The 71,877-nt window shown below is 46.7% G+C and overlaps 2 protein-coding genes across 2 annotated transcripts in view; both read right to left on the bottom strand.

The window, feature by feature from the left end:
- LOC149346890 (ixochymostatin-like) overlaps window positions 1-21,222 on the bottom strand; it is a 27,243-nt gene extending 6,021 nt beyond the window's left edge. Inside the window, exons 1-2 of the mRNA XM_089586748.1 lie at window positions 21,106-21,222; window positions 8,954-9,181 (exon numbers count right to left, since the gene is read on the bottom strand). Coding sequence (XP_089442874.1) covers window positions 8,954-9,181; window positions 21,106-21,163 — 286 coding nt within the window. The 5' untranslated portion in view covers window positions 21,164-21,222. The remainder of the gene's footprint in view (window positions 1-8,953; window positions 9,182-21,105) is intronic.
- A 5,886-nt stretch (window positions 21,223-27,108) lies between these two features.
- LOC149346889 (uncharacterized) lies at window positions 27,109-58,370 on the bottom strand. The gene is made up of 15 exons (XM_089585464.1): window positions 58,344-58,370; window positions 56,120-56,261; window positions 54,672-54,803; window positions 53,242-53,420; window positions 46,691-46,866; window positions 44,804-44,930; window positions 41,448-41,551; window positions 39,109-39,233; window positions 38,243-38,355; window positions 35,594-35,722; window positions 33,680-33,779; window positions 32,722-32,822; window positions 31,568-31,708; window positions 29,420-31,147; window positions 27,109-27,762 (listed from the first exon to the last, which is right to left on the bottom strand). Exons 1-15 carry the CDS (start codon window positions 58,368-58,370, stop codon window positions 27,109-27,111), a joined length of 3,978 nt encoding a protein of 1,325 aa, XP_089441590.1.
- Window positions 58,371-71,877: the final 13,507 nt, after the last annotated feature.

Raw genomic sequence — 71,877 nt, 5'->3', positions numbered from 1 at the left:
GCGTGACATGATGCACGCGGCTAGTGGTTGTGGAGATGGCTATGACTTTACGTATTTCAACACGAAAGACATACGAGATGGCTCCTACACTACATTGTTGCTCGACAGAGTGAAGCTTCTGCCGCTCTTCGCGCACTGTACTCCTGAGAAGCTCTGAGGGCCTCACTCTCCTTGCCAGGCATCGGCATGTGGAAGTCCACAGCAGTTATATTTGTCAGATGGCTGTAATGCGCGATCCTGTGCCGCTGGGCGCGCTCTATGCCGGCCGCTTCCCTAGTAAAATCTACCACTGTGCTAGAGAGTCGCCTATGAGCCCGACGAACAGCTGCTGTTCGGTCCCCGGCGTAAGATTTAGCACCTTCTTCGCTTCCGACATTGAAGGACCTGAGCGGTTGAAGAGCGGCGTCATGTTCGCCACTAATGTGGCGACGCTATGGTTTGGCCACTGCACTTGGTTTGGCACGGCCAATTAGCCCTCTTCTTCAGTTCATTGCTGCTGAAGGTTTCGAGCAACTGCCTCCGGGAAAATCGCCAGGTGGCAATTGCGGACTCGTGGTTTCCAGACCCCTTAATTCTTGGCGGCGTCTTGAAGAACAAAATGGGCGTTCCGCAACATTCGATGTTCGTCCTACATATTGAACATATCGACCCGGTCGTAGCGGTCCAGCCAGTCCTAGGAGTTCTCAAACATGCCGCCATGAAATGACACGGGCGTACGAGGCGCATGGACAAGCAGTGCTGAGGAATAGAGCGTAAATTCAGGAATTGCAGATCGTCTTCAAAAACGGCTGGCTAAAATGCTTGCGCCAAGGTACACCTTACGCAGCGTTATTACTGGTCCTAAAGTGAAGCTATCACGTGACAACTGCTGGCGCACACGTCTTGCCCTGTGCACACGAAAAGCGGCATCGGGATCAGCACTCTTGAGAAAAGCTTAGTTTTGTTCACTGAGACCTCTCTTGGGACAATGAAACAGGGCCGCTGTCGCTTGGTTGTTTGTATATTTGCTAATTATTTTTTTTCAGGCTGGTAAAGAAAGGTGCTTTGTATATATGGTACCTGGGTGCAAACCTATTAGCTGGCTTTTTGTCAAGATGATCTACAATTGTGGATTGACAGTCCATTCCTGAAGCCCATAATTAAAAGTTAGCTAATTACTATGCAATTATAGTTAACTTTGGAGAGCGAGAAAAGTACTGCCGACAAGGCAACCCGTCTTGTAACAGTCCGCAGTTATTCTCACTCTGCGTTTTTTAAAAGCTTGGTTGATATCAGCCAGCCTGATATCAAAGTTACTTTTAGGTGCGACGCCTGGTATAGTGTACTGATAACAGTATTACACATCTGACGACAGGCAGTGGCTAGCTTCTAAGCACCATCCGCTGCGGCTTCGATGCGAGGCAAGTTAGGCCTAGCAACGCCTAGACAACGGTGCGCTGTCACCACGCCATCCTGCGGCACGTAGCTCCAAAAAGCGTGTGACTGGCGAGTGTGCAATATACTATTTCTTCAAGAGAACAGATGTGGATAAGCTTATCGGCTTACAGTTTTGTAACATTCAATTACGGATATATTGAATTATTTCGCTATTCATATCCAATTGGATATGTTTGGGTTGGACTAATCTATAAATTAGGCGACCAGCTTAAGACTGAGCATGATTCACCTATAATGTCCGTTAACACTGGCGTTACAAAGCCGCGAAGACATTCTTCAGAGTGAAAAATAAAGATGCCCAGGCTTAGCTTGGTTAAGCCAAGAATGCGTTGCATATTGCGCGGTCTTTTTGCGCGAGGTATTGCTTGGCGGTACTCGATTTTCTCAGCAGCTTTTCCTCCGTGACGTATGGATGGATGGATGGATGGATGGATAGGAGCGCCCCCTTTGAAACGGGGCGGTGGCAACCGCCTTTCTTTTCTTTTTTTCCTTGCTTACTGTGTTTGCAATTCTCACCAAGATTCGCCATCATCTTTACCTACGGTTTTTCCTCCGGCTGACGTGATGAGTGCGTGCACTTGCATGCGCTTGGTGTCATCGCTTCGGCGAGCGCGGCTTCGGCCGCTTATCTGAATTTTTCGGCAGCGTCCGCTCCGGCGGACGCAGTTGGTTGGTTGGTTGGTTGGCCTCAAGTAGAATGGCACATACCCACTACGGGGGAGTGGCCAAGACACAGGCGGTGAACTGTTGGAATGATTAGGAGCTTTAGAGGAAAAGGAGAATTAATAGGGTATAGGCTGACAGATTGAACGACGCAACGAAAGGGGTCCTGTTAGATGGGAGATCGAAGATGGGACGACGGCTTTGTGTGCAAATTTGAATGCATCATATGGAATGGTTCAATTTTGTATTGACTGAAAGAGACAGAAAAAAATAAAATAAAATAAAAAATATAATAATAATAATAATAATAATAATAATAATAATAATAATAATAATAATAATAATAATAATAATAATAATAATAATAATAAATGAACTGTTTGATAATCAGAAAAATGAAAACAAATAGAAAAATAAATAAATAAAATTTACATTAGCATGGGAGTCGCTGTGTTTCTACAAGAAATTTTTGAACTGCACAGCGCGCACTCCTGTTGCTTCGTCCCAGCGAAGTAGCGCCAAAGGAAAGAACAACCTCAGTGGTCACAGGCAGACCCAGCTGGTGAAACGGAATTTCTAATAGGCGCCTCCTCAAAGAAGAGAATCGGCGGCAGAACAGCAGGTAGTGATCCACTGTCTCAGGCTCGGCACAAAATGGGCACAGTGGAGAAACCGCCAAACCAGATCTGTGAAGGTAGAAATTTAGCAGAGGAACTCGGCATCGCAAACGCGTGAAAGAGACCTCGAGTCTGCGCGAACTCCAGTCTTTGCTGCTCCAAGGGTGCAGAAGGTGGTTATATTCGGGAGATGAAGTAAGCGCCGCGGCTGAAAATTCCTGAAATATTGTGTAACTGCGAAACCTCCCCCCGGTTGGCAGGACAGCAATTATTGGGCCACAGAGAGAGGCCCTTGCTAATGAATCAGCAACCTCATTTAACTGAATGCCCACATGGCCCGGTACCCAAAGCAACCTCACCGAATTTAGATGGAGCGGGATCAGCTGCTTAAAGAGGCGTAATGCCCGAGACTCAGAGGGTGATGATAATGAAAAGCAAATAGATAGAGAGTCCGTCATAACCATGACTTGGGAAACGGCAGGATCTAATTTACGTAAGGCTAGAATGACAGCTAATAATTCGGCCAGATAAATTGGAGTGAAGTCAGGGAGACGGAGAGAAAAGGACCATCCCAATGCAGGTGAAAAAATGCCCACACCTGCCTTTTCACGATCCTGCGAGGCATCGGTAGCAATGAGAATATGAAAAGGAAAGGACCTTAGGTGGTCCTGTAACAAACCGTGAAGGAGAGGAAAGGGCTGGAGCTTGGCATTCGATGGGAAAATGTTATCAAATGCAATCTCGACTGAAGGTGAGATGTTATGCAGTGGATGGATATCTGTGAGCTTAATGTTTAAGGGATCGAGGAGAGACTGCACGAAACATATCTGCGGAGTATGCAAACGAGACCAGGTGGCATTTAAAAAGACTGCGGGTTGACTAAGAAATATTACATTAGATGTGTGGAGAGGAGAGTCGCACAATTTTAAAAAGGTTTGGACTGTTAAAAGGCGAAATCTGGCTAATAAAGATGGAATTCGCGCCTCAAGGTGCAGGACAACATTAGCTACATACTTTGGAAGTCCCAAGCAGAGGCGCAACGCCTCACGCTCCAAAAGCACAAGCGGTCGAAGTTTATAGGCAGGAGCTCCTGAGAACAAAACACATCCGAACTCCAAAATTGGGCGGACATACATTTTATAGATCAGCAGAAGTGTGTGCCTTCTCATCCCTGACCTAGCGCTGCAAAGCCGACGCAGGATGCCAATGGCCCGAACTGCTTTTACAGAAACTTGCTCAATGTGAGCCCGCCAGGAAAGAGTAGAGTCATATATCACTCCAAGATACTTCACTGTTTGAACCTGAGGAATTATATGATTTCTATAAGCAACGCAGATATGTACAGGATGAGAAACCGGGAAGACCAACAAGGCGCATTTGTTCACATTGAGGGACAGATGAATACTTCCTAACCAGTTGTCAAGAATATTGAGGTAATCCTGCAAGATCTGATACAGAGAGTGAATACCTTTTGCAGAAGCAAAAAATGCGATGTCGTCAGCGTACACGTAAGTTGTCACATTATGGATGCATGGAATGGAGCTTAGAAAAATGTTAAAAAGAACAGGGGAAAGAACTGAGCCTTGCGGTACACCTCTTGTCTGTCGAAATTTCCTTGAAGAAACACCATTTCGGCAGCAATAAAATCTCTGTTTTCCAGGAAAGCAAAGATCCAGGCTACGAAATAGTTTGGGAAATTAAGGACCTGTAATCTGTGTAACAGCATCGAGTACTCGACGCTGTCGTAGGCTTTACTGATATCCAGAGTGACAAGCGCGGCAAACTGTTTAGTGCTGCGAGCTAATTTAATACGGCTCTCAAGGTCAGTATGAGCACACCAAATCGAACAGCCCGGCCTGAAACCAATTTGACAAGGATTCAAGATATCATTTGCAGAAATGAAATACATGATACGACGAAGCAGGACCCGTTCCACCAATTTCACTAAATTCGATGTTAATGAAATCGGGCGTATGTTGTCAGAAGTGAAACCCTCCCCTTGTTTTTTAAGTAGTGGAACTATTTCCGCAAGACGCCACTCATGGGGAATCCATGGACCTTTAAGGGAATGGTTAACAAGAGCCAATAGATCTTCAGGAGATTCGGTAAACAAAATTTTAATCATAGATGTAGTGACCTTATCGGGGCCAGGAGCCGCTGGTGATAAGCGCAGAACGATTTGCGAAAGCTCAGGCATAGTGACCTCAATGAAATCACTTGAGATGCATGAGAATGTAGGTGGAGAATGAAGTGCAGATGTGAATCGACGTTCTAGGCCACCCGCAATTCCCTCTAATGCCTTAGGGATGTCAGCAGGGGATTGAACGAGGGATTCAATATTGACAGCCGGTGGAATCACTTTCCTTCTCCTCATAAAATTAAACAAGGCCCGTTTATTCCCTGACTGAGAAAGGAAATCATAATGACTTGTAATATACTCCTCCTTCGCGCGGGAGATAGTGCGCTTAAATGTTGCTACGACATACTTATAATCTAACCAATTTTTTGGGCATTGATTTAGGAGGAGTTTCTTCCAGGCTGCTTTCCGCCGTCTATAGGCACGCGTGCACTCTGCATTCCACCAATTATTGGTGAACGCATCCTTGGATCCTGTGACAATGAATTGAGACTGTTGTCTTGCGCGTTCCAACACTGTGCATATATGTGTAGCTTTACATTCGGAATTTGTAGGGGTGTTTCGGTCCGAATCGCTTGTGAGAGCTGATTTGAGACTGTCTTTAAAGCGATTAATTTATGAAGGTGCGCTGTTGTCGTTCGGGAAGAGTTAAGTTACACGCAACCCTGAAACTAATCGGTAGATGATCACTGTTTGTCGCGCAGTCAACAGGCGCCCAAGACGTGACAGAGACTCCTGGGGAGGAAAAAGTTAAGTCTAACACAGACCGGCACATACCGCGTACAAATGTAGGCATTCCTGAGTTGTTGCAGACTATGTTGTTGTCGCAAACCCAATCAAATAGTCTAGAGCCGAAACAATCTGTTTTAAACCCCCACGTCACGTGGTGCGAATTAAAATCCCCAACTAATAAAACCTGAGATCTGCTGCTAGACATCAATGAGTCAAGGGGTCGAGTGTCATGCACACCTGAATGGAAATATGCGTTAGCTACAGTAAAGGGCTGTTGACCTGGGATATTGAGATCAACCGCAAGTATTTCGCACTGACTGTCCGCATACTGAAAAGAAATCAAGGCCCTGTGACAAAACTTTAAGGAAATCAGCAACAACAACCCTCCCCCTCGTGAAGACCTGTCTAGCCGGAACGAACGGAAATGTTTAAGATGATAATTAATATCTGTAGTAAGCCATGTTTCCTGTAACGCAATTACATCCGGTTGAAGTTGATTGCATAGGCATATTAAATCTGTTGAAGCTGAGGATATAGATCGGCAATTCCATTGGAGAACACTTAACGACCCTATCTTGGCGGGAGTGCTGCAGCGGCAACTGCCGCTTCGAGAATCCTGGTCTTAGGATTTTGATTTGCATGACTTTTCTTGGACTTGGACTGGTGACCAGATGGATCCGGAACACTCAAAGGAGACCCACTTCGTTTTTGGGCGCGGGTATCGAATTCCATCTCAACACATTCATCAGAGGACGCGTCCTTAACGCCGTTCGGGAGAGATTTTTCAGGAGTCATTTGTCGCTCATGCTGACTTTGGCCCTGTAGAGCGCTATTGATGTCCACACATGGTGGAGGAGCAGCCGAAACCATAGAGGACAAGAGCGGAGCGGCGTGCGCTTGCAGCAGATTAGTCATCTGGGTAGCTACTACCTGTGAAATGCACGTGGATACAGTTTCCATAATGCGTTCCATTGCATTCGCCACTGCTTTTTCAACCGCAGCGGTAATGGCTTGTGTCCAAGAGGCGTCCATTGCAGGTGGATATTTGGCAGCCGCACTAGAATAACATGAGGCTCTATCTTTGACTGCGGCAAAGGCCTCTCGTCGCGTGCATCGACGTTTATCTATAATCTCTAGAACTTGCACTTCTTGAGCTCGTGCAGGACAATCAGGACAGTTGGCAGAGTGGGCACCACCACACAGGCAACATTTTTCTTGCTGTTCAGGGCATTCTTCTCTAGCATGGCTTTCGCCGCATGCACAGCATCGTGAGCCCGATTTGCAGGCTTTGGCGCTGTGGCCAAATCTCCAACAGTTCTGACACTGAAGGGGACGAGAGTTAAATGCGTCAACTCGAAACACTAGTGGCCACACTTTGATTTCTGAAGGGCACACTACTCCTGCGAATGTGGCTATGACGGACTCTGTAGGTATTTTCACCCCCTCTACCATTCTGCTGCAACGATGGACCGCAATGACGCCCGCAGACGAGAGGTTCTCCAGCGTTTCCGAAGGGCTCAATCGAGAGTCAACACCTCGGACTAAGCCCTTGGAACATGCTAGATGAGGCGGAATAAATGCGCTCACCGGGTGGTTGGCGAAGGAGGTACACTTCAAAAGGTCGGCGACACAATCCTTGTCCGGAGACCTGCACAATATCCCACCCTTGCCGAACTGCCGCACATCTGTGATTCGCATGTAGTGAGGCGATGTAGTCTGAAGGGCCACCTGCACTGCTTCCGGGTTGTTCAAACGAATCGCGCCTCCATCAGCAGGAACTAAAGCCACAGGAATGCTGGTTACTCCACTGCGAAAAAAGACATCGATTGGGAGCTGGTCCTGTGGAAGAGAGGCCGACCAAGGGGAAAACCCTTGGCCGGGAGAAGAGGTAGACATTAAGCCGTCGTCCCGCGCCCAATCACCCTATAACAGGAGCAGGCACAGAAAACAAGAAGGAGAAATTCGGCAAGCTAGCACAACACCGCCAGGTACTCAGCCGCTACCCCCGCAGTTGTTGCTGCGACGCGCGTCTTTTCTTTCCTTCTCTCTTTCCTCTGATCTCTTACCTCTCCTCTATCTGCACGTGGCAGCGGTGGTGGCTTGGCTCGAGCCAGTAGCAGGCCCGTGCAATTTCATTTTCATCCTTCTCTCAGTCTGGTTTGGTTTATGGTTTGGTTTATGGGGTTTAACGTCCCAAGGCTATGAGAGACGCGGTAGTGGAGGGCTCCGGAAATTTCGACCACCTGGGGTTCTTTAACGTGCACTGACATCGCACAGTACACGGGCCTCTAGAATTTCTCCTCCAAAGGAATTCTAGCCGCCGCGGCCGGGATCGAACCGGCGTCTTTAGGGTCAGCAGCCGAGCACCATAACCGCTGAGCCACCGCGGCGGCTTATCTTCTCTCAGTCACAACAACCACAACAACCACCGGCTGTCGTGACGTCACGTCACGTGGTTTGGTGGCTGCCCGGCCGCGCCCAAGGGCTGAACTGAGTGATTGCAATATGCTACGCATAAAAAATAAAAATTGGCGGGGGCTTAGCCTGTTAGTTAAGCCTGGTAGGTTGCGAAAGCGCGCAGCGCCTCCAACTGAAGGAACGCAGTGCGCCGCGTCTACAGGTCACGCGTGGCTACCGGCCGACGCTGCGCGACGACTGAAAGCGTCTTGGAACGCAGTGCGCCGCGTCTACAGGTCACGCGCGACTTCCGGCTTTTTAAGGAAAGGAAATGGTGCAGTAATTCTCTGTCATCTCGGTGGACACCCTAACCGCACAGTAAAGGAAGGGAGGAACGCCACAATCCGTTAGGCGCGATGCCTTGTTGTTGCGACTAAAAGAAAGAGAACTTGTAGAACGCCGCCGGGCTCGCCGTTGTGCGGCGTAGGCGCGTTGCTTAGCCAACCGCTCTTGCCTTTCTTCATCTGTCTCCTCGGCACGGCGCCGGCGTTTGCGCGCAGCACGTCGCTCCAGCGACGCCTTGTACAACTCCTCAGACAGGACTAAGCGGAGCGCGCCTGCGGCGCCCCGTTTATCCTCTCCTAGCGAGTGCCCTCACGCGGCGGGCGGAGGAGGCCGTCAAGTGGTAGCCGCAGCGCCGAGCGAAGGAACGACTACGGCCGAACAGACGAGCTTCTTTAGAGGGTGTTGGTTGGGGCCCCTGCTCTCCTCTGGTCGTGACGTCACGCTGTCACGTGAGCGAAGGAACGACCTCCACCGACGGCAGAAAAGTGCTAGCAGTATCGTTTTCGCAATAAAAGGCTATTTTAAAATATTATCGAACCACTTCTCCTAAACGTCCGGCAAAAGTAAGCAGTGGGTAAATCAACTGCATCGCTTGAATCTGTTCGTAGTGTGGCGTGGGTCATACCTTCCCGGCCTTGTACATGTGGGCACTGGTCCAGCGTGACGCAGTGGCCTTCTTCATTCCGGTGGAACCCTTCCATGCAGTAGCAGCCGTAGCTGCAGTCATCCGTACAGTCAACGCCAAAGGCACCCTTGCACGTGGTTTCGGCGCAGGCACTGCTGACGCATTCTTTCCATTCCTCGTTGGTGCCACAGGACTGCGGATCCGGCAGCTCATCGCCACTGCCGTCATCTGCAAAGACCATTTACATTCACGAGCATGTTTTGCATGCGTGTGTTGTGGGGTTTTAATTGTGGATATAAATACGTTCTCCCCGCTTAACCGCGGCTGACCCAGTTCAGAACCGCCGGACCCCACCCCGTGGTCGCGTACGCTACCGAGCGCACGAGGACCACGGCGGGCCTTGCTCCGAGGGAACAAAAGAACGACACATTGGCTGACACAAACAAGGCATTTTTTGCTACAACAACAATAACGCCAGCTAGCAACACAATACACTGAGGAATCGAGGACGTCCGACTCACCAGCAAGGCTACGAGCGAACGTTCGCCCATGGTAGGGCAAGAGGGAAGCTCTGAGGCCAGACGGGACGAGCTGAGGGGAACATGTTTCCGCACGAAGTCGCCCACCGACGAAGAGCGGAGCCGCGTGCAACACGTCTGCGCGCATACCCGATCCGAGCAGAAGAGACCAGTCTCTTACCCACGCGCGCGCAGCAAACACGCCATCCGTGGCGCTCCCCACAGTGTATACAGGCTTCTGAGGTACAAAGTAAGCCCTCCTCCCACCTATGGCACTACCTCATCAAAGTGGCTGTTCAGGCAAGTTGGTATGTCCCGACAAAATTTTTAGCGCTTGAAAACGAGGATGAACATGAAGAAGAAAACACGTGCACTAACAATGCTCATGACATACCGGCTAGTCCGGACAGCCACTCTTATCAGGTTCGTTTCTAGTTAACGGCGTCCGTCCGTGTGTGTTTCCGCGAGTGCGGATGTCACCATGTCGCACATAGCAACAGGTGCCTGCGGAGCTCGGTTAGCGCATGTGTTATCTTCTTCACGTTGTCCTCGTACGCAAGCGTTGAAAGTTTCGTTGTCACTAACTAATTTGCGGCGTAATCTCACACAGAAGCGGCGTTCACACGTCGGCTTTTGCGTGTGGGAAACACGCTGGAATGACGAAGCAGGCACGTAGCCAAAAGAGGCTACGCCCCCCCCCCCCTCTTTCGAAATAAGCTCTCACGTCCCTTTCCTGCTTCCACCCTGGCACCAATGCAGTATAAGTATTCACATGTCACTGAGAAGAAAAATGAGTGTAAAAAGCTCTGATGGGCAGCATGGGCTGTAGATAGAAGTGATTTCAAGAAGGCGATAATGCCAGCGAATCTGCCCTGGTCTGTAATGAAAATAATTAACTCATGATAGTAAGACGAAGACAATGGGTTCACTGAAGCTTAGAATATCTTATTCCTTGGCTCATTCCACGTGGCTGCTACTCTGGCACACGCGTTCTCATTCCTTGACACTCGGACGCTTGCGCTTCGATGCCTCAGTTATGGTGCGGAAGCATCGTGGAAATCAGGTAGGGAGCACGCTTGGCACTCGTAATGGTCATCCCTAGGAAGGGAAGGCAGGCCGAAAAGGCAGTGGCGCAAGCAACCAAGTTAATTGTTTCTCTGGTTTGGGGGCTCGCTTAGTGGTGGGTACTTGGTAGGTACAGAAACGAATGTAGGCTATGTTGGAAACACATGCCTTGTTTTTTTTACGGCAACTGTGGCGAATGTGTCAAGGTAGTGTCCGCTTAATGTTTTTTATTGAAGTCTTGATTATTCAGCGAGCTGATAAATGAAGGCTCGAGAATAGACCATTGGCTGAGGGCGAATTGCGCCTGTTGTGGCCGGCGCACAAGACGGGCCCTCGCGGTCCCTTGACGACGGATGCAGGAAGACTCCACTGCACAGATCAGACTAATCAGCTACAGCCGTTGAAGCACCGCTGTGCAGAGCGGCTCTTGCAGTGAAGAAAAAACGTGACGGTAGATTTTCATAGTCGGGAAAATCCGAATTGTGTGCGCTAGCACTGTGCGGCTAATTTTTGCACTGTTTATCGTGTGTGATACACTGGTGTGATGCAATGTTTGCGTGATACACCTTGGCAGGTTGCCCACAGCCCGGCCGAGAGTGATTATATATATTGTTGCAGGGATGTTACGGTATTACCGTTACGGTAAGTCTATATTGGCGGCTGCTTTGAGATGGCCAGAACTCAGCTCAGACTCCAAGGGCCCAGATACCCACTGTCAACGTCGTCGTCGTCCAGCGCACCGCCACTTCTTCGTTCACGATTCGTTCGCTTATTAAGTAACCAGTTCACCGGTAACACTATCCCCCTCGGCTGAAGGCAACGTCCCGGTGCGTGTTAGGCGTGCGATGTCGAGGGTGGGTGATAGGGCTTGAGGCGAGCCACATGAACGACTTCGGATGTCAGTGGAGCGGACGAGGACTTTGAGTGGAGCGGTGTGATCTCGTACGTTACGTCGGTTACTGCCCGTAATACACGATAAGGACCTGTGTAGTGCAGCAGACGTTTTTCACATAATCCCACACGACGGGATGGGAGCCACAGCAAGACCAGAGATCCGGCAGGGTAGCGCACATCACGGTGCAGGCCATCGTAGCGGTGTTTTTGAGCCTCTTGAGAGGCGGAGAGCTTGTGACGAGCAACCTGGCGGGCGGCGTCTGCTCGGGCGATAGCGTCACGCGCATATGTGGTGACAGGGCCGGCTGTGGGCAGCAGAGTGTCGAAGGGCAGTAAGGGGTCTCGTCGAAAGAGAAGATAGAAGGGCGAGTAACTAGCGGTATCATGGCGCGAAGAGTTGTACGCGAAGGTGACAAAAGGCAAGCTCATGTCCCAGTCCCGGTGGTCGTCGGATAGATACATGGCGAGCATGTCTGTCAGCGTCCGGTTGAGACGCTCCGTAAGGCCGTTCGTCTGAGGATGATAAGCTGTCGTGAACTTGTGACTAACGGAGCACGAACGAAGGATTTCGTAAACAACTCGGGAGAGGAAGAAGCGGCCACGGGCGGTAAGGAGTTGACGGGGAGCGCCATGGTGCAATACGACGTCGTGCAGAAGGAAGTCAGCGACGTCAGTGGCGCAGCTGGTTGGAATGGCGCGTGTGATCACGTACCGCGTGCCATAATCGGTGGCGACGGCAATCCACTTGTTCCCTGAGGAGGGCTCCGGGAAGGGCCCAAGTAAATCAAGCCCAACACGAGAAAACGGGTCGGTCGGCATGGGAATCGGCTGGAGGTGTACACACGGCAAAACAGCGGGCTTCTTTCGGCGCTGACAGAAGTCGCAAGCGGCCACGTAGTGTTGGACGGAGCGGTACAGACCAGGCCAGAAGAAACGCCGGCGCACGCGGTCGTACGTATGGGAGACGCCAAGATGACAAGCCGTAGGTGCGTCATGGAGTTGTTCGAGGATAGTGGAGCGGAGGTGTCGAGGAACAACTAGCAAGTGCGCAGCGCCATCAGGTCGCATGTTGCGGCGGTACAGCGTGTTCCCGTCCAGCAAAAACCGGGCCAGAGAAGTGTCGCGCCATTCTGTGCTGAGGCGGTCGATGAGAGAGGTGAGGGTGGGATCCAAACGCTGTTCGTCGGCAATGTGGGAGAGGTCGGAGATGGAGAGGACACAGGCATCCGACTCACAGTCTGTAGAAGAAGGAGGATCGACGGGATAGCGTGACAGGCAGTCTGCATCTTGATGGAGGCGACCGGACTCGTGCACCACGAAAAAGGTGTATTCTTGGAATCGCAGTGCCCACCGGCCAAGACGGCCAGTAGGGTCCTTGAGAGAGGAGAGCCAAAACAGGGCGTGGTGGTCGGTTATAACAGTGAATGGTCGACCGAACAAGTATGTGCGGAATTTTCCAATGGTCCAAACCAGAGCCAGGCACTCGCGTTCTGTGATGGAGTAATTCTTCTCGGCGGAAGAAAGAAGACGGCTTGCGTACGCAATCACGCAGTGCTGGCCGGGTTGGCGCTGAGCAAGGATGGCGCCAATTCCGTGACCACTTGCATCGGTACGAAGTTCAGTCGGGGCAGACGGGTTGAAATGGGCCAATACAGGAGGGTTGGTGAGGACGGCGATAAGGCTGGAGAATGCAGTAGCCTGCTCTGGTCCCCAGGAAAAAGGAACGCCTTTCTGCAGCAGATTGGTGAGAGGGCGAGCGACGGCTGCGAAGTTCGGGACGAACCGGTGAAAGTAGAAACAGAGACCGATGAAACTGCGGACATCGCTAGGCGAGCGGGGACAGGGAAAAACACTGACGGCACGAACTTTATCAGGGTCAGGTTGTATGCCACTCGCATTCATCAAATGATTGTGGATTTAAGTTCGCGGCGGCCGAAAGTGCATTTTTTTTAGTCGAGTTGAAGACCTGCGCCGCGGAAAAGTGCCAAGACGGACGAAAGGCGAAGCAGGTGGGTTTCAAAAGAGGGTGAGAAAACAATTACATCATCTAAGTAACAAAGACAGGTCGTCCACTTGAAGCCGCGGAGTAACGAGTCCATCATCCGTTAAAATGTGGCAGGGGCGTTACTAAGGCCGAAGGGCATGACCTTAAATTGGTAAAGGCCGTCAGGTGTGATGAAAGCTGTTTTCTCGTGGTCTCTTGCGACAACAGAGATTTGCCAATACCCGCTACGAAGGTCGATGGAAGAAAAGTAGCGGGCGCCATGTAAACAGTCCAGGGCTTCATCTATGCGCGGAAGGGGATAGACGTCTTTTTTCATGATCTTGTTGAGATGACAATAGTCGACGCAAAACCGCCAACTTTGGTCTTTCTTTCTCACGAGCACGACAGGAGATGCCCAAAGGCTGTTGGAAGGCTCGATGATATCGTTGGCCAACATCTTGTGGACCTCCCACTGGATGACCTGGCGCTCTGGTAGCGACACACGACAAGGTCTCCGATGTATAGGTCTTGCATCGTCGGTGTCAATGCGGTGAGTTACTACCGATGTTTGACCCAGAGGAGCAGAAGCAAAGTGAAAAATGTCGGTGTAGGACACCAAAAGGTTGTGAAGATCCTGTGCATGCTCGGGGCTCAGCCGCTCAGGTAAGAAGCAATCATCGCAGAAATGGATTGTGGAACGTTGGCCGGGATGTCGGGCGCTTGAGAAACAGTAGAGGGCCGTCCAGGTGAGAGAGCAGTGACGGTACAGTCGGTGAGAGAAGACAAAGTAGCAAGTGATATGCCTGCAGGAAGAACTTGTGTTGACAAGCTGAAGTTGAGGACAGGAAGGTAGGTGCTATTCTTGGTGACGCTCACGAAGAGGTGCGGAAGAACAACATTACGGGAGAGAACGACATCGGCTAGTGGGCAGGCAAGATAATCGCCATGAGGAACCGCAGGAAATGGTGACATAGGAAGATAAACGGCAGAGTCGGGGGGCAGGCGAGCGTACTCTGTGGAGCGAAGGCGGGCCATGGAGCTTGAGGGTGTGTCGGCTGAGCAGAGAGGCAGGTCCAATCGTAGAAGGCCGCTGGAGCAGTCGATAAGGGCAGAGTGAGCGGTTAGAAAGTCAAGACCAAGGATCACATTGCGAGGGCAGTGTTCGAGGACTGGGAACAAAACTGGGATGTGACGATCGGCAACAGTGATGCGGGCAGTGCACAGGCCAGTGACGGCAGCAGTGCTGCCATCGGCAACGCGAACGGTGGGCGAAGCGGCAGGGGTCTGGACTTTTTTGAGGTGACGGCAAAAGGATGAGCTAAGAACCGAGACTTGGGCACTAGTGTCAATGAGGGCAGAAACAGGAACACCGTCCAGAAAGACATCGAGGAGATTACAGGACGAAGGCTGGGTCAGTAGAGGATTTTCAGGTCGGGGCACCAATGCAGCATCACCTCCGGGAGCTGCACTGGCTAGTTTGCCGCGAGGCAGCCTGCAGAGGATGGTGAGTAAATGCGGTGCGGAAGAGGTGAGCGGGAGCGGTGGGCTGTCGAGGAGGGAGAGCGGCTGGTTCTACGAGGAGGCGGTGGGGACTCGGTGCTCGGTGGATCATTCAGAGGCGTGAAGCGACGGGGTCCATAGTCATAACGGCTGTCAACGTAGGGCAAACGTCGGGGTGGTGCGGACCAACGGATGCGGCAGTGGCGAGTGATGTGGCCTACGTGCGAGCAGGTGAAGCAGATCGGCCGGTCATCAGGGGTACGCCACTCATCTGGATTGCGATATCTTGGGTAACTTGGGACTAAGGTGTTGCGGACCGTAGCGGTAGCGACCACGGGAGAGATGGGGCTCGCACTCCGAGGTTCGACGGGATGGCGAGAGGGCATGCCCAAGTTGGCGACCTCCTGGCGGACGACAGCTTGAATAAGGGATATTGTGACGAGGGTGTTGTCCGACAAGGGCGCGTTGGTAATAACAGGAGCCAGGGCCTCCAGTTCACGGTGCACGATGCGAGTCACGTCGCCGGGGTTTGAAGGCTGCCTCAGTGTCGGCAGATCCTCGCACGTGGAACTGGCAGCTGTGTTAAGCAGGCGGTCAAAGCGGTGTGCAATGCGCCGGTGCTTGGCCTGCTCGAAGCGTCGACACATCTGCAGAACGGAGTCAACCGTAGAGCCGTCCCGGCATAAAAGAAGATGGAAGGCATCGTCGGCAATGCCTTTAAGAATGTGGCCTACCTTATCGTCTTCGGTCATGTTGTGATCGACCTTTCGGCACAGTGCCAAGACGTCTTAGATGTATGTAATATACGATTCAGTGCCCGTTTGGGCGCGAGCTGCAAGTTCTTTTTTGGCAGCAAGCTGACGGCCAACTGGTTTCCCAAACAGGTCGCGGAGCTTCTGTTTGCAGACATTCCACGTGGCAATTTCTTCCTCGTGGGTTTCGAACCAGACACGTGCGGTGCCGGCAAGATAAAATATCACATTGGCCAGCATCAGCGTGGCGTCCCACCTGTTGTGCTGGCTAACACGCTCATAAAGCGAGAGCCAGTCCTCAGCGTTCACGCCATCTGTACCGCAGAATGTGCCCGGGTCGCGAGGGTGGGCTACGACGACAGTTGGCGTGGCAGGCGCAGATGGGGGGGCCGGGTCGGTAGTCAGCTCGACGGTTCGGCCCGTCGGCTCGTCGGGTCATCAGCATGTCGGCTCGAACCCGCGACCTCCACCAAAAGATGTTACGGGGATGTTACGGTATTACCGTTACAGTAAGTCTATATTGGCGGCTGCTCTGAGATGGCCAGCACTCGACTCAGACTCCAAGGGCCCAGGTACCCACTGTCAACGTCGTCATCGTTAAGCGCACCGCCACTTCGTTCACGATTCGTTCACTTACTGAGTAACCAGTTCACCGGTAACAATATATATATATATATATATATATAAATATATATATATATATATATATATATATATATATATATATATATATATATTATAAAAGATAAAACGTACTTGGTTGCTTGAGGTAAAATGCGAAATTCAGAAACGATTCATTTAGGTAAACATTTATTGCTACTCGACGTTTCGGGCAGAGCCTTTCCTTTTTCAAGACATATATATATGCGCAATTGGGAAACGCTTCCTTTAGGTAAACATTTATTGCGAGTCGACGTTTCGGACAGAGCCTGTCCCTGTCCAAATAACCCTCCTCGACTTTTATTTGTGTGGAGCAGTGTCCCCGACAAACTCTGACGTGTGCCCAAAGGAAAGCGTGACGACCTTCGAAGAGCATTGTCACAAAGAGGGAGCGCGAACGCATAGTTTCGGTTTCTCTTTTCTGAGCTTCGCGACGTCCCGCGACGTTCCGGTGGCGGCTATCGGTATCGTATCAGCCCGCCAGCCGGACACAGCTGCATGTCATTTGCACGCTGATTGGAACACTGCTGTTTTTTTCGTTGTATTTTCCTAATATGTCTTGCTGTTCCGGCGCCGACGCATTTCCTGGCTTCCGCCCTCTTGGCTCTTCCGTTTTCCGTGTGCTCCGAAACTTCGCGTTTGCCACGAGCAGTTTTGTGCCGAAGACCCTGTTCCTACGCGATGATGCCGCTTGTCAGGAGGCTCTACTGCTACTGCATCTCAAAGTCAAAACATTTTTTATTTTCGAATGTAATAGAACGTTCCCTGAGAAGGAAGCCATGGAGATATTTATCTCACTACAAAACCATTCGCGCTCACTTTCCCGCCAGTGAGGACAAAATAAATCATCTGACGGAACTACGAAAAATTGTCGTTAGCGCCGAATTTTCATCGCTAAAGCAGGTAACAGGTGCCCAGGCTTTTATCAAATAAATTTGCTCTCAGATGCGAATGGCTTTTCGGCGTTTTCTTTAGCCTTTTCGTTAATTTATACATACTTTCCTGTCCTTTGAAGATCGCATAAACGATGTTTTACTTTACATTGTTGCAGGGCGCAAAATGGTTCTCTATAGTTGCAGTTATTGTTTGTAGTTATATAGGTATAGTTGTGAAGGTATAGTTACTCTACTTAATTTTTTTTCCTTGGCGCAGCAACACCACAGTGTGACAGTTCAGCGGATTTATAACTATAATGAAAAAAAATTTATTCAACAGAGTCGTTTGTTAGATAAAGGCCTTTTCTAATTATGCGAGTTAACACTTTTCTGCACTCACAAAATTTTGTTTCGATTTCGGTCTTAGTTCGCACCTAGAAAAATGAGACATATTTCACTTTAAAGTAAACAATCGTAGACTATAGCATGAGTTGAAGTGGCAAAAACGTGATGAATATTGACGAAAATAACCAGCCATCAGTTGCCGGGCAAAGAAATTAAAATTCTCTGGGAGGGAATCTCTCAGGGAAATATAATCCGGATGCATTAAAATGCCGATTGAGGGTGGTTTTTGTTATGAAAGGTGATGATAGAAAATGAGTTGCAAATAAATCCCCAAAGTAAATCCGAAATAAAGTAATACGATATAGTTCGTGGCGATGCCAGCGCATTGTCTTCTTCTCAGTTGCGGAAAAGTTGACCTGTTAAGCGTTAATACAAAACACATTTCTCGAACCCTTGGTACTCCCATGAACGTTACACAAACAACTTCTCAGCCCTCGGACGTATAGTTCTTTTCCTGTGATCCATCTTCACGCTCGGTGCTACCCGCCTGGATGCCTTCAGTAACAAGCAGGCAAGTCTCATGACGCACATTAAGATAACACGTGGAAAGGTACACACGTAGATCAAATTTCCAAATATTCTCATGGCGAACTGCGAGCAACTTGAGCCCCTCAATTCCCGCACAGTATTGAAGAAGTGAAAAAGAGAGTAAAGCGGGTATTTCGTGACTTCTAGTGACCTTATCCGGCCAATTTTTCATTTCACGTCTAAAATCCTTGGACCCCGACCTAGAGCTCCGGCTTCGATCAGGCCTACCACGACGTGAAGAAACTTTCCTTTGTCACCTTTGGCTTGGTGTAGCTTTCACCAACAATTACCCTTTCTTAATCGGTATGGCTGATAGCCCTGCATGTGCCATCTGCGGGTATGACGAGACTATATCCCACATTCTTTGTGACTGCCCTGCCTACAGGGTCGAAAGGCAGTCTCTCAGCCGTGCGCTGGAGCGTCTAGATCCACGCCCACTGACGGAAATGAGGATTCTCGGCCACTGGCCGCGGCGATCGTCGGCGGTGAAAGCCTCAAAGGCACTGCTCCGTTTTTTCCGGACTTCTGGCCTGCATCATAGGCTGTGACTTCAAGAATGCTAACTTTCATGTGACTTCAAATTTTGGCAACTCTTTTTTCTCATTCATTTTTTATCTCCTCACCCCCTTCCCCCCGTGTAGGGTAGTAAAACGGTTATTCTTCCGGTTAACCTCCCTGCTTTTAATCTTATTCCTCCTCCTCCTCCTCCTCCTGCGCATACGCTATAATGCACATACGCACAAACGGCTGCACATACGCAAAAATTTTGGATGGAAGCATTTTTCGATGGGAAATGATGTATGAACGCAATATTTTCGTGTATTGTAAGATTTCACTATAACAATCAATATATCTGCAGATCTGAATTGGGCAGGTTTGCATTTTTTTCCTGTTGACATTTTTGCTGTCGTCAAAACCTTTCCCATTGGTTTTCTATGGCAGTCGTAACTGCTCGATGCGAGCGATCGAAAAACTTTGTAGAAAGAGTTTGCTACATATCGAAAGAATAGGCCATTACCTTCAATATTTCCATACCAATACCTTGCAGTTTTGCAATATTCCAAATTTTTATCCAAGAATGTGGGACATGAACTTTTATAAAAGAAAGAACTTTGAAAGAAAGGTATGAATAATGTACGCTTGGTCACGCACGATATACAGGGTGTCCCAGCTAATCGTAACCACGCTTTTAGAAAGACGGAAGGTTCTAGCACCAATCGAACTTGCTCAGGGCTGTTGAGAGTTCTATGACCTAGTCTGCATTATTGTTTCCTTCTCTAAAGTTACTTAACTGACAAAAACTAATTGATTAACTTTTTACTCATTGTCTTCAGGAACGAAATGCGAAATCAGAAGTTGTAGATCGTGTTGAAAAGCACCTGGCTGAAATTTTTGCACCAAGATGCTATTGGCATTTATTTACCGGCCTTAAAAAAACAAAAACTACCACGTGACTGTGGCTGGAGTATGTATAAAGCCCCGTGCACACGCAAAGTGCGTTGGGGACAGAACTCCAGGTTAAAGTTGATTTTATTCTTTGACACACCTCTTTGGACGCTAAAGGAGCCCCGTTTTGACGTGAAAGCTTTTGTATTGTGCTGATTATCTTTTAAGGTCCGTAAAAAAAAGCGATTTGTCCTAAATGGTGCCTTGGTGCGAACATTTCAGCCAGCTGTTTTCCAACATCATCTGCGACTTCTTAATTTACATTTAATTGCTCAAGCCAATAATTAAACAGTAACTAATGAGAGGAAATAATTGACTTCGTAGTGCGAAAAAATATCCCAGCCTAGGCCACGCGACCTTCAACAGCCCTCAATTGATTTGACTAGACTAGGAGACTCCGTATATTATTAAACGCTTGGTTACGTTTAGTTCGGACACCTGGAATTTAGGCTCAATTTGTGATTCCGCGAATGTTAGAGAAAAAGAAAACCAGTAAACGGTCGCTTAGGTGAATATGTACAGTCTTTGCCAAAAGTAACCAGGCTGCATGGTTTGCTTCATATTCGTGTAGTAGAGCCCTCATGCCTTCCCAAAAGATTAGAAAGTTTTTTTGAAGGTGAGGACAGGGGTTCTTCTTATGAGCTTCACGGGTGGCATAGTAAGTTTAATATACGATTGACAAGCAAACCGAGCAGCCTGGTTACTTTTGGCAAAGACTGTACCCCATGATGACCTGTTGAAATATGCTTCAACAGTCTCGCTGCGCGGCTACTGCGCGGGCAGTAACGTGGAAACGCCCATGCACTGATATTTCCAAAAAGTCGAAATTATTCCGCACCCTTGACCTACGCTGCTGATTTTGGATTCAAAAATCATTTAGAGCAACAGCCAGAAGCTTCCTCGAGCGAGCGCACCGAATGAAAGTGATCATTTGCCTTTCGATTAGAAACGGGAAAACAGTGCACCTATTTCAAGCCCCAATAAAACGTGAAAGCACGTAACTATTGCCTTGAAGCCCGCACTGACAATTGTTTGTGCATCTTGTTATGTCTAAGACTCTCGTACAGAAGTAATGAATACTGGGAAATTGTAAGGTACTGTTAAGAAATATTGAAGGCGAGTGTCTATTCTTCTGATGTGTAACAAAATCTTTCTTGTACAGTGTTTTCATCGATCGCATCGAACATTTCAACTGCCATAAAAAAAAAAAAAAATAGGAGAACATTTTAACGATACAAAAACTTTATAAGCAAGAAAATGCAAACCTGCAGGCCGCCGCGGTGGCTCAGTGGTTATGGTTCTGGGCTGCTGACCCGAAAGACGCGGGTTCGATCCCGGCCGCGGCGGTTGAATTTCTATGGAGGAGAAATTCTATAGGCCCTTGTACTGTGCGATGTCAGTGCACGTTAAAGAACCCCTGGTGGTCGAAATTTCCGGAGCCCTCCACTACGGCGTCTCTCATAGCCTTAGTCGCTTTGGGACGTTAAACCCCATAAACCAAACCAAACCAGTCGCACTTTCTCACCTGTATAGGCGGTGCAGACGGCGATCGCAGCAGTCAGCAAGACAAAGAAGCCCTTCATTTTCGCAGCTTCACAGCCTTCGATTAAACGCAGAGGGTCAAGTGGCTACGCCGTCACGGCTACGCCTTTTCTACCCTCATCCTCTCCCAGGGCGCAACCCTCGCACGCGATGAAACATAGCATGCCGCTTTCTTCCGACGGGCTTTCCCGCCTTGCATCTGAAGGGAAGTAGGCTGTATCTTTATCAGAACACTCGTGGCCCTTTCGTAGCACTTGTTCCTTCTTTTCGATTTCATCTAAGCGTTACCGTGCGTGCTCTTGTATGTGGTTGGTTCGCAGGCAAGCAATGATGAGATACGGCTTTTCCTGCCCTAGCTGCAGCCCTGGCATAATTCTTCCTTTCCCTGCCCCTGATGGGTGAGAGCAAATCAGAAGTCGTTACACAGCCAAGATTGAAGCAAGACAGAATCCAATTACTAAGGCGAGCAGCCGGCGGAAGTGAATAAGCGGCAGCGTTGGCCAACAGCAAAAAGAAGTAGGAAGAACGTTGGAAATGCGGTAGTGGCGTGGTGCTTTCTTTTTTGTGTTTAAAGACACGTGCTTGATTGAATGTGGTCTGTGTACAAAACAGTGGTTGAGGTTCAGCATTTTTTGGCAGGGAATCAAGCTAACCTAAGTAAAAGCTGAACGGCCAAACAGCGCTTTGCGCTCTAGTAGGCAGTAATATTTGGTTTATCTTCACTTGTGTTTGCGTTTATTCTAAATCTCACTTGCGTTTGTTCTAAACTAATGGAACATGTAATTCACTCACATGTCGCAAACTTTCTATTATCTAGTAATTTCTTTCATCCCGACCAACATGGATTTCGTAAGGGTCGCTCTTGTGACACTCAGCTAGCATTATTCATTGATGATCTTAGTTCTAGCCTCGATAATAACATTCCCGTTGATGCCATATTTTTAGACTTTGAAAAGGCTTTTGACAAGGTTCCTCACAAACGGCTATTTTTAAAAATTTCGTGTCTTAACCTTGATATGCGCATATATGAATGCATATGTGATTTCTTAACTAACCGCCAGGAGTTTGTGTATGTTAACAATTCCGCCTCTTCCAGGTCTCCCGTACTTTCAGGTGTGCCTCAGGGTACTGTCCTTGGTCCCCTACGCTAATATATATAAATGATTTCGCTTCAAACATCTCATCTTCCATTCGCCTACTTGCCGACGATTGCATTATTTACCGTCCTATTAACAATCAAGCCGATGCTCATGCCCTCCAAACTGACCTTTCACACATAGAAACTTGGTGCAAAGCATGGTTAAAGTCCCTGAATGTGAAAAAAAACTTTGTTAATTTCTTTTCATCGGCGACGCACTTACCCAACTCCTTGCTACGTACTTTGCGGTTCCGTTATTTCTCCGACATCAACATGTAAGTACCTGGGAATTAACATATCGCATGATCTTTCTTGGTCCACCCATATCACTGCCATTACTAATGAAGCTAATCGTTTCCTGTCTTACTTACGACGTAATTTGCCAGTAGCTTCTTCGTCTGTTAAAACTCTCGCCTACATAACGTTGGTTCGTCCCAAGCTGGAATATGCATGTGCAGTTTGGGACCCTCACATTTCTTATCTAACTAAAGCACTTGAATCAGTGCAAAACCCAGCAGCTAGATTCATCCATTCAGACTACTCTTATCATTCTAGTGTGACTGCCATGAAGTCAAGAGCTAACCTGCCTGACCTCGAGCTGCGACGCAAAATCTGCCGACTCATCCATTTCCACAAGTTTTATTATTCATCCCTTGCAGATCTAAAATGAGCTCATCCCGTGTCTCCTCGCACCAGTCACAGAAAAGCCGTTTATCTCCCCCGAGCACGCACCACTGCACACCTTCATTCCTTCTTTTCTCAGACTGCAGTAGACTGGAATGGCCTGCCTGCCGATGCCGCACTCCACACCAGCCCCGTCCATTAAAAAAAAAGCCATTTAAAATGTTCTCTTTTAAACCCCATATCATTCATTTCAGATTTATTTTGTGTATTGTTTCCCCTCATGTAATACCCCTATTCAGGGGCATTTGAGGTGTACAATAAATAAATAAATAAATAAATAAATAAATAAATAAATAAATAAATAAATAAATAAATAAATAAATAAATAAATGAATGAATAAATAAATAAATAAATAAATAAATAAATAAATAAATAAATAAATAAATAAATAAATAAATAAATAAATAAATAAATAAATAAATAAATAAATAAATAAATAATCTTCAGCAGCAATTGCTGGTGGGCGAGTTGGCTTGTTTCCATGCTTGCAGGACACAGCGCAGAAATGAAGGGAATACAAGAAAAAAGGAAGACGGCAGGATGGAGTGCTGAACTACGTTATAAGAGGGATTTGCTCCCTTTCGCTCTCGGCCTGGTAGTGGTGTCTGCGTAAACGGGATACATTACATGCATGGAGGTTATACCGGCGTCTCAGGAGTTCAGTCACGAGCTCAAGAAGGTCGGCAAATGGTCACTGACGGAGTCACGTCAGAGGCTGCTATCGGCTGTATCCTGATGATCTGAAGGCTAATCATTGCAAGACGGCTTGAGAAATGACCAACTGCTCAATCAGCGACGCAAACGAGGCACAGGTCGCATTCCTCCTCTGTTCAGCGATGGATTCTATGCTCAAAGGGCTGGGCTGTGGAACGCAGCCCGCAATAAACAGATTGGTAGGCCCACGATGAGCAGACCAATTACATGGCATTTTAGCGCGACACGGCGTAGCGATGCTGCCACCAGTTTTTATTCCTGCACCTTCATGCTGCTAGTTTGCTCTATGATTCAAAAAGCTTTAACAGAGGCTACACCACCTAAACATTTACTATGCTATGAAAGAAGCAACGCTAGATGCTCGGCTTTCCAGTCAAAAAGGGTCAAACAGCTAGCAACTTGGACAAATACAACCCGAATCAGTCGAAGGCGATGCGGTATCTCCTGGATTCCAGGTGATAGCGTTTGTGCCTATGGAAGTTCCGAAAGGCCTTTTAACACTGGGCTGTATTCACGTAAAGACATTTACATTATGGAAATAAAATTTTAGCTATGGTTAAAACTTTTTGAAACCTTGATTTTTTATGAAAACGCCAAACGTAGTTTAAAAAGTCATGAGATTACATGTAAGCCAACGCATTCGTTGAGTTTCCGGATCAAATGAGGCTAATCTTCATCAAACGCAGCAAGAACAGACCGAAATATGCGTGTCACGCAAGAATGTTCGCACTGCAAGGTTGAGAAAAACTGTTGCAGAGTACGCAGCTCAGCGGCAAGGCCCACAATTTTTTAAAAGGAAGCTATGAAAGAGAGAGAGAAGCCCTTTAGTGAAGAAGCAGAGAATTTAGCCGGCGTTTAAAAATCACTCACGTGCTATTCTGTATGGGGAAAAGAATTTGGGAGACACATACGGAAGAAGAGCGGCATTGAAAAAGCTAAATAAAAAAAGGGAAAAGATAAAATGGGGCCATCAGATGTGTTCTACGATGCATCGGCAAGTAGGGGTGTCACATACGAAATGATGAAATGCATAGTCCGACATATGAGCTAACGAAGTTCACTGCGTACAGAATGGTGGTGCCGAACATGCAAGGTGAAATTATAGGATGTCAATATGTCCAATGTCCTTTAAATACGCAAATAAAAAGTTCATTGCATGCCTCTGTTGCCTAAGGCAGGCTAAGGGACCTAAAAAATTGTCCATTGTCAGAGGCACTGGAGAGAGCTTCTTCATGCCAATGCTGATAGTACGCATAGCAGTTGCAGAAAGTCTGTATCCGGAGTGGTTACCACGAAGTGGTGGTAGCGTATGCGTACGTCCGACAGGCAGGTGGTTTAATGAAAAAGAAAAAGAGCACAGATTGGAACTAAAGAATAAAGAAAACAGTTCCTGGGTGACCACTACATCAATTGCAAAAAATCACACAAATGCTACTGTGTTCCTTGCTTTGAGAAGCAGTTCTTGGCAAGGAAAAAAGATAAATGGGAGAGTCTGGTATTCAGAGACCTTCGCACTGACACCACTGAGAATAGCATAAGCAAGCATTCCATTTCTATGCAGTCGAAAGTGTTTGATTTGGGTGTTTTCGTGTCGGATTCCAAAACTTCACAGATTTTCACAGGGAACCTGTGGTGTTCTTTCGTTAGCATCGCCTCTTGTTAGGTTTAACGGGGGCTTGGTGTTCTGAACTAGGTTTATTTACTCTGTCAGATGTTAAGGTACACTCTGGTTCATTTGCAGCTATTTGTGTCATTTTCAGTGATTTGTGTTTCGTGTGGTCTTAGCTAGAAAAATTAAGGACTTTTTTCAGTGTGTCATTCACTGGTTGTAGTCTTTTTGCGCTTATGCTTTGTTAAGTGCGTTGTTATTACTCGGGGGCTTTGTCCCAGATATTCCTATTACCAGCACGTGCGGTGTAGAAACGATTCCTAATCTTTTGGCGATGCACTGTTCGTCGTTGTTTCTTAAGTTTAGTGTTTGAGGCAATACCTTTCCTTACAGAGCAATTATTTATTTATAAATAATTGCTCTGTAAATTTATAAATAATTATAAAATTTATAAATTTTATTTATAAATAAAATTTATAAATATACACGGTGTGTGTAGTACGGGCCACCTGAGGCCTGTGAGAACCTATACACTTATCATTTACAAAGCATTTAATTTTGTTGGCAACCTTGCAAAATCTGAACGCTTCTCATATCTGACGTGTTTAGATCGTAGTCAAGTGTTTGCTAACGCTCATACGTGCAATGTAGTGGTTTACGAAATAAGATTGAAAGTTTGGGATTTTGTGCGTCATAAGTGCCTTTTCTTCGTTTCCCTCCCTTTCGCGCAGTATAAACAGTGCGTTGATGTATTTTAAACAGGTCGTCTGACAGCTACCGAGTTCATGTGAAGAATATATCTATGTGAAGAATACGTCCATGTGGAGAATATGTAGCGTTATACCTTTAAGACGTGCATGAGCATGGGAACACATTCGTGACATCCCAAATATGAGAAACAAGCTTTGCCTGTCACCCCTTTTAATCAAAACAAGCAGTACTTAACACCATACATTACAGCAACGCAGGGCATTCCTTTATGAAACCTGAACCCTCAAGAGATGCCATGAGCTCTCTCATAAGAGTTCGCGGAACGTCCGATAACTGAAAAGAGTGGGAGCTGAAATTTGGATCGAGTATTTAAGGAGGCTGTGGACTGCTGAAATTGCTATTGGCGAGAAGACATTGTCCATTAGCAAAATGCATTGCCTGGGAGGAAACCACGAAACTCCCAGCGACTCATTTTTAGGTTGCATTCAAGGTAACCTTGTGTAGCTGGCGTTTTCTGTCTACCAAAGGGAAGCCCGTGCGATCCTTTCACAGAAAGGTCACAAAGACGTCCAGCAGTCTCTAGTATATCCCGGTGAAGCGGGTCCAATGTTTGCATTAAAATTGACGGTCATGATCAGAAGAAGCGTTTTGAACAGAATATATAGATGTGCGTTATCAACTACGCCAAAGAAAGCTCAATAAACGATTAAAAAGCTGATTATGGGCTTACCGTACGTCCAAAAACATCGGTGTGCATCGATTAGGAAGCCATTTTAGCTATACCACTGAATAGACGACAAAGTTTGCGTCAGAAGGGCGGTTCTCGCACCTCAAGCAGTAGTCCTCAATGACGCGAAGGTATTACTGTTCTAAGACTAAAACCCATTGATAACTTTTCTGAACCAGAGCGCGAGAAGGGCAGGTTACTCATCAGCCCAGCTGTATCGTAGAATGGCTGCCTCACAGCTGTGGGCATCCCAAAATTCCCGTACAGAAAAGGAGTGCCGCATGATTAAGTGGCTCTACATGGAAGCACGGCATTCCACACATCATAGAGTGTTCGACAAGTTCGGCGTCATCAAAATAAACGCAGGTCTGGTATACGCCTGCGTTGGTGTCCTGGTACATTTCACTGACCGGCCAATCCACGCTCGCGATTTTCTGCGCTCTCTGAACTGCTTGTCTCTGGATGCTTCTTCGATCGCTTACGCCGCTTGCGATGGCCGCCGGTCTTGCTGGTGGTGTCCCTCTGTACCCTGGCGCTGTGGGTGGCCAGGGAAGCGGCAGCTTCCGGTGCCGCGCCGCCTTTTCCTGTGGCAGCAGCGACATTCGTTTCCGGTTCAGGCGCGAGTGACGTCACTGAACGCGGCATCACCCATGTGGCCACCTGGTGGGACGTCGGCGGAACCGGCGCGCATGGAACTGCCCGCTCAGCCTCGGCAGCAGCCGCATCCTGCTGCTGAACGGGAACAGACATAGGCGCGTGGGACGTGTAACTTTGCACCGTGGAATGTGTTCCCAGCGAAGCGAGCGACGGGGAGGACAGAATCGCCTTCAGTGTTCTGGCACTTCCAGCTGTTGCAGCGGCTGCGCTGGTTTCAGCGTCGGCGTCAGTAGATGCATCCGCGTGCCTTTTCGTGTGGCGTCTCCTATTCCAGCGTGGCCTGTGCGCGACCAAGTTGCGCAGGAAATTGGTTGTCCTTCCCGATGATGACTTGCGGGCCGTGGACAAGTCGGTCTGGCCAGTGTGAGGCTGGGACGGGCTTTTAGCGTCTTGATGTGGCTGCGAAGAGTTGCCGAAAGGACGCTTCAGAAGATGTAACTCTAGTCGTGCCTGCGCCTACTACGCGTTACTGGTTTCCGATGTGACCTAGCTACGAAGTTTCTAATAAAAGGCATCGGAGTTACCTGATCAGATTGTTGCACCTAAAATGTTGACTGCGTTGCTTTGAAACCCGAGAGTCACCTATTACCAGCAATATATACAATGCTTTTCGGCCAAATTAATCTGCTTATAGGCATCGCTTGTGTGAAGTGTTTCTCTGTAGATGTAATGTGTTAAAAGCATGCGTGCCTAAGAGATCCCATGGTGTGAACTTCACTGTATCGAAGAAAACCAATTGTAGGTGCCTCCTGTTTCCACCGCACTTACTGATAGCCCCTGCGAAGCATTCATGGAGGTTGCAGGAAAAGAAAATGCCGCTTAAAGCAGTTAAATCTCTCTCAACACTGAGGATCAGCGTTTGGCATGACTATAGGAAACTTGCAGGAAGAAATACTTGAAGGTGTCTATCGTTGGAAGCATCCATGCAAACGTTTGCTCAGCCTGTGCTGTAGTGTACTCATTGCATCTTATTTAAGTACAGAAGCCACATGTTCGCAATAACCGACGAATTTTCGATGAGCAGCCATGCGCTCTTTACAGCATGCCGTTTGTGCACGGATGATTATGCTTGGTGTGATGGCCGCATTTCACTATTGACTTGCAGTAGAAGGAACGCCAGCCGGTTAGACTTCAGCTGCTTAGAGACATATATGCTTAGGGTTTCAGCGAAGCTTGCAAAGAAATTCGGAGTATCTTACTGAGGTATAGAGGTTACTTTTGCGGCGTACTAATAGCGGCGGCAGTGGAGGACAGCTAATGATGGGTCACCCGAGCTGATGAGCAGGTCAACTAGATTCTATTAGCCTAGTTTTGAAGTTCACTCTTAGGCAGTGCCACAATCAGATATTTGTAGCTGGTCCTTACTAAAAGGCACATGATCATATGGATATCTAAATCACTACCACAGTCTACACTGGGGCGCGCGACAAATTTCGGTCATCCCACACGTCAGTCGGAATCCATGCACGTGTGGAGCGGACTCATTCTCAACGGTCACTCACACGAAAGCCGGAAATCGCTCATGAAGGACGCGGCAAGTTCCACTCAAAGCAGGCCATCAGCAGGCGGGCAAGGGAAACTTCCTCCATCCTTTTCTTATATCGGCATGCAAAAGCTCGTGCACAGGTGGCGAAAATCCCACATCGCTGGTGGAAACCCTGACGAAAATTAACGTACTGGTTCGGTCAAAAGATGCCAGGCCACAGGGTCTGCTTTTGAGCGCTATAGTCGGGCAGTTGTGACACCCCCCGAGGTCCAAAATCTGTATAGATGATAGGAGAACTATCATTCTCACCTCTTAAGAAACTTGATGCTTTTATTACTACAATGGCAAAATATGCCGCTGAATAGCAGACGCTGTAACCCGTGAACGTTTCACCAACCCTGTACGTGTGAGGAAATAACACTACAAACTTTCATTTCCTTAATAAGGATATAATAGCCCCAGAGGTGACACTACTATGAAACTTTCGCGACGTTCAGTTTCCTTAAACTGTGGGAAAATATGACTGCACGCTGCGAGCTGCAGCCACAGGGAAGAGTACATTCGAATTACCGTCGAAAATCGGGCGGCATTTACCCCTCGCTGCTCGGCCGCCTTCTCGGGCTCTGGTGCCTGGAGCTGTTCAGGATGCCCCTTCGCGACCGCTTCACACTTGTCAGGCAACGTCACTGCCTCAGACGAAGGTGCTCTAGCTGCGGCATTTGCGCGAGACGCTGCCTTCGAGGCCGACTCTGCAGCGTAAGGATCGGCAGGACGCTCGAGGGACGTACTCTGATCGCAAAGTTTGCCAGCAGGAACGATGCCAGCAGCAGGGGCAGCGCCTGCAGACGGCCTGCGCTCTTCGGGTGTTGTTTTGGTCACAATCTTCCGGTACTCTTCGGCTTGCCCACGGGAAGGTTTGTCGGAAGATGATGCTTCGCTGGCGTACGCGAACTTGTAGGCCGGTTGCTTGAGCTTGGACTGCCTGCCGACCTGGTCGGAAGTGGATTTAACGGAGGATGGCGGTGCAGTCGTCCCTCCTGAATTCGCCGCCGCCGCAGACGGTAATGAGGTGCTCGATGGAACTGGCGGCGGCAAGGGCTTGGTGTCTGCAGTGGCCAGGCTCGGGGCTTTCTGGGAGGACGATGACGACCTCAAGGAGGACGAGTGCTTTCGAGAGGAGGACTTCTTGGATGCACTCGGCCGTCTTTCGCTTGGCGTCGTCCCCGGAGCTCCATGCAGGGGCTGCCTGAAAGGTGCGTTCTGTTGGGGTCTACCCTGCGCAGCTTGCTTGTCAGGAACTTTTTGTCTGGGACCAGAGCTCTTCTTTGCCTGTGAGTCGTGCAAGGCCGGATTCATTGCTTTTTCTTTTTCAGCAGGTTGGTCGTCGTACACCGCTAATATTGCAGGGGCTGCAATGTGTCCGGCGCCCTTGTGTGGTACCGCCAGCTTTGCGTCCTCGTGCGGCCCGGCCAATAGACCCGGCTCTGATCTTCCTTCCCGGAAACCTGGTTCGAGCACCTCCACCACTCGCGGTTGTGTCGGATCTTTCCGCTCAGTGTCGCGATGTGATGAGACTGACTTCAAAGAGGCGATATCTGGCTGGGCGGGCTGCTTCGGAGCCATGCTACCAACGGAGGCAAGTGGTGACAGCAGGAAGTGTTCAGCCGCTGAGTCGATGACAAAGTCCTGGTTGTCGATGGTCTCGCCGCAGTCGTTCTGTGCGTTGCTTGTAGGCCTAGGCTTAGCTCCGTACTGGACTTCAGGAATGCCGACAGCAGGTGCAGGAAGGATAGGCGCGGAGGGTACAAGGCTCGCCGATGATACCGCAATGCCGGCCGGCTTTTTTGGTTTGACTATAGCGTCTCGAGTTCTGCTCGCCAGTCGCCTCAAGGAGCTGATTCTTTGGGACACGTGGATGGTGCCAGACTCTGGAACGACCTTTTGCGACGCCCGCTTCTTTTTGGATTTTTTCCTGTGGCGGGTCTCTTCGGAACTGCATTCACGCCAGTCGGCCGGCGAGCCAATATACTTTGCGGGATCAGAAGCCACGTACTGGTGCGTCGCAAAGTGTTCCGAGGTGGATTTCGAAGTCGGAGACAGGCGTTCCTTATGCGAATGTCTTCGGTCTGTGTGCTGAACCGCTTGCGCTGGAGAGGTTGGAAGAGAGGTCTTCTCCAATACGGCCTTTGTCGTCATGTGGTCGAAGTCTTCCACCAAGACGAGTTGCCTGTAGACCATGGCCTGTTCCCAGCTAAGCGGAATCCATGTTGGCAGCGGATCAAGGCTGTTCTTTAATTTCTGTAGGTTAGAAATTGAGGAGGAATAGCAAAGTCATTGGGAAATCACGCTTTTCTTGAATGCTTTTGGCAGAGTCATCTACGAAGAGGCATACAGAGTGCCTCGGTGTAGTAGGATTGCGCTCAAGGATTGAAAGTTTTTATGAACAAATTGTAGTGACAGGCACATAACAACGATTTAGATTAAAAGACCTCTTATTTCGTAAACAAGTTGTTTGATTACTCCATGAATTCCTTTGCCTTCGAAAGCGTTAACTAGGGTACTTGTGAAGCTCACTGGTGTGTGTCGACTGACGGAAATTAAGAGCGCACATGGAGACTAGGGAGTAGACACAGGAGTAAGATGTGGTTTTAAAAAATGAATTACATGTGAAAAGATCTTTGGTGGCCTTCTAGGCACCAGCCTAAATAGAATGCTTACCATTTTAGTGTAGACGAGGAAGACGATAGCGAAGACTGGTATGAAGCTGAACTCGACCATCTCAAACCACGCGATGACGAGTGTGAGCCCGATAGGGTAGCTTTCCCACGTGGTAAACGCAGCTTTGCCCCACATGACCACCTGAGGAAAAGGACAAACAAAGAAGAGTTTGGGAAATATCGAATGTTTTCGGACTGCAAAGCAGTTGGAGGCGAGGTAATGCGCCTAAGGAGAAAGCCCTGCGTCTCGGGTTTTTGTCGTAGGAGAAACCTCTTTTATCTCGGAGAACATGGCAGCGCCCGGCGGCCCTTGGTTTGAGAAAGATCGCGGAGCATAGCACCGGCAATGAACCAACCCCCGACACCAGTTTCGGGTTGCTATTGTTTCGGCTACTAGACTCTGTTCGGGCGCAAAGCTGGCGGTGGAGACGGGTATGGCGGGGACCCAATCTCTGGGGTGCGAATCTCATCGTAGTGGCAGCGACTCCCACGCGGGTGGAAGCACGGGTGGGACCCCCGGAGGTGTTAGGCCAAGGTGTTAGGCCCGATAGGCTGGCTATTTAAGCTTCTAGTGGTAGGGTCACATCATACACATTTCTCTTGTGTGAAAAGCCGCGGAAAGCACTCGATGGCTAGTAGCTAGTAGGTTGGAAGCACCCCTGTGAGTCGGAATTACCGACAGCCTGGTCTGCGGTTGGAGCGGACTTCGGAACCAGGCGTCGTGGAGACGGGGGGGGGGGGGGGGTGAGGCAGGTAGCTAAACTTGTGCGAGATTCTCCTGTCGGTATGTGACCAGCCTGACTGTAACCTGCCTTCTTTCTTGAGTTGCCATAAATCGCCAAGATGGCTTCTTTTCCGGTGGTTAGGTGACTGGCTTCGCTAAGCGCGGCCGAGCAGAGATAAAAACACAGAGCAGCTTGGAGCCGGAGCGACGTTTGTGCGCATGTCCAGAGTGGTGGCTTTCTACGTACCTGGACTAACAATAAAATCTTTTTCGCTGGGAGGGATGACAATCGTCATAAGGGAAACTTAAAAAAAAATGTGGTGACGACATGAAGTGCTCCAAAACGTCACTTGCACCATACGTTACGCCAAGGCAATACGCTTCTCACGCCATACAGCAGGCGCCTAGCGTAGCCGTTTACGAACACTCACAGCGATGACGACCGGGATGATCGACGTCCAGCAGACCTTGACGAATGTGCTCGGTACGTCATTGGTCATCATGCGCGAGCTGAGAGACAGTCTTCGGAAGCCTGAAAAATGAATATGTGGTTGTCATTTTACTCATCCCCGGAAGAAGAGTCCAAAATTTGTTCCCAATGTTTACAATCCTAAACAAGCCTTAAAAACTGGCCGCTGTGACCATCACAATCTGTTACCGAGCACTATGTCGATGGTTCAGACACAAACCCAGCCGTGGTAGCGTCTTCTCTATGGAGGCGAGGTGTAAAAATAAATACGTCGGTCTACCCCGCAAGTCGATGAAATAAACTCAAAGCACCTCACTATGGCGTGCATTAAGATGTACCGTTTTGCTTAGACACGAGAAGCCCTGTTTATTAGTAAACGACCGTGAAAACATTGAAGGTCTTCCACAAAATTCCAACAGACAGTGTACAGACCGTGTTTCAACTGTTTTATATATGGTGCGTCACCGTGCTAGAAACATACTGGGCGGACGATTCGTTAGCGAAATTAGAAAAAGGCATTTCACTTGTGCTGGACTTGTATGTTGAGGGCACACACCGAGTGGTCTGTTGGTGCAGCACAGTGTAGGCATCAAAAGAAAGGAAACGAGTCCAGGAGAGGCATAGCCAGTTAGGAAGGTGGCAGTAAAAAATTTGCTTGCAGAGTGGTGGAAACGGCTGACGTGCAAAACAGGTCTAATTAATTATCAATTAAAACATTTTGTCCTCGAGTGGATCTAACATTGCAGGTGCTGATGGTAACGATGAGCTAGCTGAGATGCTTGAGTTAGACGTCTCGAGATCACAGTGAAATGAGCTCAGTTGAATGATGAGCAACTGAGCATAGAGCGAGTACCAGGGATATTCAGGGCACTCGCATTAGGACGAGTAATAAACTGGAGTAACGAAAACTGCTGACTCACCGTAGAATTGAAGGATGAGGACTGTCTCCAGTGCAACCATCAGCAAGCGAAACCTGTTGTCCTGTGTGTAGGCCAGCACAGAGACGACGCTGGCACCTCCCTGGTGGACAGAGTGGAAACGAAAGCAGGTCAGAAGGCTGTTTGACGTCCCATGAAATGGTTCAGTATGTTAGATATGGTTTAAGCTCTCAAAGCGACTTAGGCTATGAAGGGCGTCGCAGTGGAGGAGTTCGGAGCAATTTCGACCACCTGGGCTTCTTTAAAATGCAATGACACCGTAGGGTACACAGGCACTTTGTGTTCCGCCTCTGTCGATACGCGGCCTCCGTGAAATGAATCTTGAGATGCAAGACGGGCTTGGTGCAAGTACTTCGCGTGCGATGAGTGAAAATAAACTAGATGCTGAAGGGAGGTCTAGTAACGCTACTATTGGGAGCTGGCAGTATACTGTTTAAAATTACTCAAAATGGATTTTTCTTTTAAAATAGAGTAAAGATACTTCAGTGCAGTCTTCGCAGTTTGAAGCCGGGGATTACTTGCTGGACACAGCTAAATTAAAAGCAATGAAATAACTGGAGTTCGCTAATTAAATTCCTTGTTCACTTTTAAGATACAGTATTCAAATGAAAAATTGCAAGCCATCCAAACTGAAGTAAAGCCTAATTTTAAAATATCACAAGGCACACCATGGTTCCCGACTTCAAACGTGAAAAAAAAAACGCTTTGGTAAGCGCTTCAGTTTGGTTTTAACACACTGAAATTTGTGAACTGACGTCATTTGAACCAAATACAGAAAACGTTTGCGCCTTTTATGAGGAAGTGAATGCTGACGTGCTTCCAGTAACGATACTAGGCTCAAAGACGGCCGCAATTTCAGCAATATGCAAAGTGGCAAGGCCAATCTGGCATACTTTACAACGCGTTTTTTTTTTTCGTTCGTAATTTCAAGCCACGATGCCGACTTAAAAGTTCAGTTTACTAAACTTTACCTAATTCTTCGTCTTTTTGTTGCATTCTATCACGCAAAAAATGTACGCCTTATCGCACAATTTCGTCGCAAAAATCGCACCGAAGTATCTTTCATGCCTTTCAGAAGAAAATTCTATATTGAATAATTTATAACCCATTGTATTACTTTTCCCTTAAAGGGGCTCTAGAATGTTAATGTGACCGCCTCATAAATATCTTCCAGCAAGAATTTGTTAAATGCGTGTTGTCGAAGCTGAGTTGTGTGAAGTGAAAATTTGAATTTCTGCGTTGTCTTGCCTTTCTCTCTTCCCTCTCGACTTTTGTATACTGAAATGTGGCCGTTCCTCCACCGGCCCCACCTACTCGGCTTCTCCGTCGGCTTCCGACGCGCGCGGTAGTTTTCCGGGGGGCAGAGCTTCCGGCCGCGGGTATAACGTAGTTACGTGACGTCAGAGACAGCTGGAACGGCGAACTAATGAAAGCTCGCCGCTCCTGACGTAACGAGCGCTATATGACGATTGCCCGAGGCGTAGAAACGCGAATTTTTAAAAATATATTGTAAAGATCGGCTCGCTTTTGAGGTCTCGTAAGCGGCATGAACGCTCGGTGAACTACACTCCACATAAAGAAATCTTATTATAGCCACCCTCAAAGACCCTTTTCAGGGACCCTTTAAGATAAGAACTCACAACGGTAAATTAGGAAGTGTGTTTGTACCCATTGCCCAGTCAAGGCTTTGTCATGAACCGTAACTATGAGCATACCACAATGTGCGTTACTGATCAAATACACATACTCTATGTTTGCATGAACAAAAGGGACACCGCTGCGCAGGAATGCGTGTCCTACACTCTAATGAATTGCTATTGCCTGTGGTCCGGCTGTCTAAAATGCGCAGCCTAAAATTATTTATCAGTGAAAGTATGAAGCAGTGAACCCGCTTACCGGGCTGCATGCAGCGATGCTGATGATAAACATGAACGTGCAGATGGAAAAGTGCACGGCGCCGCGGTGCAACAGAATCGCCGGGTGTGATGCCGACAGCACCTCCATGATGATGTCGGGGACAATCAGCTGCGGGCAGTGAGAGAAGCTATTACGGTGCAACAGCTATAGGCTTCTCTTCTTTACGTTTAAAGACAAGTCAGTTTGGTTCGGGTTACACAGGCCCAGATGCATGTACAAGGAACAAATGTAGACTGCTCTATCTGTGGAATAGCTGACTTGGATTACGTCGATTGCAAGGAACTTTCCCAGCGATCTCTTCGTGCACATCACCAGCCGCGGCAACATCAAATGTCCCGGCGAAATTGCTAATGTTGTCTCAAAACATTGCTTTTGGCGCGTCTTGCTAGGTTTCGTTTCTTTTTGAAAGCGCTGCTAGCCAAACAAACCTTTTTTTCCCTACCTTATATCCGCATTAAATGAAGTCTCACGCAATTCCCACCGCTGCACTGTTCCCTCTTGAAGGAGGAGCAGGAGGCGTGGAGAAGGCTTCAGGCCTTTCCCAACCCAAGGCCATTCCCAACCCAAATGTGTACTTGCACATATTTACTCAAATACCTAGCCCGAACTCCCCTTCTGCTGCGAAAAAAATACTTTGGACCACGTAATATTGGACTGTAAAGCGCATATCCTCCAGCCCCAGGTCTCATGACTGTTCCCTCACCTGAAGCATGGACTGCAGTAAAGGCCAGCGACTACCGAGACACTCAAATCAAGGCCGTCGAAAGGGCCTATGTGGTCGGAGACCTGAATGGTCTGCACAACCTCCATGGACCACCACTCTACTCTTTTATTGAATAAATTGAATAAAGCTTTTACGCATTCACTCACTTGTTCTGAGAACGCCCAAAATGGAAGATAACTTCACTTCACTTAACTTCCTTACCTTAAAGACCCCACCTAGCTTACGGTGGAGGGTAAGCTCACGATTAGCATTTTAAAGAGGTTAAAACGTCTTCTTAACTGCAGGACAAACACCTTTCCTATTTTTCCCCATCAACCCGAGCTTTGGGAGATTTTAGGAACTGACGTCGAGTTAAACTCAGCCTTTGCTGCTCTCGATTAAATCTCCTGACTCTCGGTCGATGACATTATTCTCGGTCGATGACAATCGATGACATTATTCTTGAAGACACATCCTGCTAGAGTTTGTTTCCGCATGTTAGCTTCAGCATAAGTATAAATCATTCGCATGAATTATCTTGTCAGCATTGCTTTCGGTCTGTTAACGTTGCATTATGGCTTTTCATACTATCTTTCGCAGCAGTCAGTAGGCTCATTTTGAGCTATTTCGCTAACCTTTATGTTTCAACAACCTAAGTACGTAATGGAAGGACGAATAAGTTACACGCTTATTCAGCGTCATGATCATTATCGTCATCATCTTAAGTACACCCATTCCAGGGTAAAGGCTCCTTCCCTATTTCCCCAACAAATCCGGTCCTGTCCCCAAAAGTTCTCTATCCCATCCATCCACCTAACGCTCGGTCGCCCCCTGCTACTATTGCCTTCTCTTGGAGACCACTCCGTTACCTTTAACGGCCAGCAGTTATCTTGATATAGCATTACAATCCTCGATAATGCTTATTTCTCCTTGATTTAAACTAGAAAGCGATTAATTCGCGTTTATTCCTTGACCAACTTTGCTCTCCTCATATCTCATAACATTACGCCTGTCATGTTCATTTTTTGGCTCCCTGAGTTGTCCTCAATTTCAGTCAAATCGTTTTCATAGCCTACACCTTCCTTCTCCTGACTGGAAACGTGCCTCTTACATTAGCACAATTAGAGTAAGAATACTAACGACAAGACCTTTTCTGACAGCGGAGAGAAAGCAGGAAGATGGGATTTTTGACGACAGAAAACAAAGTAAACAATGCTCGCGGAGGATCTTCAGTCTCCTTGGCAACGTTTCAACAAGTCTTAGCGTTGAAAATAGCGCATCCTCTTGTCGAAACATTGAGTAGCGGTCTGAGGCTTCCTCAGAACCCTTTATCTTTAGGCTTTAGCAAAGAAGTTGTAGAAGCTATGTCTGAGATGGCTGTAATATTCTGAATAACCTCTGGACAACATCTGAAATCTAGGTTAGCCACATTTGAGTCGAGCAAAGCTTTCGAGGATTGCGGCTTGGGCAGAACAGATTGTATGAGAACGCCGGCTGGGAAACCAGGTGCTCATAAACATCTCCTTCAGATCTGTTTGCTTCCCACCTGCCGTCAATATATTGCAGCGAAAAGTGTAAAACAGTGGAACTTTCAAGACAAGGACCAAACCAATCAGAAACTACGCCAGTCTGATGCTTGTTTTTCGGGGCCTAGGCCTAAAAGTTGTGCTTTTTCAATTTTTCTTTCCTTTGAATCGCTAATTATACTGGACACCAATGCTTGCAAGTGACTCGGTTGTCGCAGGACTCACAGCCTTTGAAAAGTGCAATAACTATACGAAGATTGCAATTCTGAGGAAGCCTACGGCAAGTAGATTATGACCAGACAGGTGCAAGTCGTAAACGATAGCGAGCAACATTTTTTTTTTCATGCGAGGAAATTGCTGTTTCTAGTTGTAGCCATGCTTGCTTCAATGTTTACTCACAAACTTCGGTAGCATCATGGATATCCACCACAGTAAGTGCACCTGGCTCCAAAACTCTGGGTCCGGAGCCAGACTAACGGCCTGAGGCGTGATGCTGACGATGAAGTTGGACCCTGCAGAGGGATGAGGCTTGATATCAGGACAAAGTTCCTACCCACTTGTTTAAGTGTTTTAGGTGAACGATACAAACGAAGCACGGAAAACATTTTTTTTTTGGCGTAGTGAAATGGTTGACAGAAGGTAACTTGATTCAAACGTGTTTCAAAAGCTCTAGAGGGGATACCACTCGACGGATTTTTTTTCAGTTGCGAACTTAGACACAATTTTTGTTTTCCGAAAAGCACAATGTGGATCTTTCCCTGCTTCACTCACCGCGCCGCTCTGCGTGTTGCAAGACAGCCCAGGTACTTCTCCTTTCTCTTTACCGATATTTATTGGTACTCCTTCTCTTTCCCAGGGTTAATTAACAGGTTGAGTGGATTAGTTGTATCACATTGCAAAGGCAGCATAGTGAGCTGCTTCGATTGCTCAGTGATATGGAGCCCGCACATTCCCTACGCTTACCTAGAACAGTGCCATAAGAAAATAAATGATGCGTTAGAAAAGGTACTGGGAAAGAAACATTGCTGAGCATGATTCAAAGTTTGCTGCGCCCGAAAGAGGCAGCTCTACCAGATGGTATATAGCTTTCAAAGATGCATGGACCGCTCTTATAACCTCTTGGCACCTCGCACCTGTAAGCGTGACACAGCCCCGGTGCCCTACTTCTACTGTGCCGCTTACGATTTTTCTCTAGTCCCGCCATCGCCTATACCTGAAGCATCACTCTAGCAACTAACGCTTCAGTAAACCCACGGTTAACGCACGGGTGTCGATGAGCGTGTCGATGTCGATGTCCACGCTGGAGGACAGGTGACCAAGGAAGAGGAAAGCCATGGCCGTGATGATGACCTTGGAAGCGACCTCGGCCACTAGCACGAACAGCACGTCCCTGTTGAAGGTGTGTTGCAAAGATAACTCGGACGCAAAGAGAAGCGCGGCTTTAATGTGTGCTTCAACAGACAAATTAAAAAAATTCGCTGTGGCTTAGCTTGGTTAAGCCCGGTAATTGCGAAAGCAATATCCGTACCTACGCCATGGTTCAGCTGATAGTGTAGCTGGTGGTGGTGCTTGTGGTTAGACTTGTGGCGATGCATCTGTTATCCAATCCAATCAAATCAAATCAAATCTAATCTAATCAAATCTATTTTAATCCAATCCAATCCAGTCCAGTACAATCCAGTCCAGTCAGGCCGCCGTTCATATTCACCGCCGTCGCACACGGACGGCGCGATATCGCGAAGCAATGTTAAGCCGCTGGTGGTTGGCACAGCTACTGCTTTCTAGCGACGTGAGTCGAGCCTAATCTCTTCAGCGTAACGCCACAATCGCACTCCTAGCGGGGAGCGCAGGAGTTAGGCGCCGGTGGTGGCACCGCCGCGGCTTGCGACGGCGCGAGTCGGCCGCCTTTCTCTTCGGCGTGACGTCACAACACCTGCTGCGCTCCTAGCGGAGAGCGCAGGAGTTAGGCGCCGGTGGTGGCACCGCCGCGGCTTGCGACGGCGCGAGTCGGTCGCCCTTCTCCTGGGCGTGATGTCACACATGACGTCACACAGAGGTCAACTAAAGGTCAATGGTGGCACCGCCGCGCCACGGAAAAGGCTGAAAGTGCAAGTAGTAAAGCTTTCGCTTTAAAAGAAACCTAACCTTCGTTAGGTTTCTTAGGAAACCCAACGGTTTCGTTAGGAAAGTGGACGAAGTGCGAGCGAGGCACTCAATACAGTACAACGTGCTGTGTGCCTCTTCTCACGCTCTCTGTCCACACGCTGCTTTGTGTTCTTCAATGAAAGCCAATTTGGTTGTTTGAAACTAACGACCCCAGCAGCAAATTCCGCTCGCTGCAAATAGCAATAAATGCGTCCTTTGTGAATAGAATAGCAGTGTTGGACTAGTAAACCACTTGCTTTAAATGTGGTAAATGGTGTCCACATGAGTGTCGTGTTGGCTAGCTGCTTAAAAAAAACGTCGCTGGCAATGTAACGGGGATGAAATGATCATTGCCTGTTGGCACCCTATAACGGCACCCTATAACGGCACCCTATAACGGCACCCTATAACAGGGCAGGCACCATTGAAGTGCGAAATGCAGGCAGAGATCTTTGGAAGTTGCAAGTGCGCACTATCCACTCCGTATGCATACCTGGCGTCTAGCAGGCGCGAACTGCGCTTACGGCATTCATGCACCTACGATTTCAACCAGTGAGCGCAATAAAAAGTAGGCAGTCACCGACACAGCGTAATTATGCACGGATTCGGCACAGTTGATGTTTTCCAGCGTCAGCTGTTACAGTAAGCCGGCCAATCCCGCGGTCTTAGTTCCCATTTATTAACATCACAAGTCGAGGTCACTCGACCCATTGTTGACGGTAGTGTCACATGAATAAAACTGGTGACATCACCCGCATAAATTCTTTTCGCGTGGCGCTCTCAGCAAGCTATAACCGAACTGCAAGAGCAATTCATGCTTCTTTTGTCGTGTAATTAATCTCATTGCATATGCAAGGGAAGCATGGCTCTCTCAGAATCGGACGCAAGACCTCGCCTAACAATACTAGAACGCTCCGCTTGCCTCTTTACTTGTTCAGTGCAAGTGACATGACGACGAATAGCGCCTATATTTATTCGATGTTCGTTTCCATTCTTCACTGTACGCTAGGCAGGTGAAGAGGAGGCATCTATCCTTGTAATCATTGCAGGCTTAATTACGTCTACGTTTTCAGCGTGCAGTACACGCCGCAGTATTTTGATTTTGCTAAAATAAGCCACTCGTTAGCAGATATATCTTGGATGGAATGACAAAGCGCACTAAAGTAGGGTACAAGTGAAGAATGGAGCCCAAATGTCCCTCAACCAAACGCGTCAAACAGATATTCATGACGCCGCGTTTAGTCCTTGGATAATCCTCAGATCCTTGAGCGCCACAGTGGATTAGCCAGAGATTAAGCGCGATTTCATAAAATTCGCGTATGTCATTGGCTGCAGGTTCTCTTTTGAGGGACATTCTCCGCTTCCTTCTCCAGTTGCATCAGACTATAGTGCGCACGGGGTTCCCGAACGATTGAATGTTTGGAAAACTCATAGAACGTAAGAAAGCAAGTGCACTCACTCCTGGAACCTGTTCTTGAAAGTGTTGAACCTCTCGACGCCCAGGTAGATGGTTCCCGTGACTCCCACGCTTTCCAGGCAGGTGATGAGTGCGCGGCACCACATCTGCGGATTTCGCGATGACGAGCACAGGATACCAGATCAGTCGTTTCGTCTCAGTCGAAGGATTTTTAGAAAAAAAAAGTGGTTGCATAGCTAGAAACTTTTGAATGCGAAGTGCATGTTTAGTTTCTGCGTAGGTGAAGCTTTCTTCAAAGGGGTGGCTTTTTTTTTATTGGTGCACGAGGTATTAGTAAACGTGCATCATATCAAGCAGAATGCGCCTGCATGCGATTGGTAATTTTAAATTAAGGTCTTCTCTAATATACTTTCGGTATTAGGAACAGAACGGCGAATATTGCGCCTGAAGTAGTGCTGGTATGGCATGAGACATGCAAGAACCTTTATACCAGGTGTCCCAGCTAAATGTAACCAAGCTTTTAAAAAACACCGGGTGTCCTAGCCGTCTGAAACCAAATGAGGGTTGTTTAGAGTCGCGTGACCTAGTCTGCAGTATTTCTTTCGTTCCTCAAGGTTGACTAATTAGTTAAGCTTAATTAACTAGCTTTTTAATTATTGACTTGATTAACGAAGTGTCAATGGAAAAGTTGTAGGTCGCTTTGAGAAACAGCTTACTGGGACATTAGCAGCAAAGTAATATTTACGTAAAGTAGTTTTTTAACCGGCCTTTAACCACTGCCCGCACAATAAGAAAAAGCTTCCAGATGATAACTGTGCCACTTCAACGTCGCAAGACGCGCCTTAAAGAATAAAATCAGTTTTTTTCTGAAGTCCTCTCTTCGATGAGACTTTGGGTGCACATTGGGGCAGAGAAGTGAGCGAGCAGCTGGTCACGTGGCAACTTTCTTTTAAGGCCAATAAATGAAGCTATGTAAATCGTAACTTGTCGGAAACAGCACTACTAGCGGTTTTTCGAGACGATCTAAAGCTTTTTCATTGGCACTTTCTTCCTGAGGTCAATAATTAAAAAGTTAGCTAATTAAACATAACTAATTAACTTTGAAGAGCGACAAAAATACTCAAAACTAGGCCACGCAACTATGAACAACCCTCAATTCGTTTCACTGGACTAGGACACTTCGCCTTTTTTAAAAATTTGGTTACATTTAGCTGGGACACCCGGTATATCAACTCTGTTCACTGGTTGTCATTCCACCTTTCGAAGTCGGCTGGCGGCTCAGTTGGACGGAACTGAAGTTGTGATGCAGCGAAATATATCTTTTTGCATGCCTAAGACTCTTTTTTTTGGCGCCATAGTTACTGTTCGTTCGCTGAAACCGAAACAAAGTACATATTAGATTAAATTTTAAAAAAGAAACAATTTGTTTACCGTACTAAAGCTCGATTCAGTGGCGCCCTATTACTAACGTTTCTCTAGCACATCATTCAAAACAATAAAAAACTTAGCGGGTCAGCGATTTCATCACCAGCGTCGAGGTGAACTGTACGAAAGATACTATAGCAGAATAAACCTTAAGAACAGTTGGTAACAATGAGCCCTGGCCTGCAGTTATTACTCCGTGTAATAAATAGCCGCCGTAAACGAATGTCTCTGTATTATCACGTAAGATTCTTCAAAATTCTATTGAGCTTAATTGTGTTCTATGAGTAGTTTGTGGCTTTGAAAAAAGGTAATCTTTAAAAACATGCTTTTTTCTTATCGAGGAGGGACAGTGTGACGCAGCCATGATTGCGGATGTATCCTCATTGCAGACAAGTTGTATTTGATCATAGAATAAAAGTGAGGATGCGAGTGTATGATACTACGAGTAGGTCAGTGATATCTTTGGACTGTCAAATGAATGGCATCATTGCCTTTATTAAGTAAGTCTGTTGCTCACTTCGATGGGAAGAAAAAAAATTGAAACAGGGGTGCAGGAATGTGAATGATATAGCTGAAGGTGTGCACGCACATTTTATTGCTTGAACAAAGTCGATTAAACGTCTGTTTCAGCTACTCATCTTCCACTAAGGCGATGAAATTACACTGCTTGATTAAAGCAGGTGAATGAAACTGCTTTCAAGTAAGCAAGTCGCAGCTGGAAACGCATCAAATAAAAGACACATAAGTGAGAATACAGGAGATGTTGTCAGGCGCAGGAGGCTGGCCGCATATTTCTAGCGTCTACTACACAGACTTTGAAGACGCTTCTCTTGATGGAGCCTAAGGTAAGCTGATTTACGCGCCTCGATGCTGAGAACGTTGCTCCAGTCGGCGTGGAAGAACACGTTGAGTCCCCTGGTGGAGCCGTCCAGCATCGCAGCCCGCGACAGCAGCATGATCGTCGTCGCGACGTGAAGCGACAGCACGACGTAGAAGAACTGCATTGAAACAGGTAGACGTATTATGTAAATCGAAACAAACTTTTTCCAGAGTATAAATTCGAAGACCTCCCTTACAAAAAAAGTTTTAGACAGTCTATAGAGTGTCTATAGATTTCTGTCTATAAAGTCTACAGACTGTCTATAGACAGAAGTCTATGGACAATACAAATGCCTTAGACGGTCTATAGACAATATATAGATTTATGGCCATACACTTTTAGTAGACTTTTGTCTATAGACAGTCTGTAGACGATGAATAGACAAAAAGCAATATTTATAAAAAGTCAATAGAGTCAATAAGAAGTCTATGGACTGTCTATAGACCACTTTTATAAGGGATATGTTGTCAAAACTTTCCGAGATTGTTAATTGTATGGCATGCAAAACAGTTGATGGCAATGAACCCCAGATTATTCGCCACGTAGACGAACAGTTAAGAACAAGAAGGGAAGGAAGCACAGATGACGACGGTAACCAAATGCTACCTCATTGTTTCTTTGTCCCCAGGTAAGTTATCCCGGTCGTAACCACTGCAAACCACCTCATTTGTAGCAACCTTAGATAACTGAGATGGCTGCCTTCCGGAGCATATATTTCGCACTTACGTAGTAGTGAATGCTCTGGCGTTACTCACTGTTTAGTTAGCTGAAGACACATTGTATCGGACTAGAAGACGACAAAATCGGCAGTGGTGCGGCACGGAGCGCTCGCGCTAGGCCCGCAGGAATTAAATCCTTCCATTGGCATCTGTAATGTTGTCCGGTCTTCCTAGGCTTGCCGTCACGTGACATTATGTGTGCACATAGGAAGCACAAGGCATTTGAGATGATTTTACGATGCATTCTGCGGTTTTAGTATTAAAAGCCAATAAAACATGGGTAGATCCACTATGCAACATTCTAAGCTACCGTACCTTGGTTAATTTCTGAGAAAATAGCCTGAATGGGAAGTCAAGTGGACGGGGCAACTCACGCTTTTAATTCCTGCAAATCCCCGATGGGCAACCGCGAACACCAGCAGCCACAGGGCGGCGATGGAGAGGAGCGGCTGAGCGCGGATAGTTTCGAACGACTGCTCTGCCCAGCTGTGCTGACGTCGGCTGCAAATGCAACGGAAGCCATCAACAAAACCAGGCGCTTCGCTAACATTTTAAGGACGGCGTACAAAAAAAATACACAGCAATTTTTTTTGATCAGCGGGTTCCGCTCGGTGGCCAATTTTACTTGCGTCTTCCTGAAAAAGAGCGCGAACTTGGGCGATGACTGAAGAAAGAAACACAGACGGGACCGCGCCCGTCTGTGTGTCTTCCTTCAGTCCTCGTCCTCGTTCAGTTCACGCTGTTCTTCAGGAAAATGTCGTACCAACTCACCCAAGCATAGGTTTTTACTTGCGTCTTTTTGAGATTGTTATCAATACGAGGGTGACGTATTCTTAGACAAGTTACGTTTGCACTTGCGAAGCTTCATGCTTGCTTGTAGTTTCTGATATGCCGGTTTCTTCTCTACTAACCAAGTACGCCGCAAGATGGCGCAATCTAATTCGACGCAAAATCCCCATCATCGTCAGCAAGATGTCTAAGGAGGGAAAGTGACTGCGGGCGGTAACACAGAACAAATAAAGGTGGCCGCCGGGCGACACCACGCAGCTCCGGTTCCCCCCACAAATATATGCTTACATTTGATTCGGCATAGCAGCGAAGAGAAAAAGGCCATGAAGTATGGAATAGTGTTAAGGGCCGAAGATCAGAGCGCACGTTCTATGGCAGGTGTTGACAGTAGCCCAGGGGGAAAAAGTACCTGAGGCTAATGTGCGTGTGGAATTTCAGTGCGTCGTGGAAAAAGAGGTGCTGACGTGGGCGTCTGAAATACTGTTCGTGCTCGATACTCTAGTTTAAAGCGTATAGAGATCGAGGGCCATACCACTTCCAGAGCTGGAGTGAGCAGGTTATAATACAAGCAGCGCTACAAGATTATACTGCACTAGGGAATCGAAGCATGGTTCGTCTTGCAGGATCAAGACTTAATGAACCGCAATTGAAAGTCATTTTGGACGTGGAAGTGCGTCTTTTTGGAACTCTGTGCTCATGTGAATACATGTTATTTGTGTCCTACTTCTAAGAAACAAGTGTACTCGGAAACAAGTGAAGTAGCAGCTTTCCGTGTTCTACACTGCTTTATTGTGATCCCATGATCGAAATTTACTGCCCATTCTAGCACCAAAAAGGTTTAGGTAAAAAAAGGAAGCATTCTCTAGAGCCCACGCATTCACTAGAAACGAAGGTTTCAGAATTTTCTGAAAAAAATCTTCGCAGTTGAAGAGAATGCATTGAATAACCGAAAAATTCGCTAGCATAGCTGTGACAATTAGTTTAGCTGGTGGAGTGACTGTTATGAACACGCTGTGTTCTCGTGTACGATACCAAGAGAAAGACGAGTGGCGAAGATGCTAAAGAGCATGGTTTTGCTTTTAAGCCGGCGGCTGCGCCAGGGTTGATGTTAATCGATATTCGCTGAACTAAATGAAATCTGTTCGAGCGGAAACTAATTCCCCTACAACACACTGACTAAAAGTCGTCCCTGTAAGCGTCAACGCTTCTTCGCTCATTCGTGTTGAGTGACAAAGGCAACCGTATCATTGCTCAACGTCGTAACATGCGTCTATAGGTTGGTGTCACGTCAGTGCGAATAGGTGTGCATATATCTGGTCGACTTTAAGCACCTATGCAACTGCAACATGTTGTGGCTGCAAATAGGCGCTTTTTCGGGGCACATGAGCTTGCCCAGCGGCTTCAATTTTGTATTGTGCTAACGCCGTAAGAAAAGAAAACAAATGCCGCGGAACTTGATGTGTCACACTCACAAGTCGTAGGCGGTCGCAGACGTGTAGAGGTCGGGCGTGCAGCTCGCGGCCTCGTGGCGGTACGCCTTGGATGGCACCAGGACCACAAGGTCTCCGCGGAGCAAGGGCAGGCCTTCGCCCAGCGCCTGACGTTGAAACGATCCCGACAACCGACTCCGCACCGTCCGGCACAGGGTCTGCAACAAATAACGAGGGATACAGCTCTGGCTTCGATAAAATGATCATCGCCATCCATCATCCCCACCACCGCGATCATCCCTACGACCACGTCTACATCGAATACTTTTATTGCAGAAAAATGGCTTATAACGACGGCCTCTAGTTTATCCTGTACTGCGCCAGCTGCTACTACTTTACCCCAGTTTACTACTTAATCTCGCCCGCCTACATAACTTTCTGCCGCCCCCTGACATTTGTCTACTCTTGCATTACACTATGTTACCGCAGGGCACCATCGGGTGCCTCCCCTCGGTGTTACATGCCTTTGCCATGTCCGTTTGGTCTTCTTGATTTCAGCTAGGATGAAATAAGTTAGCGTTTCTTACCAGACCCACTTTGCTCTTTTCCTCTCCAGGCTTCATCAAGACTTTTATTTGCCGTATGCAGCTGCATCGTCTACAACTGACCCTCAGGCCTTTTCTTTAGTCCCAAGTTTCTGTCCTCTAGGTGGGCATAGGCAAGTTGTAGTAGTTGTAAACTGTCCTCTTAAGGAATATTGGTCAGCTCCTATTCATTATCCCTTTCAGGCCTGGAGAAGTGGTAAATCTTGAGTTGTAGCACAGTCAAACGGCTCTATAGTGGAATGAATGAGTGGGAAAAATTGCTTCGTTATGTCAGTTCATTATAAGTGAAAGCATCCCCGTACGGTCTGGAATAACATAAAATTAGCATCTTAACAGAAACCAAGCTTTACTGAAGGCGGGTTAAGCATACGGGCAGTGGATAATGTCGGTCAGTTGTTAGTGACAGTGCACCTCGCAGAATATGCAAGAACCACTGCCCAATTTCAGAGTGTCAAATATCTCTACGACTTTTGGGGACGCGCTTTACTCGTCCCCTGTGGTTCGCTTCCCCGAAGTGCACCCTCAACTCGTTCCCGCCGGTTCGCTTCCCCGCAATAAACCCTCCTTAGTCGTGTTACTTTAACCAACAAGGGAGGGCGCTGGCGTCGCAGCGACACGAGCGCCACGGATGGCGTGTTTGCTGCGCGCGCGGGGGGGGAGAGATGGACCTCTTCTGCTCGGGACCTAGAAAGCGCGCTGACGTTCGACGCGAGGCTTCGCTCTTCGTCGGCGGGCGGCATCGTGCTGGGAACATGCTGCCGCCAGCTCGTACCGTCCGGCCGCGTCGGTAGCGTACGCGACCACGTGGTGGGGTCCAGGCGGCTTTGAACTGGGCCAGCCGCGTTTAAACGGGGAGAACGTATTTATCTTCCCAATTAAAACCCCACAGAATTCAGGGGTTAGTATTAATTCTGACTATTCAGCCGTCTCAAGTTGGCTGTTCTTGTGGTCATGTCACTGTGCGCCTGTATGGTCTGTGCTCAAGGACCTCGCCAGCGGAGTTATTGCCCTTGATGCCAGGCTTACCCAACAATTTTGGAGAATAGCATTTTTGATTAGGAACCAGTTTATGCAAGCAATTTTTTGGGATATTGTAAGGCTATGAGAATTAATACATCTGCAGATATCCCGTCGGCGGGCTTTCATTTTTTTGCTACTGACGTTCTTGCTATCGTCAAAAGCGTTCCTCACTGGTTTTCTATGGCAGTCTTAACAGCCCGATCCGAGCGATGCAAACACTGTTAAAGATTTTGCTCCACAGAGGAAGGATGGACCGTTGCCACCAATATTTTTATAACAGTACCCTTACAATCTTGCGGTATTCAGAATTTTTGTCTGAGCATGCTGAACATGAGTTTCATGCGAGTTTGATATCTTCGTGCAACGGGTTGAACCAGGGAGATGAACTTTCATCATTTCATTTCATTTCATTTCATTTCATTTATTGGTTTTGTTTGGCCAAACAACTGCCAAACAGACTGCAAACAAGGGAGAGCAAGCTAAAGGCGCCTAGTAGCGCCTGACAGAGGCCTGCCCTCCCCATGTAAAAAAAAAAACAAAGTGGCAATTGGCAATGGCACAAAGTTTCCATAAGTAACAGAAACTAGAAAAGCAGCGGATATATTGACAACGAAACAGAGATCAGGCATGCATAGAGCTAAGCACAACAAAACTAAGATCAGAACATAACAAAGACAAAAACTGATTAGGTAAAAACACACCACAACTAGCTATAACAAAAATATTCATGAACAGTTTTCCTAAATCTGACCTCGGACATATTTTGTAGTGACAATTCTGTTAAATATGGATAGGTGTTTAATGTATGAGGAATTATGTGAGTTAGTTTTTGGAACTCATAGTTTGTACGGGATTTTGATGCATGGTATTGAGGGTGCCTAAGACTGTATGCTGTTTGGGCAATTAAATATGTGCTCTCGAAAGTCTGCCAGTTTCCTTTCATAAGGTTTCTGATATAAACAGCAAGCTTCTTGTGGTAAGCCGCCGTGATGGTTAGCAGTCTATGGTTGAGGAAGGAAGGACCCGTGCTCTCACTGTAATGTAAATTATCAATCGCTCGTACAGCTCTTTTTTGTAAAGTAAGTACTTTCACAAGATTGGTTGAGGTAGTCGTTCCCCAGATCAACAAACAATATTGTACATGCGAAAAGACTAAAGAGAAATAAATTTGTAGTTTGAATTTTCGAGGCAGTATTGTGCGAAATTTATTTAGGATACCAACAGAGCGAGCCATTTTAGTGCAAACGTAGTTTACATGATCTGTCCAGAGTAAATGTTCTTCAAAAATGACTCCAAGGAACATTGCAGAGCTGACACGAGTTATAGGAGCTTGTTCGAAGTGAATTTGGAAGTTGTTCGGAACTTCCTTATTTTTTCCATCTGCGGGCATTAAGGGGTGGAGGGACACATTTGGCTGACCATTGTGCGAACTGCAGAGCGTGCGAGCCGCGGCTGAAGGAGATAAAGATTCTTGGCAGGAGCGGTGATAAGACGGCACGTGAATTATTAGAAGCATTTCACATCAGGAAGAGGGGGCATGACAGTGTGAGTGATACATCAGTTAATCTTTTGCAGGCAGAATACAGATACCTTGAGCACGCATTGTGATATGACGATCTGTTTCTTTACTGCGCATGTCTCGTTTTATGTATATATTTTCGCTCTCTTACCTGCGAATAAATCAGATGAAGTTAGCGCCTGTCCTGTGTGTATCTCCTCTTGTGTTCCTTATTTTTGGCTCTAAACAGTATGTACTTTGTTTTCCTGACATTAAGTTCTAACCTATTTGATTTTAACCAAACAGACAATTGGGATAACCAACTATTGGAGGCTGCTTGCAAAATATTACTATCTTGCCCTGAAAAAAATACGTTAGTATCGTCTGCATAGATTATAATGTTGTCTGCTGGACGAAGGTTGACGATATCATTAATATATAATAAGTACAACGTTGGCCCTAGAACGGAGCCCTGTGGCACACCAGACACAATCTGACCGATCCCAGATGAAATACCGTTAATGATAGTTGTTTGAGATCGGTTGTCAAGGTAGCTAGCAAATAAGGTTAAAGGAACGCCGCGTATTCCATAACACTGCATTTTTTCAAGCAATATCTTATGGTTAACCGAGTCAAACGCTTTCCTCATATCAAGGAATATGCCAACTGTTAGCAGTTTATTTTCTATGTTTTCAATTAGCTTTTCTTTGATTTCCACTAAGGCGGCCTCAGTTGTTTTGTTTTTTTTTGAAATCCGTACTGTTGCTTGGAGATGACATGGTTTTTGTCGAGATATTGAGAAAGACGTGTGTTGATTGCAAGTTCTGCAATCTTAGAAAAAACTGAAAGAATGGAGATCGGCCGATAATTATTTAAATCATTAATGTCACCCCCTTTGTGAATGGCAGTGACACGAGCTATTTTCAACTGATGTGGAAATGTGCCTGTTGTGAACATTAGGTTAACTATATGTGCTAATGGTATCGCAATGACATCTGCTACTTTCTTGATCGGGACTGGAGCTATGCCATCGACACCTGGAGCGCTATTACTGCGTAAGGAGTGAATAATGGTAATTATTTCTGAGTCAGTGCATGGTAACAAAAACATGGAATTACTTTGTTTACTGGTTATATAGACTGAGGCATCTTGATGTGGACCATCAGTTGATTTTGGCGGAAAAACAGATAAGAAATGCCCATTAAATTCATTTGCTAGGTCAGCGCCATCATAGTTCGCGCCATGAATGTGGAGTGAGACGGGTGCGTTGGTTCTATTTTTACCTAGAAGATCGTTAAGTGTATTCCATGTTCCCTTCGAGCCACCAGACATGGAGAACTTTCTCGCGTAATAATCACTTCTTGCTTTTTTAATGTCAGCGCCTAACTTATTGCGGAACGTTTTGAATTGACGGAGAATGTCAATGTCTTTTGTTCTCACAAAACGAGAAAAAAGTATGTTCTTTTCCTGTATGCGGTCATATAGTTGTTTTGAAATCCACGGCTTTCTTGATTTTCTATGTGTTTTGCGCGTTGCTTGCGGAAATGCATTATTGTAGTGTTCTTGAATAGTAGATATAAAATTTGTGTACGATTGGCATGCATCCTCCTGTCTTAAAATATTACTCCAATCTGTGCTAGCACAAAGACGTCGAAACTCTGATAAGCTGTTTTAATCAATTCTTCTAAATGTGGAAGATTCCGGTTTACTCCTGTGTTGTTTTGGTTGACTCGGAACTATACAGAATATAGGCATATGGTCACTAATGCTTAATGTCAAAACGCCAGCCGGGACATCACTAGTGCAAATATTCGTAAAGCACACATCAATAAGCGTTTCAGAGTTGTCAGTAACTCTTGTTGGTGAGGAAATTAAGTTCACAAATCCATAGCTGTTGTACAAATCTAGCAAATTTCTCGTAACGGACGTTTGACCCAGAATATCAACATTTATATCACCAAGAAAAACCACTTCATAATTATTAAGAGAGACATATTCCAAAGTTTTTTCAACAAAGTTACAAAACGCAGATACCGAACCTGAAGGCGGTCTGTATATACCTATGACAACAATTTTTCCGCAGCACAAAGACAAAGCTTCTACATCTTCATTCATTTCACAGCATTCAGTTAAACAGTGATAGCCGATTTCATTCCTCAAATAAATTTATAAGCCCCCTCCTCTTTTCTGTTGTCGCGCCAAAGATACGCATTTACAATTATCAATGTTAGGAGCATCATTATCATTGCTAAACCAGGTTTCAGAAAATACTAATACATCCCACTTTAACCTCAAATTTGACAGCAACACAACCATTTCATCTATTTTGTTTTGCATCATTTATTCCACCCTGAAAGGCCCCTGGTGGGGTAATACATAAGGGGGGAAGGCAGTAGTATATTCAACATGACTCACATTGGTGGGGAGAAAAAGAAACTTTGGTCTAATTTATATCGATGCATATAATGTATTTGGTCGCGTAATGGGCGCTCACACACAATCAACTGACTCCTTACATTGGCAGCAAAAACAGTAAATTTCTTTCTCTCAGTATGCAAATTCCTTCCGGCGAGCAGTCTGCTGGTGACGATAAGGGAAAGCGCTACCTATCGAATGTCAAGACTCTTATGCCTGTATACCTTGCTCTACAGGACGAAGTGTAAGTGAGAATGTTCCAGGCTGAATGCAAGGACCAACAACAACCATGATCCTTGATATCAAGGATTCTAGGAACTTGATGCGACTGCAGATTGCGGGCAATCCTGCCAGTTGTTCTTGAGTGAACACTTATCGTGCTCTCTTTGGAGAGCATAAGGAGTTTTTTCCTAGCGTACCCGGTAATAAGGAAAAAATCTTCGGTAACTTAACAGTCGGAATCTTACTTTGGGCCGCTATTGAAAAACATTATCCCGAACCTTAAAATGACTAAATCTAACAAGCAAAGCTTTGTTCTTGCTTTCACAATACGGGCCAACGGCCCAACCAATTTTGTTTCCATAGACTGCTTGATACTGATCGATTAATGCCGCTTTGATGACTGATGCCGCTTTGATGTCATTCTATGTCAGTCGTATACGTAATAAAGTGCCTCATTAAGTGACGTGCCTCATTCAGCGCAAGCTAATAAGATTAGCACAAATGGCTGTTAATCACAGGGATCCTCTGGCGCATTTTTGTCGCTCTTATGGTGACCTGATTTCTGTAAGATATGCAGGTGCAGGATCGCTGAGACAGGGGAGTTTCATCTAGACCTTAGGAGAAATAAGCTCTTGTGCACCTATACACTTACCTTGGGGTAAGCCTAAGGTGGTGACGAACCTGCTCAGAGGGGACAAAGACCGAGGTAAACAGGGAAGATGGGGCAGATGTGAAATATTGCCCCTTATTTCTACGCGATCTCCTCGTGGCTCTTTTACCTGACTCGGCCAGTGTAAGCTCTAATAATCTCTCATCGAGTGGTCAAGTCTTACCGATCCCTTCCTGATGGTGTAGCAGGTGCGGTTGTTGGCCGACCACCCCCCGGGGCATTGGCCCCCGCCCCACGCGAAGGTGTCTGTCATGCCGGCCATCTGCACAAGCACGTCGGACAGGGGCACCGAGTCGGCGACCACCCGCAGCAGCACGTATAGCGTCAGCGCGTAGCCCGTGCCTGCGTCGATACCGCGGGGGCCGGAGACGAATCAAGACGAGGCCGAGACGTCACTGCTGAGGCCACAGCGGGAAATGTCAGGACCTTGACCGTCAGTAACGCACTAATAAAAAACGGAGGGCCTGTAAAGTAAAAAAAATACCAAAGCGGTCTGTGCCGCAATTTAGCGGCTGATTTCGCTAGTGAAATGACTACACCGTCGTCCACTTTTGGGTGCGGACTGCAGAGGCTATGCTGCGCTCTAATTATCTTCTAAACACTGGCAACCCGTCCTTTTTCGTAAAAGCGTCGCGAGTTTCAGTCCACTGGCGGGAACGTTTTAAATCCGTTTCTTGGCAGTAAATGCTTGCGTTGCTGCCGGACAAACGTCTGCATACGCTGAAAAGGTGACTTTTTTTTTAGGACAGTAGCTGCATGGAGTTGCCCTCGGTGTCCGTTTAACTCCACTACAGTACAAACATCAAAGAGCGCTCGGTTAGTGACGTTTATACATTTAGGGCCTAGCAATGTGAAATGTTTCTGAAGGGCATGTAGCTTTACCTACGCCACAACATGCATAACACTAAGGTCGATGCAGCTTTTAATGGGCATACTTTAAGTGTTTATAATTGCTGACAAGCTTTTGTACATTCTACAGTATTGCTGAATAGTTGTTATATAACAGGTATGTAGCGTTAGTTTCATTATTACCAATATAAATAAGGTTGTGTCCTTGAAAGGCAGTTAGCCTGGCTGTGTCAGTGATACCAATAATTAGAGTGTTTCTGGGTGCCGAAATACAGGCAGCACAATAAAATGACAAGCCTAAAGTTGTTTATGGGGTGGGACATCGATGGCTCGTTTGTTAGCAGTTTACCAGCTTACACTGTTAAGAAAACAGAGCCGCAGCTCGTGTGAGAATACAAAGTAACAGCGTTGAAATGGAACGACTACATCGGTCTTCTTCTCCTAGCGCCCTCTTGCGTCGCACTACAGTTCCACATGCAGTGCAGAACGCGCCTGACTATCGCGAGGCAGTGTGAAGTACACCGGTGTCATTCTACCCAAGCAGCACAGATAATCGGCTCAGTATTACAAATGGATGATCTCAATCTGGTCACTTGTAGTATCGGCCGTTGCCAGCATGTTCCCAATATCGCGCCAATTACCCGTGCTGCTTGGGATACTTAAGTATTCCGGTAGGCTTCCCGGTAAAGGTGACGAAGAAAAAATAATGGATAAACACTTGGGAAATCATGGTGTGAAACACACCGAAAAAAAGCGGGACCGTGGTGAAGATGCCGCAGTTCCCGTCCCCGGCGAACTGGGCCAGGTTGCTCTCCAGTTGCATCAGGGGCATCGCCACGGTGGCCAGCAGAGTCAGGTACGCCACCAGGAAGGGCACTGCGCATGCGCCATGGTCACGCCACGGTGCAAGGAGTCAGCTTACACGTGTTCGCCCGATGATGGAGGAACACTATAATTTCCCCTTCGTAATCAGCCTAACTGCGCCTATTGTAGGACAATGGCTTCCTTCATATCGACCCAATGAACAATGTCCTGTTCAAACTGCGGCGACCTTATCACCGCAAGCTTCCCTTTCTAACCCGAAAACACGACTTCTTGCCGGCCCCTGCCACTCTTCTCTCCTCTTGGAGCCTAGACCATTGCCCGTAACGACTATCGATTATCTTGCCTTGGCATTACATGTGCTGCCGATACGCATGTATTTTCCTTGATTTCCACCAGCATTAATGTAATTAACCCTTGTTTATTCTTTGAACTACTCTGCTTTTTTTCTGTCTCTTAAGGTCACACCAGTTATCACACCTTTCCTTACCTATCTTTTTATTTTTTTCCTTTCCTCACGCGTCTTGCAGTTACGATTAAGTCGACATTTCACCTGGCAACCCTTATATAAACCGAAGTTGCGGCACCGGCGACTGGCGAACCCCGCTGGTCGTCCTGAGTAGCAAATTGAAAATTGAAAATTGGTTTTCGAGGAAAAGAAATGTTCGAGGAAAAGAAATGACGCAGTAACTGTCTGACATATCTCGGTCGGCACCTGAACCGCGCCGCAAGGAAAGGAGAAAGGAGGGAGTGAAAGAAGAAAGGGAGAAAAAGGTGCCGAAGTAGAGGGCTCCAGAATAATTTAGTCCACCTGGGGATCTTTAACGTGTACTGACATCGCGCAGCACACGGGCGCCTTTAGCGTCTCGCCTCCACCGAAACGGGGCCGTCGCAGCCGGGTCCTAACAAGCCATACCAGAAATATGCCGGTTCACCGGCCAGATATAAGCGCCATGCCTGGGCCATTGATCAGTATTTGGGACGCTGCTCTGCCCAGCGCAGACCGACGAAATCAGCAACGGCTGATCGAACGGGCGCGGACGGTAGCAACAGCTAGCGGAGTCCTGGACTATAAGGACAGCACTAGAACAGGGTGGCGACTGACTGCGATTAGTTAACAGAAAGTTTGCCCTCTTCCTCCTATTTAGCGCGTGCTAAGAAACTGCACTCCGTTGGAGTACCTAGTCTCGTGCTCTTAGCAAAGTCATTGTAAACTTTTTTTTCTGTTCATACGAACGCTTTTCGGTGAACCTGGAGAACCTGAAACGACGTAACGCTAACGCTGCATTTCTTAGCATGCGCCTTGCTCGCGTAGGATGTGAAGGCTACGGTTTCACTTTAGTGGCTTGTGTGGTCACGTGGGTGCGTACCTCCGCCGTAGAAGATGAACATCATGGGAAACATGGCGGCGTTGCTGCCACCCGCGGTCATCATGAAGAGCGTGGCAAGCTTGTGGGCGCGGCTCTGGTACGTCGTGCCGGGGCTCTGGGCTGCCGCAGGTTCCTGCGAGCTCTGTTGCGGTGGAGTAAGTATTTTCTTGAGAGTGCTGCAAAGAAAGGAACTTACAAATTTGGTTTACGCCCAAACAGCACATTTAATCAGCCCAGTGTTGCAAATGGATGGTTTCAGACAAGGGCCTTTGTTGGACCGGCATTTGCGAATACGTTTCCAATATTGGACAGATTACCAGTGCTGCTTGGGCTTGAATGTGTACGCCGTGCTGGAACAGGCGGGAAAATACTGAGTGTTGTTGCTCCCATCGCAACTGGGCGGATTTATGGCGAACTTCTGAAGGGAGCTTTTGGCGGATAGTGTTGTTTGCATAATTCATTTCTGGAACTTTTTACGGTGTAGAAACACCGGTGAATGCATTCTTCACTTAAAAATTACTCTATTGAGAGGGACAACGATAGGAGAGACCATCGTCTAATCAGTTAAGCAGTACTTGATTCGCTAGAAGACCATAGTTTTATGCTGTGATTCTGTAAGGGGAACATTTAGCTACATTTATTTATTTATTTCAAGATACCCCTAAAGGCTCTCTTCACGAGGGTATTACAAAGGGGGTGGTAAAAAGTTCAACCTGAATACATAGAAGGAACATTAAAATGAGTAACAGGGCAAACAAAAGAAGCAAGAAAAGAGCAATAACTGGTAGTAAGCAAGAATCGAAATGTGGCGGAACAACAAGACGCAAAATAAACAAAATGACAAAAAAACAAGAAAAGAAAACACAAAGATAAAAACAGCGGAATAAACAGAACGAAAAGCAAAACTCGAACACACTGCGGTGAGCAGAACAGAACTAGAAAAAAACTACACATCGCTTTGATTTTTTAAAAGTTCATGAAATAATGTCGTATTCGTTCCAGTTGCGATTGTGTAAGGCAGCCGGTTCAAATCAATAATGGTTTTGGGTATGAATGATTTAGCAAAACTTGAAGTGTGACATGTGATGGGTTTGATTTTGAAAGGATGGTCACGGCCTGGAAACACTGCTGAGGGTAAGTGAAAGAAATCGTCGTGAAGCAACGGATGATGGTAAATTTTGGATGGTAAGTTATTAATAGTGATAACTCTGAACATTTCGAATAGCGAATTTTATATGAGAACAACGTGGTTGACGCTATAGGGAATGTGATTGGCGGGCGCAGTTTAATAGAACACTAGCTCTGAACACCGCGCGTGTAATATCACCTGGAGGTAAAACTGCGTATCATTTGCTTTTCGTTCTCAAGGATAGTCAAGCCACTACCCGGCTGATCGAATTGGGGGCAGGGTAGCCGTAAGGCTGGAAGGCAGAATTAGGGAAAAATCAGTCATGCGTCTATAGCTTCAAAGATTCTACTCTGGCTGACATTATTTTTGGAGTGTTTATTATTTCATTACACCAGCTAGAACTTTATAACTTCTAGAAAAATAGGTCCTGGTTAGCAAAACAGCGCTCATGGTTACCACATTGGCACTTTTATAAAATGCGCTCCAGGTGGCAAAAATTAGGGCCCTTCTGCCTGACGGTGACATACAGTCGAATGCGCACGCTTCTAGGAGAAGAAAAAGAGTGCATGCATTGTGGACCTTACAGCTTAGTGAAAGCTTTTGGTTTGCTTTGGTTTATGGGGTTTAACGTCCCAAAGCGACTAAGGCTATGAGAGACGCCGTAGTGAAGGGCTCCGGAAATTTCGACCACCTGGGGTTCTTTAACGTGCACTGACATCGCACAGTACACGGGCCTCTAGAATTTCTCCTCCAAAGAAATTCCAGCCGCCGCGGCCGGGATCGAACCCGCGTCTTTTGGGTCAGCAGCCGAGCACCATAGCCGCTGAGCCACCGCGGCGGCTTGAAAGCTTTTCCTTCCAGTCTAGCATTGCCCGTATGCCTTAGGCCAGCCTGGACACTGTGTAATAGGCGAGGGTGGTATCTTCCTGCTACGAGAGAGTGATGACTTCCCGAATTACTTTACGCCGGGAAAAAAGATGAATGGCTGAAACAGGGGAAAAAAAAGGTTGGGACATTAATGACCCTACGGTTAACCCTGCAGAAGGACCCTCCTATCGCAATCACTGTGGAACGGAAAGGAGGGAACCAACTCACCGGGCTTTCATCGCTGCTCTCGGCCATACGCGAGGCGCTGGGTGTCAGCGATTCCGTGACAGCAAGGGTGGGAGAGCAGGGCAGTCACAGCAGGCTCGCTCGAAAGCAGTCTTCTTCTGACGCCAGGAGCGACCCCATGTCTCCACGCGCTGAACATCTTCCTCTTCTTTCGGGCGCTTCGTTAATGCAACGCAATTGTTGTTAACCTTTGAAAAGATGGCACATACCCACACTGAGGGATCGGCCAATCACCGGGAGTAGAGGTCGCTATGTTGGAAGCTCGCATGACCACAGTCATCGTGCTGGTTGTGGTGGCGGAAACATTTATTGCAAATATTGCTAGAAAAATCGAAACCGACAGAGTCGCCCAAAATTTCTCTTTTCTTTGGTTACGAATGGATATGAATATTTTTTTTTAATTTTTATTATTGGAGTGACGACTATCTATATTACGACGACTATATTATTGGAGTGACGGCGGGCTCTTCCTTCGGTTGGTGGGTTTGTCAGCTTTATCGGCTACCGCAGTCCACCGCAAACGACGACATCATCACTCTGCTGGTCAGTGAAGCAAATCTTAACCGGATTGTGCTGGGCCGCTTTTATCTAGACACGTGCTTTAAGAAATTCTTCCAATATTACTAGCCAGATGAGCCAGCGCTCAGTTTGGCGGTGGTAGCAAAAGAGACGAAGAAGACGGTGTGTGGTAGCCTGACGCGTACTGCCTGCTTCACGGAGATGAGTGAACCAGGTATGAGACATTGATACCTTCCTCCACTGCTTCCAAAGCAGCCGCCACCTCTAAAGCACAGTAGATTAGCGAAGTAAGAAAATTAAAGGCTGTTCCTTAACCACAGTTATGGCTGTGGAAATCAACCCGCTGGCTGCGTGCAGCTCTCAGCCGTAGATATTAGCGAACTCTAAAAACCTGTGAGTAATACGCTTAGTAATCGCAAGCTTCATGGGATTTACTCTTGTCTATATGCTTGGCGGTAGCAGGACCCGCCGCGGCGGCTCAATGGCAAGGGCGCCCGTATATTGAGCCGAAGGACAGAGGTTCCAACACAGCCTTGGCTGTCGCTTTTCTGGGGAGGCTAAACGCAACAAGGCGCCCGTGTGTTGTGCGATGTCAGCGCACAGTAAGAGGTACAATGTATTGCTGTGCAAGACTGCTAACAATATGCACGGGAGGGCAGTGCTCTGGTTCTGATTCCGGAGATAATGAGAGCCTTGAGCGCGCTTGGCCGAAGCAAGGAATACGTGCGGCTTCTTGAATGTTGAGCGCCAAGGCGGAGTTTTATAAGCTGTAGCTTCTCTGGAATGCATCAATAGCAGCAAAAGTTTGTGGACTGCGTGCTTTGGAAAAAAAAAAAAATCTTGTAGGGATGCCTCGCGACACAGCGCCAATAAATGTTGCCAGACGTGCCAGCATGCACGTTCTCACATACTTTTATACATTGCTGGCGATCATCCCAGAGGAACAGCAGTGTATACATTACGAGTGCCAGAACACTGCAGAATTTTCCCATCCATTAGCGGTATCCTGCCGCTCGGTAGTTCAGCCTGGGCTTGCTGATATGAACATCCTGGCTTGCCCGTCACTTACAATAAAGCACCCTTGAAAAGTTTTTGCTTTTCTTGGCGTGTGTTTTTGGCGTTTCCTACAACTGAAGTGCTCGTGGATGATCGTTTAGATGGTTTCCCTGACTGTTTATTCAGTGTTATATGAAAAGTATCAACTTATAATATATATTATGTTACAGCTGTGTTCAGCGAGATCTATCAGGCTTCTCTACGTAAGTATCATGATGTATCAATTCGTTCGCTTATACTTAGATTGATATATACTTTTCAGCACCCTACATTTCACAGCGTACCAGGGCAGTGTGGTGTGATGTATACCATCGCGTTATCACCGCCATATAAATACTAGCATCTAGTCTAATAGTAGCCAGAAGTACCCCTTGCGTCGTTTGGGAACACGCACAAGTAGCGTTCTGAAACATCGCCTGACCGCAACAAGATCCGCGCCGTCTTTGTTTCTGCTTAGACAGCATAAGCTGTTAGCTTGACGCCTGCATGTTTTGGAAAATTTAATTCAGCACCGCTTGTATTTAATGCGTGTTTTTCTGCTTTTGTTTGCAGGACCTCATCCGCCAAATAAACCTCTCCCCGGTAATTTTCTTCTTGATATCCACGTTTGCACAAACTGACATTGCATTCATAGTTTCGTATGATGCGGACTTGATGAAAAACTGTCTTGCATGGAAGTGAAAATTCGAGTAACAATGATAACCTGAAGTGAGGGTCGTAATTTCTGGTATCCAGCTTAATATGCATGCGAGTTAAAGAGCGTAAGAGGGCGTATCTAACAGTGACCATCTTTAAGAGCTTATTTTCTTCCACCAGTTGTTTGAACGCGGCGTTTGGTTCGTTTTAAGGAGGTCTAGGCGTTGCTGTACTTATTCAGAGGCTATGGAATAAAACTAGTTATGCAGCAGTTATTTGTTTTTTCTTCAGCCTTTTTACAGGGTGCGGCTAAACGGAGCTGGTGGTGGTGAAAACATTTATTGAAAAGGGACAGGTGGTATGTTTGGATCAGCCCTTAAGGGACTGATCCTTACAAACACTAGGTGGTGGTCCCTAGTATGGGACCCCAGTGGCGGTGGCCGCCGCCTGGGCGCGCCCGACTAAGGCTTGTTGAGCCTGTAAGTCGTGGCAGCCGAGCAGGGTCGCCTCCCAGTCCTCCAGGGTTGGGTTGGGGATGGGGGGAATAGCGGGGTTGGAGGGGCAGGCCCACACCATGTGATAGGTGTCAGAAGACACTGCACTACAGTGTGGGCAGCTGCCGCTAAAGGAGGGGTCAAAATGTTTTAGCGCTGCCGGGCACAGCAATGTATCGGTGAGAAGGCGGAGAAGGAGCCGCTCATCCGCCTTCTTGAGGCCTTTACATGGGCTAGGGTAAAGGCGATGGCTATCTTGATAGTAGGTTGCGATATCTTTGAACGTATATACCGGATTAAAATCGGGTTCCTGATCAGGTGGGGAGGAGAAAACAGCCCGGTGAGAGAGCGCGCGGGCGGCTGCGTCTGCTGCCTCGTTTCCTGCCAACCCCTGATGAGCAGGGGCCCATATAAGGTAACGGTGTGCGGGATCCGTATCCCGTATGCAATTTTGGTATATTCGATATGCTAGGAAGGCAGTGCAGCCTTGTTCGACGTTCCGACAGGCCCCTCGCGAGTCGGTGATTATGTATTTTGAATCGGAATGTGAGGCCGCGAGAGCAATCGCGACCTCTTCTGCTTGTGTTGCACTGCGGGCTCTGAAAGTGAGGCCGTTAACTGTGTTGCTGTTGTGAACTACCGCGGCCGTGTACCGTCCCCCGTGGTGAGGGCCGGAGGCGTCCAGGTAGTATACACCTGTTTTGTTGCCATAATGTCTGGCTAGCGCTTCCGGTCATGCCAGGCGCCGACCATTATAGTCTTCATGTGACATCTTGGCTGGAACAGTCCGCCCGTGGAGGGCACGTCTCCACAGTTCTGGGATGTGAAACCTGTCTTGCAGTCTTAAACAGTCATACTCCGCAGAGTCAAATAATTTATCAGCCCTTCCGCGCGAATGTATTTGAAATCTCTTCATAGCTTGCACAAATTCATTGGGAGGCAGAAAAACGTCAGCAATAAATTTTAATACGACAGTGACGCTCTTTAAATGTGTATGCGAACCTTCGTCTCTGCTCTCAGACGCGGGCCGGATTCAAGCTTAGACCCGAACGTTATCGATATAGTGTCTTATGAACCAGCTGCTGACGAAGCCATGCTGCCTCGAGACGTCAGGTAGCAACAGTCAAGACGTGTTATTATGCGATACCATAAGATGTGTGTTGAGGCGTCTTCACGCCGTTGTGTCGCAGCCTCACTTGCTGAGGCGGTGGTTCTGGGGTGGTTTACTGTGAGCCACCAAATTGTCGCCCATGTGCGAGACTTAGTGTTAGAATTTTGAAATGGACCTGACAATCCTAAACCTCAGTACTATGACGGTGAGAAAATATTACTAACTATGGTTTCCGCGCAACAATCTTAGGACTGCAATTGGTAACGAATGCCATCAGTTCTAACCTGTTTGTCACCTAAACGAAAAAATACGAAGAATTGTCATACAAAGCCAGCGTTGTCGTACACCACTGTGAATTAAATCTACCGGCCTCCTTTAGAAGTCTTTATTGGTTGGAATCGCCCACTTATGTTTATTTATCGACATAGGAGTTCTGCGTGTTAGTTTACCTCCTACCATCTCCTTGCCTCAGAAAGAAATCTCAAGTGGTAGCTTTCAAAACTTCTGGGTACATGATGTTGAGCCATTTAGCGTCAGATTGTTTTATGGTGTTTTTGCGTATTCATTCAGTCGCTGTTGTTTTTCGTTTGTGCGTGTTGACAAATTGTTCATTTTTATTTGTTTTCTTCGCTTCGGGTTGATGACAAATCATCGTGTTTTGGAACAGGAAATAAACTGTCGGTCTATTTGTGAAAATAAAATTATAGGTAGTGGCATATAAGAGCTCAAATAAATGCGTAGAATGAAGAAAACTGAATGCTTAAAGGCTTAAGTAAATTTGAAAACTTTATGTTGCGTCAGAATATTCTCCTTATAACACTTAGCAATGCTGGCTTTTGGCTGTTGTGAACACGCTGAGTGTTGATGCACTTTTTCCTCGTATATCGAAATGAAAAGCCGCATCCAAAAAAGTTGAAAATTGAAAGAAGAGTTGCCAGTTACTGCATTTAGTCGCATATTTCTCGCCACGTTGAATATGTCGACCCCTCAACTTCGACAACCAGAGAAAGGAAAATTAAAACAAGAACGTGATGTGGGCGAGACAACGCGTGCTCCGAAATTAACAGCGAGTTAAGGAGAATGTCATGCTGCACTATATGTTGCAGCAGCCGCGGCATCGTCAAAAACTGCTCAGCTGAGACGGTATACTCCTCTGACGGCGATGGTGCTTCGTTCTGAAAACAACACGTAAGAAGATGCCAAATGTCGAAGCCTTCATTTGGTTATATTAAATCTTGCCAGATACCATCGCCATCCACATCCTGCGTAACGTTGCCGATGTCCTGTACTAACGGATGTAAACTGTAACGAGTGCAGGGAAACGTGGCGTTGTTACTCCACGTGGAAATACGATGCACTGCTCTGGGCAGTTTTACACGCACTTTCAGCGGCGTTTAAGTTATCAGGCTGCCAGTCAACTTTTCGACGCGTCTGCGTTTATGACGAGTGCTCGCTGCAATGCTATCGAGAATCGTCGCGTTCGTACGGGTGACACTACACGAGGCGGACATCTCAGCGACTCGGACAAGTTTCCACCAAAGCGCGTGGTCGGTGCAGTGTTGGCGCCAGGGCTCACCTTCTAATCGGCCTTACCTGATGATCCCTTGCGCTGCCAGCTTGTAAAAGTAGGAATGCGGAACTTTTACTTGGCCATTGTGGTAGTAACTACCATAGCTGGAAGAAGGCCAGGACGTATGGCGATGCTAGCAGTTCACCGCTGACATTATTTTCCTCCCTTTTATGTATTTCCTGCCGGGCGTATGCTTAGGGCTGCCTGTGATTCGCGCAGTGGTTTACTCTCAGTTTGAAGAGACGGGACGTTGCTAAAATAAAGGTTTGCAGGAGCACAGAAATGATGGAGACAAAATCAAGGAACTTTCATGTTTGGTAAGCCACCGTAAAAATAGTGAAGTAATGAAAAACAAGAAGCAAAAATGCACAACCATGTGGCGTGGCACAAAGGTGCTTTACACGCACTGTGAACAGTCCACGCGAGAAGTAGTGGAAGCCTTCCAAAGCAGTCAAGAGCCAAAATGTGTCAGCAGACCGTCGGTCACTCTCAATTACAAAGAGATAGCTTTTCTTGGTGGCCTCTGAGCGTCGCATGCTTCTCGGTCTCATGTTTTTTTGTTTGAGTGTAACATGTGATGTTTTTTTGTGTGTTTTTTTTTCATTTATAAGCACCAGGTGTGGCTAATAAAACCTTAGGTGAGAGTCAGCGCTCTACCCGTGGCCTTCTTGTTGTTGTCCGACGTTGTTCGAGCTGTTTTACAAAAGTTTGAGAGGGTCAGTTGGAGGAAAAAAAAGTTGAATTTCAAATAACCCTTGTAATCTGCGTGGAAATGAAGGAGAACCGTATTCCTAACTATTGGACCCAAAAGTGGTAGAAGTAGTATCCCAGTTCGTCTGCCCTTGTAGGGGAGTCTGCCATTGGAACTCATGTGCTTTACCACCCTTCTCTTAGTTTCCTGGCAATCCTCAGCTCATGTCGCTTTCTCTTTTCTCAAAACTCATATGGATAATACAGATAACTTATGGTCATACTTGTCACAAATTTTAAAGCAGCGTGAAGAAGAAGGGAACGAGTACCACAGATACGTAAGGAATGCGTCAGGCCTGTAGATTTCTGTCCTGTACCGGACTTTCATTGAAGGTGATACAGGTTGTAAGAAGTAAACATTATAGTGGTATCACAAAACAGTCGGCAGACGCACTTAAGACCGCTTACGTGTGAGAGGGCGTAAGACCGCCCGGTCACTTTATGAGCGTAGTCACAAGGCAGCCGCCGTCGTACCGCCGTCCGCGGTGCGCCTTAAGGGTATGACGTGATAACCAATTGGTTAAGGCACACGCATGGAGAACTGGTATTCCTGAACTTACCATTCATATATCTCTGGGAGTCTACATGCCACTGCTGGTGCATCGGTGGAGCGGTTTCGGAGTGCGCCACTACCCTGGGATGGGATGGAAGGTACTGCCTCCGGTGGGACTTGTACGATCCGGGTTGCTCTTACCGGGCAACGTCGCGTTACCAATCATCAACTCAAGGTCCAAGGTTGCACAAGGACGCCATCTTTTATGGGTACCATCGAGTGTTTAGGAAAACACAGACAAATGCGCATGCATGCACGCGCGCACATTCACACACAAGCACCCACGCACGCACATACACACAGATCATCTTCAGTAATAAGGGAGTAATTACTGAATGACATCCACCCAAGCGCAGCCGCACGGCTAGAAAGGAAAGCTGTGCAGCTTTCTCAGAAACTTCGCAGTTAAATAAAAATTCATCCGTGTCCAGGGTTCGAACCCGGGGCCACCGCTTCACCGGAGCAGTCGCTCTACCAACTGAGCTAATCGGGACGGCAAGCTTATGGTAGGGCGAGAGCGAATTGATCAATAACTCGAAGTGGGAACAGTGTTGGCCAAATGTTTAGAGGAAACCTCCAAGGTGGAGTACCACCTTGGGGAACCCCCCAAGCATTTGACCAGACGAGCTTTAGCTCATTGGGGCAAGTATGGATTATACCTTAAGCAAAAAATATACCTGCGCTCCCCTAAATAAGGTACACAAGAAATTGGTTTGGGGCGTGATTATGATAACAGCTTTGAAATGTTTGGCGATGTAAAGTGTTTTTCAAGACTTATCGTTAATTCGGCGTTTTATCTTTTCTTCGCCTCCTCTCACAGACGAGACCGGGTTCATGGAGTACCCGTTGTCCCCTCCGGTGAACCCTCCCGGCTACTACATGCCGGTGTACTACCCTCTTCCTCCTCTTCCTCCATCAGCTCCGATGCCCGTTCCAAGCGCTCCTGTCCGAATACCTTATCCTGCACCCTACAGTACTATTCAAACGACTGGGCGAGACAGGACCCGAAGTAGGCACTCTACTGTTCTCTCTTTAAATAGACAGTGTCCTCATGGCGAAACGATAAAATCTCTTTCCAAACTCAGGAGCTGCAGCCTCCGTTGTGTGGAAGTCGTTGGCAAGCATAGGATTATTTTTTAATTTTTTTTGGGGGACTGTATTCCACTCATTCCTTCTCGAGAATCTTGACAGTAGGCTACATCTTTTGTTCCTCTTTTGCAGCAACGACTGCACAGACCACAAGTGACGGGTGAGCATATCCGATGCGGTTGCTGAAAAAGATTTTCAGCGGCAATATCTCTCTAGGGGATGCACTCGCAGCTCTTCATTTCATTGTGGTTATAACAATGAAACTTCCAGATGCCCTGCTTGTTGCCTCTACAATGACTTGCTTTGTACATGATGAACGATGGCGCATTAGTTGTAGGAGTCATTGCTTTATGTTACGGAAATATTTTTCGTGGAGTCTGCTCTCAGTACTTACTCTGATGCGTTACTGATAAATGGCGGTGTACTGAGAGCATAGCAGCGGCAATATTCTGCCTGAGGACTGCAGATTCACGGCTAAAGTGATTATTTAGTGCGTCGCAGTCGATTGAAAGTGAAAGCACACACGTGATAGGGCGGATATATGTTACGTGTATCCCGTGAGAGTGACGGATGTGTCGCCTAACTGCATTCAAGAGCTGTCATCCCTCTCGGTGAAGAAAAGGTGACAATTCACAACTTCACCAGCGGTGCGACGAGGAACGAAGACAAGGAAGGACAGGGAAAAGTTGGGGCAAGGACACGGTGACAGTTGTGATGTCCCTTGTGCGATAACTATACGGTGATAGTTAAAGGGCGTCGTTTTGCCACAGCAGGTGAACAATTCATTCTTTCTTCTGCAATTAAATGAACAGTGCGCTTGAATAAAGGATTTGGAGATGTACGTGTTTGCGATGACATCAAGTCTCATATCGCTATGCTGCTTAAAACACAGAAATTGTACCTTGTAAGAACACGGAACCAGTGTTTAAGAGCGTTGCGTTTATTTTTTTTTTTTTGGAATAGCTATTGGCATGCAAAATGTTGTTGGCTTCCACTAGATGTTACTGTAGCTGGGTGGGAAAAGAAAACCACGCTGTCACTTACGTTTCTTTGTTTCTCTCATTCATACGCAACAATTTTGGACAAAAGCATTTTTGAGCGAAACACCGTTTATGAACGCATTTTTTTTTATATAATGAAAAAGTTCACTATAACAATCAGTATATCCGCAGATCACACGACAGAAGTCTTGCATATTTCTTTATTAATGTTTTTGTTATCGTCGAAAGCGTTCCACACTGGTTGTCTAAGGCATTCTTCACTCTTCGATGCGATTGAGTAAAATACTTTAAAAGACAGATTTCGATGCATAGCGGAATAATGGACCCTTACTTTCATTAATTCCATAATGGTATCTCACAATTTTCCAATTTCAAAATTTTGTCAGAGAATATCAGCCAGCTTGGAGCGGAAAGCTGCATTATCCGGTAATACAGCGGACAAACTTTTACCTTTCTTTTTTTGTCAGTCTACGAAAAAATGTCGAGAATAAGAGCGTACCACCGAGCGAAGGGGCAATGTAAGGGAAAAATGCAATTGTTTGACAGATTTGAGTGAGTATTAAAAAGTGTTTTAAGTCCTTGACTGAGAAGGTGCTGCTTCGCTAAAGAAGTTTATTGATTATTCTTGCTCTTAAGAACGGGCGCCAAGATTAGTCCAACAATACATATGCATTCAAGTGAATTTTTTTTTACAGTTCAGACTTTCAAAGAGTTAACAAATGACTTAACGTCATTCAGACGTTTTCAAGCCCCCACTTGATGTGCGATAGAGGGCGGTGCTAATCTGATGTGCAAGCTCAATCCTGTCTGAAGGAATCATGACGATTTGTGTTCAGGCTTACTGGAATATTGTAAGGGCATTCTAGCGCAGAAAGGAATATAAGCTTCGTCACTTGACCTTTTTTTATTATTGCAGAATACGCGTTCAACTTTGCGTTCGGACTATCTTCCAAAGCCATAGAATTCCTAATGCATTATGGGCAATTTGGCGCAATCCGATTCTGATCTAACTGAGATCTTATCTTTCCCATTCCTTCTTAGACCAGAGGATGCTGTTGCTAGTTCGGGATCACCTTAGTTCTAAAACTGTATTTTTAGAACACTGTTTCTTTAAAGAATGATCTGCAGGATGCAGAATATTTTTCGTAATCTGTGAATATAAATGTGCTCTGCCTTACAGCAGAAACTGGTCCCTGGCGGCGTGTGTATCGTACACTGCGCTGGTGCTGGTCGGCCTCCTCCTGTTCACCTTGGCAGTCATGCTCGCCGTCGTGATGGCAGGTGAGCTGCGCTGCTTTTCATAGCACGATGTTGAATATTTGGGTTGCGAAGACTAAGAAAGTACTAGAATGTTATCCTCACCTTTCGACTGGCTTCCAGTTTAAGTAGTTTTTGCACATCAAGAAAAGCGTAGAACGCAGGTGATCTTCTTTCACTGTTCAACTTGCTAACGTGCAAAAACCTGATCTTTTTTTTCGGCTGTCGCTATGTTACTGATCGTAGGGTGTTACAGTAATGCTAAATTAATTCTGCTATTCATTGTCATTGGTTAAACTGCCACAAAAATGGCAGACTGATCCCGCGTTAGCTGCGGCCAACAGTTCTCTGAAAACTTTGATCTCATCCGCCAACCTGCCTTTCTACCTGCCCCCAGTACAAATTTCTCCTCTTGGAATCCACTCTGTTAGTTTAAGGAACCATGGGCGTTCTTCCTTTCCCATTACGTGAGCTGCTTATGTCCGTTTCTTCTTGATTTAAGCTAAGATGCATTTAGTTCGTGTTTGTTTCCTAATTGAATCTTCTCCCTATCTGCCGCGTAACATTACACCAATGAACTTTAATTTCGTATTTTGCTGCGCAATCGTCAAAATAGTTTGCACTCCTTCTTATTGTTTTTATTTTTATGCTCAGACTCTCGTGGCCCGGATATACGTTCGTTACCTGTCCTACATAGATGTATGTTCTTACCGATTCTAGCGCTTCGCTGGCTACCGTAAGATGTTGGCCCCTGCGAGACTATTGGCGATTACTTTACTCTTCTGCATATTAAACTTCTAACGCGCCGTTTTGGTTGCCTGTTTTGAGCGGCAGTCATAATCTCCAATAGCAGTTCGTCCGCAAGGTTGCCCAGCTAAGCAATGTATAGCAAATCGGCTACTGCTAAGGTATTCTCCGTTACTTTTTATCTGCACTCTTTCCTTTAAATGCTCCGATTAATACCTGTAAGCACGCGCGTATTACTGCTAGACATATTGTTTATTTCGCTCTGACATGCTTCCCGATCAATGTGTTTCCCCTTTCCCTGTGGAGGATGGATGGATGGATGGAAAACTTTATCAAGCAAGCGAGTTTGGACCGTGGAAAGTCTCAGGGAATTTCTTGCCTTGTGTATTTGCATTCTTCGAAGCTTTCTCTAGGCCCGACGTCTTCCGACATTGCGTATACAAGGTGGAAAGTTGGAAAGTTTTCTAGCGCAATGTTCGCACGCTCCTACAACAGTCAAAGGCCCTGCAAGGCCCTGAGGGTAAAATAAATAAATAAATAAATAAATAAATAAATAAATAAATAAATAAATAAATAAATAAATAAATAAATAAATAAATAAATAAATAAATAAATAAATAAATAAATAAATAAATAAATAAATATATATCTGGTCACTTTGATGTTCGTCTTGCGCTTTAGCATTTGCACTGCCTGTAAGTTTTTCTGTGCCTCCTTTATAGCGTATATCCACTTCCGCGGCCATACTGCCGTAGTCAAGGGCGTCACGATTACTCCGGTTGCTGTAGACGTACCCAACGGTTCTGAACGAAAGCATTTTTGAGCGGCAACCAGTTCATAAATGTAGTTTTTTCATACATTATTTTATTTTGCTATCAGAATCATTATATCTGCGCATCTCCTGTCGGCAAGCCTGAAATTTTTTCTATTAACTTTTTTGCTATCGTCAAAAGTGTTCCTTATTGATTTTTTATGGCAGTCTTAACTGCTCGATGCGACCGATGGAAACACTCTAAACGAAAGATTTTGCTACGCATCGGAAGACGAGATCGTTACCTTCAATATTTCCTTAACAATACCATACAATATTTCAATATTCAAAATTTTAGTCCAAGAACGTTGGGCATGGATCTGCATATAAATTCCTCGGCTACCTTAGCCTTGTTTTCATATTGCTCTTAGCGCATACTCCTAATTTTTTCCCATGCCTAATTTCGTTTCTATTGCTTTTTTACTACCTTCATTCTTTAGAGCACGCTCTACTCGTCCATGCCTCAGCTTCTTATGTCTCCGAGCTTGCGCTGAGGGTCCCGTTCTGCGGTAAATCCTTCCTCGTTGTCTGTGATGGCGTTGTGAGCAAGAAAGCAAGTGGCTCTCCTGCCGCCTAGTCACGTGACCATTCAACGTGTGATCACAACCTGCCCATCGGACTGAGAACAAACTGCCTATCGTGGCAGATGGCATTTAAATTAATCGGTCGTCGCGAGAGGTTACTCGTGGAGGAGATCTCAACTGCTGCATCACTGCACCAGAAGTGGTATGGGGACTACTCGCCGCGATCTGTGAGTGTAAAGTAGAATCTGTCCTTGTCTGCGAACCCTTAAAATAATGGCTTAAAGACAGTCTATAGACTTCCTATAGACTCTATTGCCTTCCCTAAGATATTTCGTTTTGTCTATTCATAGTCTACAGAGTGTCTATAGACAAAAGTATACTAAAAGTATACGGTCACAAATCTACACATTGTCTCTAGACTGTCTACAGCATTTGTAATGCCCGTAGACTGTGGTCTAGGATTTATCTATATAGAGTCTATACACTTTATAGAAAGAAGTACATGGACAGTCTATAGACTGTTTAAAAATTTTGTATGGGAAGTGATACGCAAAGAAGACCCCAGGCTGCTCAAGGGACCCATTAACCCTCTCCCGTCCGCCATAGTTTTCAGCTTTAAATTTGGTCTCTAGGGAGAGCTTGCCAGAGTACTTTCTAGACATCTTGTCTCCTAGTTCTATTACGCACTCTGGTATTATATTCTTAAGAATACAGTACCCTGTTTCTACGCTTAAGCCTTTGTCCCCAGTTGCTCTAATGTTCTCTACGATGTCACTGCAAAGCGCCACCCTGCAGGGTCTCAGTACAGCACGTTAAGGGCGTTCAATCAGAAAAGACAAGTAACTATGGTTAAAGCATTATATTTTCATCGCCGCAAACAGCTGTGGATGAATCTCGCACTAAACATTGGTAACCATCCTGACTGCTGTTTTGTTAGTGTGAATGCACCTCGCCTAAAGCAATTTTTGCTTTAAGTTGGCTTAGCTTTCCACTGCTTAAACGTTTTTGTGTAGAATAAACGCTCCTAGAATGCCTAGAAGGGCTGTGGTTCCGGGTACACAACACGCTTTTAAAGTTGGCTAACTCACTAGCGCGAAGACCACATTAAGTCTCCGCATGGGTACGTGCTCGCGTGATCACTGACTGACGCCAGCACTCTCACCTTCCACAAAGCAAATCGGTTGTTACGGCACAGAGTGGAATGTACACGACGGCAGATGGCCATGAAAACATCTGCGATGGCACACATCTTACACTAAAATGTTCCGAATAAAAGCTTGGTCGTAAATCTGTTGCCTATTTCTGGAAAACAGCTGATCGTGGTGCCACCTTTCAAAGAGGTAGGCAGCTATGGTGCCACCCTTATCCACGACATTCCCTTTTTCGTTGCCCTGCGTT

The sequence above is a fragment of the Amblyomma mixtum genome, chromosome 4, assembly GCF_055824585.1.
Source record: "Amblyomma mixtum isolate Tamu chromosome 4, ASM5582458v1, whole genome shotgun sequence".
NCBI lineage: Eukaryota > Metazoa > Arthropoda > Arachnida > Ixodida > Ixodidae > Amblyomma > Amblyomma mixtum.
This window is presented reverse-complemented; position numbering and strand designations above follow the sequence as displayed.

Excerpts from the sequence above, each read along its gene's own strand:
- LOC149346889 (XM_089585464.1), bottom strand. The coding sequence starts at position 58,370 with ATGGCCGAGAGCAGCGATGAAAGCCCG. Across the intron at positions 39,234-41,447 it reads TTCAAGAACAGGTTCCAGGA|GGACGTGCTGTTCGTGCTAG; the intron begins GTGAGTGCACTT and ends CACCTTCAACAG. Across the intron at positions 31,148-31,567 it reads TCCTCGTCTACACTAAAATG|AAATTAAAGAACAGCCTTGA; the intron begins GTAAGCATTCTA and ends TCTAACCTACAG.